This window comes from Panicum hallii, chromosome 7 (genome assembly GCF_002211085.1).
Source record: "Panicum hallii strain FIL2 chromosome 7, PHallii_v3.1, whole genome shotgun sequence".
NCBI lineage: Eukaryota > Viridiplantae > Streptophyta > Magnoliopsida > Poales > Poaceae > Panicum > Panicum hallii.
This window is the reverse complement of record NC_038048.1, coordinates 13,549,620-13,618,666: the sequence shown is the minus strand read 5'-3', so window position 1 is coordinate 13,618,666 and position 69,047 is coordinate 13,549,620. Positions and strand designations below refer to the sequence as shown.

General features: G+C 47.8%; 2 protein-coding genes across 3 annotated transcripts; both read right to left on the bottom strand.

Moving 5' to 3' along the window:
- Positions 1-12,259: 12,259 nt before the first annotated feature.
- On the bottom strand, positions 12,260-34,726 carry LOC112899641 (lactoylglutathione lyase). Of its 2 annotated transcripts, XM_025968197.1 has the most exons (9): positions 34,553-34,726; positions 34,323-34,457; positions 33,591-33,652; positions 14,496-14,556; positions 14,307-14,386; positions 14,136-14,206; positions 13,911-14,000; positions 12,533-12,669; positions 12,260-12,441 (listed from the first exon to the last, which is right to left on the bottom strand). In XM_025968197.1, the coding sequence occupies exons 1-8, from the start codon at positions 34,640-34,642 to the stop codon at positions 12,572-12,574; spliced, it is 687 nt and encodes a 228-aa protein (XP_025823982.1). In that variant the 5' UTR covers positions 34,643-34,726; the 3' UTR covers positions 12,260-12,441; positions 12,533-12,571. The 2 variants fall into 2 exon arrangements, with proteins under 2 accessions (XP_025823982.1, XP_025823981.1); XM_025968196.1 differs by having other exon boundaries at positions 12,274-12,669.
- Positions 29,743-30,858, bottom strand: LOC112899640 (spidroin-2-like). Its single transcript, XM_025968195.1, has 2 exons — positions 29,955-30,858; positions 29,743-29,881 (listed from the first exon to the last, which is right to left on the bottom strand). The coding sequence occupies exons 1-2, from the start codon at positions 30,849-30,851 to the stop codon at positions 29,867-29,869; spliced, it is 912 nt and encodes a 303-aa protein (XP_025823980.1). The 5' UTR covers positions 30,852-30,858; the 3' UTR covers positions 29,743-29,866.
- Positions 34,727-69,047: the final 34,321 nt, after the last annotated feature.

Genomic DNA, 69,047 nt, shown 5'->3' with positions numbered 1-69,047 from the left:
ATCCGTAGGTTATCCAGGCAGTGCAACTCTTTACCCAACATGGTTGATGCAAACATCATCGGCGTGTTCCTCGCCGGGACCACCTGCAAGTCCCTCGTCCATAAGCTCGGCTGTCGAAAGCCGCGCACCACCCGTGAGCTCCTGGACATTGCCATGAACCACACCTCCAGCGAGGAGGCGGTCAGGGCAGTCTTCACTGATGGTCGGACCATGGGAAAGGCCAAGCGTATGGGGCAGGACGAGGGCCCTTCCACGATGTAGGATAAGAGGAAGAGGAGGGACCGGCGTCACCCTAACCCCAACATGGTCACAACGGCCAACCGAGCGGGCAGGCGGCAAGGCAACAACGACCACTTCGAGAAGCTCCTGCAGAAGCCGTGCACCAACCACGACTACCCCGTCAAGCATGAGCTTAAGGACTACGAACTTCTCAAGCGCATGTTGGGTCAACCTAGCAAGCGCAAGGGTGGGGACCGCGACAAGGAGGTGCCCAAGGAGCAAGGAGTGCCGCCCAAGGACAGGAACACCTTCTTTGACCCGGACGGCTGCCTCATGATCCTTGGAGGTCCTGAGGACGATTGCACCAAGTGACAGCACAAGGTCCGCCTAAGGGAGGTATGCACCGCCAAAGAGCTCTATCCCAAATTCCTCCGTTGGTCAAGCGCTCCGATCACATTTGATCGGGATGACCACCCTCCTAACGTTCCCCGACTAGGGAGCTACCCTTTCCTCATCGACCCCATCATCGGAAACAAGCACCTAACCAAGGTGCTGATGGATGGGGGTAGCAGCCTCAACATCTTATATGTCGACATCTCGCGATCCAAGCTCCGCACCTCCATCTTCCCCTTCCTCAGGATCATCCCCGATATGACGGCGTACCCCATGGGGAATAATGAGCTCCCAGTTACATTCAGTGACCACACCAACTTCCGCACTCAGACTCTGATCTTCGAGCTGGTGGATTTTGAGGGATCATATCATGCCATCCTTGGGTGTCCATGCTATGCAAAATTCATGGTGGTCCCAACTACACCTACCTCAAGTTGAAGGTCCCGGGACCGAACAATGTCATCACGATCAGCGGCTCCTGTCGGTGTTTTACCGCCACGCCCACCGAGGGATACCCCCGAGGTGGTGTGTTTGTAGGTAGGGTGTCACCGAGATCAGGAGCTCGAAGGTGCAAGGAACACAAGGTTTAGATAGGTTCGGGCCATCGAGGGCGTAATCCCTACATCCTGTGTGGTTTGCATTGCCTTAGGTGGTAATCGGGTGATCTCCTGAGTGATTCCCCTATTTGGAGGGGGTCCTGTCCGCCCTTATATTGTCTGGGGGGACAGGTTTACATGGAAGTCCTAGTCGGATACATGCCCTAGAGTCCTACTCGAGTGGTTTTCTGATAGTTCCCTACTGTATCCGACTAGTATTACTACTGTATGAGTAGTTCTACTATACTACGGGTAGTTACAACAGATGTAGGGCGTGGGCCATGTCCTATCCCTTATCCTAGGAAAAGTACGCCACATGCACAGTCCCATATGCCCAGGTCTGACAAGCCCCTAACCTCTTCGTAGTCGAGTACTGCAGGCGTCCGAGTACTTCTGAAGGCGTCTTCGAGTTCTTCCGAACTTCACCTTAAAGGTGTCTTCCAAGTAGTTGTCAAGTCTTCTTTTATATGGGGTGCGATTAAACTCGCACTCCATATGGAGTAGCCCCCGAGCCTTAGATTGACTCGTAGAATCAGGCTAAGGGTCAATTTAATCTTGAGTCTTTTGTCCTTATCTTCTAGCAGATTTGAAAAATAAGTCATTGATGACACGTGTCCCTACAGCCCCCGAGCCTTGAATCCAAATCCTCAGGGTTTTGAATAAAGGATCCAAAGAGTCGTGGCATGCTTATGCGCTGAGAGCTGTGTCATATCTAGCCCCCGAGCTTGGGAGCTAGATGAGTCGCATAGTACATGCCTAGTAGTCGGTGGCGCCAGCCCCCAAGCCTAGGTATTGGCCAATTGCCTCTAGATCTTGAACTGTCGATGAAGCCCACTAGTCAAAGTCGATTCTGACTAGTTTTGCAGGCGAGACGAGTAGTCAAAGTAGTCACCAGCATATCACCGAGCGGAGTTGATTCCAGCTCGCATGTAGGCGAAACGAGTAGTCGAAGTAGTCGCCAACGTGTCGCCGTGCATTCTTCATGAAGTCCAGTAGTCACCGATAGTTGTTGATGTACCCAACTAGTCGAAGTCGAATCCAATGAGTAGTCATTGTAGTCTACACCATGAGGTCAAACGTTCTCACGAAGTTGAAAGAGTCGTTGGCGATTATTGATAAAGCCAACTAATCGGAGTTGAATCTGACTCGCCCAACAGTACGGTCCAGATCTGGTCCCCTGCAAGGTAAATATAAAAGTATGTTGTATTTGATTGATATAAAACCGTGTTGGGAGCATTGCCCTTGCAATAAACTCCATGTATAACTAGTCAAAAACTAATAAACGGAGAAATACTGAAAGTATGGGTGCGAGGCCCCTTCAGTAACATAGAGTACTAGTGGAAGACTAGTAGTCTGATCGTTGCTAGATGTATGAGATTAAAACCCCTTCAATAACATAAAATACTAGTCGGTAACTAGTAATTAAAGAGTTACTGGAAGTATGAGAGCGAGGCCCCTTCAGTAAACTTGCCAGGATACTAGTCATGAACCAGTAAATGGAGTTGTACTATTTTCTAGGAGTGATCTCCCTTCAGTACCATAGCATACTAGTCGGAAACAAGTAGTCTGTTATTGGAAATATGGGAGTGAAGCCCCTTTAGTAAACTACACGTAGTACAAGTCGAGAACTAGTAAATAGAGTGTTACTGGAAATATGGGAGCGAAGCCCCTTCAGTAAACTACGCGTAGCACTAGTCGAGAACAAGTAAACGGAGTATTACTGGAACTATGGGAGTGATGCCCCTTCAGTAAACTACGCGTATTACTAGTCGGGAACTAGTAAACAGAGTGTTACTAGAAGTATGGGAGCGATGCCCTTTCAGTACACTATGCATAGTACTAGTCGAGAACTAGTAAATGAGTGTTAACGGAAGTATGTGAAGGTGACTGGAAGTCAATTTGCGAGGGAGAGATGAATCTTGCTCGTAGCTTCAGTCATATCCTTGAGCGGACCATGAGAATTCATGTGTTGACCTATGAAAACATCACGGTTGGCCCTAAGGGATAGATGACGAGATCCTTCATGTGAGGCGATGAGTTCCTTGGGTGGGCCGAGACAAGTCTTAAGTGCCATGCAAAGATGTCTCGGTTGGTCCAAAGGAAGTGACAATGCAATCCTGGCATATGTTGTTACAGAAGTAGTCGTTGAGCAAGGATGACTCAGCTAGCCCTAAGGAACTCCTTGGGCGGTTCAAGACAAGTCGTATGTTGCCGTGCGTAGATGTCTCGGTTAGCTCGAAGGAACTCCTTGGGCGGGCCAAAACAAGTCACAAGTTGCCATACGAAGATGTCTCAGTTAGCCCGAAGGAATACCTTGGGCGGGCCTAAACAAGTTGCATGTTGCCATGCGAAGATATCTCAGTTAGCCCGAAGGAGTACCTTGGACGGGCCAAGACAGTTCGTACGGTGCTGAAGTAAGGATGAACGAACATGCCCTGATTTGGGTAAACACCGTGATCCCCTAATCGAGTGGTTGAACGAATTCTTTAGGAAAAAAACCCCTTGTGTCGAGATAAAACTCGAAACAATGGTTAAACAAATTCCCTAAAGATCTCCATAAAACCTCCTTGAATCAGGTCTCAGTCTTCTCGTGGGTGATTAGCGATCTTGATTCGTTGGTGATTGCCGACGAAGTGGTGCCGCTTGTTGAATGGAGCTACACCGGTTTGTTGAAGAACTCGACTAGTCAGAATCAATTCCAACTAGTCACTGGTGGTGCGAGTCCCACTTTCGACTGGTCGTGTACTCGAAGTAGTCGTCGGTGGGTCACCGAGTGCCCTCGCGATGGCGAAGTAGTCATCGAGGAGTCGAGGGTCCTGCCTTTTTGGAACGGTGCTAGGCCCGACAGGTTGTCGAGGTTGATGGTGCAAAAAGGTGGGCTATGCTGGGTAGCTTGAAGGACTCTGTGCCCTTCCGATACCCGAGCCTGCCCGACCAGGTTGAAAACACAGAAAGGTGGGCTGAGCCGGGTAGCTTGGAGGACTCATGCCTTCCTAAGCCTGGGCCCACCCAACCAAGTTGTAGGCGCAGAAAGGTGGGCTGAGCCAGGTAGCTTGAAGGACTCGTGCCCTTCCAATGCCCTGGCCTGCCCTACCAAGATGGAGACACAAAAAAGGTGGGCTGAGCTGGGTAGCTTAGAGGACTCGTGCCCTTCCAATGCCCTAGCCCGCCCTACCAAGATGGAGGCGCAAAAGGGTGGGCTGAGCTGGGTAGCTTGGAGGACTCGTGCCCTTCCAATGCCCTAGCCCGCTCGACCAAGATGGAGGCGCAAAAAGGTGGGCTGAGCCGGGTAGCTTGGAGGACTCGTGCCCTTCCAATGCCCTGCCCGCCTAACCAAGATGGAGGCGCAAAAAGGTGGGCTGAGCTGGGTAGCTTGGAGGACTCGTGCCCTTCCAATGCCTTGGCCCGCCCAACCAAGATGGAGGCGCCATCATGCCACGGTGGCCGTTTGGTAAAGGTATGGCATCGTTGATGAAGTCCGAGTAGTAGGGGGGAGCCCTTGTGGCAGAACCGCTCGAATTATTCCGGCTCAAGTGCACTATTGATCGCCGTACAACTGCAATCAGCCCAACGCACTTCAAACGGAACAATCCTTTGGTCTGTCGGGTCTCCGCCTGATACAACCACGGTTCCGCAGGATCGAAGCAGGTTTACCTCGCACGAAGGCGAGTTCACATCACAGAATAGCTCATCAACTTTTAAATTTACAGCCATACAAACATTATTACAAACCGAGTTCAAAGATAAGTAAACTTATACAAACCATGTTCAACTGACAAGCATAACAGCTTGTCCAAACTCACAGCGGAAGAAAAAGTTTTACGCGACTACACACGTCGCGAAGGCGAACACCAAGCTTAGCCCAGGGCCTGGTGTCACTCCGGAGGGTCAGTGCCGGCCGGGGACGGGTCCCACTCCACGGACTAGCCAAAAGGAACGGACGTTGGCCACACAAGGTTGTCCGTGGGATGTTCGAGGGTCATACCTGAAATAGATATTGGCAAGGCTGAGTATTCTAATACTCAGCAAGGCTTACCCGGGGTTGGGTATACTTTAGCCCGTAACTAGACTCATGAAGGCATTGTAAAGGCTCTGGGTTTATTTTCAGCTGAAAAGCAATAGAGAGTATAAACTATTTTCAAATTTTAGCTTTCAGATTCTAGCTTGATTAGCCATTCTAGGTTAGCACCTATACTAAACAAGCATGATAGATATTATCATCCACCAAGATTATCTCATCAACAATTACACTTTTTACTCAATGTGGTAAAAGGGATAAGCAGTCTCATGCATCGTGAGAGGCGGACGATTCCTGAATCGAGATTCAACCTTGCAAGGTAAACCTAAGACACACGCTTGGAATACCAATAGGACGTTCCGAAGCAACCGTTTCCCTTATATTCCGGGTTATGGATCAGGCCCACCACAAGCAACTGCAGGACCGTACGTACACCCAATGTGTACAGGACATACGTCTGTAGCGCGACTACAAAACCCGTATTCCTGTCTGCTTTGCAGAACGTACTCCCACACGTCGGTGCGTGTAAACATAAAATAAAAATTGAGTGGTGGAGACATGTCCATTCGCCGGGCCACTCGGGTACTAGGCTTACCGCTTACCATATTTCGCGGCATGTGGCTAGTACTTTCAAACGCTTAGCCACCACTACCACACATATCGACCTTATCAACTTTTAACGAAACAGACAGGGTAAGTTTCCAGGTCATGATACAACACATGACCCTGTCCGTCATCCTTATAGTGGTTGCAGGAATGTAAACATGCAACTCCTATATCGCGCGAGTGACAGGAAATCACTCGACTTCTACCGGTCCTATTAGCGGAGCAACTATCCGATAAGGACTCGGGAGCATTACATTGGATTCCTAGGATTCATGCATCTAGGGTTTTACTTCAATTCCTAGACTTAATGAAAGATATAATATAGATAGACATAGATTGCAGTGTAAATAAAGTAGTGGGATATGTCCGGGGCTTGCCTTCTGGAGTGGGGGTGAGGGTGGGAGTGTCAGAGGCTTCCGAACCTTGGTTCGGGGCTTCAGTTAGTCTCTCGACGACTTGCGTTGGATCTTCTGGAAAGCCTTGGTCTTGTCCTAAGACCAATTCGTAGTCCCCGTCGTCGAGCGTCGTTGATTCTATATGAGATGCAATAAATTAAATAAGGTGAAATTTAAATTTAAGATTTCACATTTCAAATATTGTAACTCATCCAATTAACACACAAGAATTCATAAAATAAAGAGGTTTAGGTTTGAAACACTATTTATAAAGGAATCACAAAGATATGGTGGAGTTTGTTGCAAATAAAACTAAAACATTTAAATTAAATTTGAAATGAACTAAAATTTAAATTCAAAACTTTAAATAAAAGATCATAGGTTTTAGAAATTTGATTATAAATTAAACATTAAATAATATCACATTAGAGAATGACAATAGATTTCAATTAGAAAAGGTTATACAATAGGTTTAGTTAATATTTCAAATTGAAAGTTCAAATTAAAAGAAGTTAATTTTAAATCAAATTTGAGTTTGAAACTTTGCACAAAGTTACCTAGAGCTTATAGAACATTTATGCCAAACTTCATAAGCAACAAAGCATGAAATATCATAGTTAAGCATTAACTACCCCTTAATCTTAGGTTTAAAATAGAGGTAAAAGTATTTGGTTTCAAACTAAACTTCATTAATAGAAGTTATAGAGTTTGAAATCTAGTTTCTAACAAAACTAGTTTTGCCATTTTTGGATTTTTCTGTGAATTGCTACGAATTTAGCAAGGCAGAACATGCACTCACATGAAATAACAAACACTCTTGCACATAGGTCCTTAACACTACTATTCCCCTGAGTCTTATAGTTTGCAAATAGCCCCCTGGGCTTTTGCTCCTTCTAGCCCGAGCTCCCTGCCGGTCCAACACAGGGGTGGCGAGGTTTGACCGGCGTACACTGTCGACGGCGATCACCGGCGGTGGAATTGAAGGGGAGGGGAAGCATCAGCGACCCTTTACGCACCTGAGGACACTTGGAATTGGAGTGGGGGTGGCTAACAGTGGCGGCACGGCGGAGGCAGGCGGCCGGCGATGGAGGTGAGAACTGGAAGCAGCGATCCAGGGGTCAGAGGCGGCGTGGGGTAGGCCGGAAAGCTTCACTAGAACACAGAGAAGCCGGCCTTAGGGTCCTGGTGGTGCGGGAGTGACCGAGGTGGCCGGCCCACGGCGGCCAGGAGGCGGTGGTGGGCGGCGCCGGTCGGGGAAGTTCCTCGGCCGGGATCGAGAGGCGGCCGGGGGCTGGGAAGCACCGGCAGGTACCAGGGAAACTTCTGGAGGGCTCAGTGCGGGCGATGGTGGCCTGGATGTGGCGGCCCACAGTGACCCAAAGCTCACCGGAGAGATGGGTTTAGGCGGCGGAGGCGAAAGGGGTTCGGAGCAGGCTGGGCAAGCAAACTAACGGGGCAAAAGAAACGAGGGTGAGCTACTGGTGCTATTGAGCAGAAGAGAGGGAAGGATAGGCATGCCTGCGTGAGTATTGCGGTGGCGGCAGGAACTCCGGCGGGCGGTGCTGGCAGCCAGCGAAAAAAATGTGGCGCTCGGGCGGGACTCCAGCAGAAGGGGGCTAGAGCGGTGAGAGGATGGGGAAGCAACGCGTGGCAAGGGAGGCACAGGAGGTGGCCGGCGGTGGCCAAGATCGATGTACTGCACCGGCGGCAGGGGCACCAGCAGGCAGAGCAGAGGAGCAGGACGCAGGGAGGAAGAAGGGGGTATGGACTGAACCAGGACTGATTTGCAATATTAGAGAAAAATAGGGACCTGACTGTAAAGAGCTTGCAACTTTTAAACCAGTGCTCAAATGGAGATGGTCCAAAAAGCAAAAGTGCATAGTTTTTCAAACTCTACAACTTCTCTTTAAGGTTCATCTGCAGTTGAGCAACAGTTTTGAAGATAATATAGACTTAGTAATAATTTCACATTTTATGTAAGTCCTATGGATAAAAATACTTTTACATATATACCCAAGGGTAATTTCACATATTTTTGCAATTTAACCACAGATACCATCTTTTGCAAAACAACCCTCATGCTTTTAAACTTTTCCCTCTATATCCACCCATTTTGCATAAAAGGACCTCTAGTTAAATTTAATTACATAACTATTACTTTTCCTTAACATTGCACACATAAAGCACACCTTTGCTATACTTTACACATAAAAACATATCAAAACTTTAAGGTGTGACCAAGCTAATTACCTGAGTGTCACAGCCCTTTGATGGATGTTGGCTAGTCCATCTCCGAGTTGTAGAAGACGATCCAAATCCTCCTCCGACTTGTAGTAGGCGATCCAAATCCTCCTCCAACTTGTTGTAGACGATCCAAATCCTCCTCTGACTTGTCGTAGATGGTCCAACTCCTCCTCCGACTTGTCGTAGATGGTCCAAATCCTCCTACGACTTGTGGTGGAGGACCTCCGACCAAGGGGGATTCAGTTCGAGGGGTTCCGATTTGTCGATCGAGTCGTCGATTGCACGGTTGACGTCTATGTGGGTGGTACGGGTGCTTCAGGCTTTCTTCTAGTCGGAAAAATTTAATTTCCGGTGAGACCATTGGCAAGGTTGTGCGGGAGCAAGGCCCCTTCAGTAAACTACGTGTAATACTAGTCGGAAACTAGTAAACAGAATGTTATTGGAAGTTTGGGGCAAGACCCCTTCAGTAAACTATGCGTAATACTAGTCGAAAACTAGTAAATGGAGTGTTACTGGAAGTTTGGAGTCGAGGCCCCCCTTCAGTAACAGAGAAGACTAGTCGGGAACTAGTAATCTGGGGGTTTCTGGTAGTTTTTGATAGACAATAGCGTAGGTGCTTTGTTTGAGTAATTAACGGGTTCCACTAGTCATTGCCAAACGAGGCAACTACCTTTGGCAGTCGCATGGCTCGGTTATGACAGGGTTCCCTAAGTGTAGCGAGGGAGTCGTGATTAACCCGAATAATGAACATAAGCGACCCTGACTAAGTGGTAAAAAATGGTGCTTTTAGGCATACGGAACCTCTTGTTTCGAGATATAATCCTAAAATAATGGTTTAAACAAACGCAACACCTAAAATACATTTATAAACTAACTTCTCATTTCTTTCTTTTTAAACTAACATTATGCTAAAGAAGGACCTCATCCCCCCAAGAAAAATATAGAAATAACTCTACGCATAAACTTCTTGTACCACAAGCAACCTTCTGGTTCGGTGTACTACGCGTATTACATGTGCGAGCATCTCAGGGTGAAAGAGGATACACAACTTATTCTGAATGTGTAACAGACTACTCCTTATCAGGGATAGATGTATATGTGTATTTCATTTTGCATGTATCTAACACTTGCTTAATTTTTTCGTGGATTCATTAATTGCAGAATTAGTTAAGAAGGCACGACAGGCCACTCCATGAGATACAACTTCTACAAGTACTCGCCGATTTATGTCGTTTCATTATGCATCAAGTGATCCACCCAAAGGGCATATTTTTTTCAAAAATACCACAAATTACCAACGGACCATAAACACATTGGTCTTCTAAGTGGGAGAACCCCGCAGCATGGTGGTAGCGTTGGAAAATAGGAGAAAAATATATATTCAAGCAGCACTTTTAATGATGTACTTTATTGATGTACTCTAATGATGCACTGTAATAATATATATATATGCTTTATTTCTATATGATTTAATTTTATATATGCAATTATTTATATTCATGAAATATATTCCATGTCGATCGCTATGATATTTTGATCGCACACTAGCTTGATAGGTCACAATAAACAAAATTTTAAAAGGTAGAGGGAAATAGATTTGAAAAATTTAAATTCAAATCAGTGAAATTTTAGATGGGAATGATATTTCTAGGGGTGGGTCATGCCCTAACTTGCCACTAGAAATTAATTTTGAGGAGCGGATCGCCTCCTAACCCACCTTAAAAGATCATTTTTAGGGACAAGTCATGGGGTGACCTGACCTTGAAAATTGATTTCCAGAAGCAGGTGCATACCCTGCCCCTAAAAATGAATTTTCAAGGATGGATAAAGTATTCATCCTTGCAGATAGCTTAAAAACCAGAGGTGGGTTCCACATGCGTAATTAACCCGCCCGTCAAATCCTTTCAGCAGTAGTGCGTGCGTCCGCGGTGCCGATAGCGTCAACCTGCCCGCGCTATGTGCTGGACCCAGGCAGAGCAGCGGGAGACGGTTTTCCGGTGTTTCCTGACGGTATTTGGGAGTCAGGAGTTTTATGTTTTTCTGGTAGTGAGAGGGAGGTGACGCGACCCATTAGTTGGCCTCGCTGAGTGCTGGCCAGGCTTATGCAGCCGAAAACGAGAATGAATTTCGTTACCAGTTATGCAGAGTGGACGAGCTATTTTGCATAGCGGAAGCCTTGCTAACTTCCTACCTAGGCTTTGAAACATAACTGGGCTGCACTATCTTTTTTAAAGACCCAAATTTGGTGAGGATTTTCCCCTTGGAGCAGTCCTTAGATTAATGTTACCCAAACTAGGAAATTTGCTCAACATGTCACCAAGGAATTATGCTTCTATCTTTGAAAAGAAATAATTAGCTAGTATATGTTTGCAAAACGCACAAATATATTTTCATGTTCTGTTTGTTTATCTTGTAGTATTAACGTCATTGCTTTCCATTTTTGCAACTGACCTGTTGAGCGCTGCTATTACCACGAACTTCAATAGTTTTGCCTATTTACCTACATGGTTGGTGGTTGCATTATCAAACCTGTTTGATTAATTACCCATGACAGTTTGTATTTTCCTATGGCTAGGGGTGCTGCCAAAAAGTTGAAAGTATTGGTAGGTAAGTACAAAGACAGATATCTATAGCCACTTTGATTTGTAACAAGGCAACTACAATTAAAGATGAACAACATAGTGGATGTGACTGCAATATAATTCAAGGATAGCGACTTGTAGCGACTTCTAGTTTAGGTTTATATCTAAGTTCAATATGAAGTTCTCTACTCCTGGGACCTTTTGTGAGGCCAGCAAGCTCACGCTACTATTGTCTTTGGATACTAAATCTAAATGGATATAATACTGCTTGAGCTAGCGTCTGGTGATCAGACTTAGTAAAAAGTAAGATGTTCAGTTGGATTTTTATCTGAAGTTCAATTCATACCGCTTCCCTCGCTGGCCTTCCTCTCGTGTACGCTACAAACGCTTCTCTTCTCAGCTGTAATCATGGCAAGCGCGATGTCTTAGTCTATGATTTGGCCTGAAAATTATTTGAAGTGATGGAATAATGCATGACTATCAACATATTACATGTACATACTAAAAGAACGCAATGCAAATATACTCCGTAGTGCACCACCAGTTAAACACTGGCCCCCTCCAACATTGGCGCGGCAAGGCCGCGCTGTGGTTTCTATTACCAGCCTAGATTGGGGCTAATGCAACTTACCAATCACTACCATACGCTTCAGTGTCTTGGTCAGTTGTGGGATTCGTCACTTCATGCAACAGGTTTTGGGATTGTTAGGCTGCCAATGTTCACTGAATGCCTAGGCTAGTGCAGTTAACTTTTGTTGCCATGGTGTGGCGTAGGATTATTTTTCATCCAGATGAACGCAGCTATGTCGCGTTTGTGGTGGTATGTGTGTTCCTTCTCATAAATGAAAATTCCGTCATGTTTTCTTCTTATTTAAAACGCACAAGTGGAGAAAACAGTACGAGTTTTCTTTTTACATATCAAGTGTAATACAGGCATAAAAATTATCTGTTCTATTTGATATTTGATAACCAGAAGGAGCTGACTTTCCCGAATAGATGCTGAATGCCAAAGCATAGGAACTGTGGATATCTGCATAGTAGAGAGCTCCCAGACACGTTTAACATGTCTCCCTTCCATCAGCCTAGCGAAACAGCTGATACCAGCAGGAAGGAGCTGACTTTCCCGAATAGCGGATTGCCAAAACTTAGGAACTGTGTGGATATATGCAGGACTAGAGAGTTCCCAAACATGGTGTGACATGATAGTTATTAACAACTTATTTTACTTTCAATGCCACAATTCACTCCTCAACATAATTCACAGATTTTTATTGCAACAAGATTCAAGGAGTCAGGATATGCCAGCCCTTAATCAGAGTCCAAACACTAATCACCAAAAGGAGACAATATAGTCTTATTCCTCAAGGGTAAAGCCCGCTGCTGTGCTACTGAGATTCCCACAATGGTATCATCTTGTGACAATACAATTAATGAACTATAATTCCATAAAAACTGGCATTATATTATAACATTCTAAACCTGAACACAAAGCCTCCAGAATATCTGAACCACAACACCTCATGATGCCGAAGCAGTCACTGTCCCGATGGTGTGGTCAAAAATCTCAATCCAGTAGCCATCAGGATCTTTGATGAATGCAATACCTTTGATTTTCCCTGCAACAAAGATCATCAATTATATATCACGGCGCTATGCATTACAAAGTTAAGAATGTGAAGGTGTTTCAAGATTTGATTGAAGGTAACATTATCAAACATAAGACTGTGAGCATCTTGATCATTATTCTTAATTTTAAGAAAGTGGAGCTCTCAATGTTCCATTAGCAAATTATCTTATGTGATGCCTTGATCATTGTTCTTAATTTTAAGAAACTGGAACTTTAATTGTTTCATTACAAAACTATCTTTATGCAATACCGATGTAAACTGTTGAATTGGCAGCTTTTCTAAAACAAAAAAAAGAGAGGGGGTTACAGGTAACACATAAGTTGGGAATGCTAACTGATCAAACTAGTGCTCAAAATTATCAGTTGGCCCAACTTCATTCCTGGTCCCATGTGGCATGCCACATTTGAGGGCTGTGAGGTGAGTAAATAGACATAAATTTCACCCTGGTTTCTCCTTTGTGCTCAATGTACTAAACATGATCAGGATGGATGACCAAAATCAACAACATGAGCTGGCTTTTACTTATGGACAAAAGATCCCCAATGACTCATTTTTGCTTACACTATTCTATTGCATACTAGGTCAGACTAGCACTAAAATTCAAATGGATGCTCAACTCCGTAGCATCCCAAGAACCTTGCACGCACTCTTGGTTGACCTGGCATGCCACATCATATCAGAGATTGGGGCCGCATAAAAAGTTTGGACTAAAACAGAAAATTTGATAGTTAAAGCCTTAAGGGATGAATTTGAGCATCGGAGCAAAGTTGAAAGATGAAAAAGCCTATTCAGCCTTTTGTAAATATTTTGTAATCATAAGTACTAGTCAAACTTTTACTTTGGGGATCGTGTCCATGTCCAAAATATCACTTATTTGTGACTGAAGAGAGTACTGAAGCAAATACTGAATTGGCCACTTTCCAAAAAAGAGAAGGGGCAAAAACTTTAGAGTTAGATAGAAGTTGGTAATGACTATCAGGACGACTACGCGATGCATAAGGGTGAATACAAGAAAAATACTACATTCATTTACTGGCAGAACAAGGCAACAACTCAAATAAATACCACACCACAATATAGATCACTCCGTCAGTCCTATGTTTAGTTTCCTACCAATCTTACAAAAAGAAGCAATTAACTATTATGTTCTCCTGTTTGAATCAACACTTCAGCATCAAGGTTGTACAATCAACACCACATGAGTAACAATACAAAGCAAATTTACTTACCGTCATCAGGTTTCTTCACAAAGTCAACACCAAGATGTTCAAAGCGCTCGCATGCCTTGTAGACATCATCCACAGTTACTCCTATATGACCTGAATGGACAAAAACCAACAAACAAGTGATTCGGCAGCTACGAGATTCATAACTATTATTGTCTAAACTATGTTCTATGATTTAAAAGATAGCAAGAGTCATTTCAATAGCATATCAATCTTCAAAGCACATACCAAAACCACGAGGGTCTGAATTCCCATTATGGTAACCTTTGAATTCAGGGTCACTTTCTGTGCCCCAGTTGCTGCAGTATCACCAAGAGTTAACAAACTTGCTGGTGAGCGTTCAATCTATTTAGGAAAATGAACAACATATCCACAAAGGTGCAGGGTATCAAGACGCACTGGGTGAGTTCGAGGGTAGCTTTTTGCCTGAAAGTCCATTCAGTCCGCTTGATATGATCAGCAGGGGCTGAAGCCACATCCTAAAAGCACAATGCAGAGTCAATTGACATAAGAACTTACGAAGCAATATCATGTAAATTATATTTTTTAAGGCAATGCATGGTTCCACTGGATCATAAAAGCTTTTACCTCATAACCGAGAAAATACAAGCTGAACTTCAACTCTTCAAAATCTAATCTTTTCAGCAACCTGGCAGAAGAAAAGTACACATCATAAGATAATATATGTACATACAAGATACCTAAAAATCCTTTTGATCCAAAACACATAGCAATGACCAAACTAATTGTTTTGGTAGTAGGAGCAATGGTATCAACAGGAATCTGGAGCCACAAAACATATATTCTCAAATTTGTTCAATATCAAAAGCAGTGGTACTAGTACAGTTTAATTGCCTTACTAACTGCACACAAATGTACTGCTTGCAGCTGTTTACAGTGCTGGATGTAATTATGTATAGTTGTTAGTCACTGTAGGTTTCATTCGCAGATCTTTTTTTTCTCAATGAACTTTTCATAAATGCAAAAACCCATCTGACTCTGAGGCTCCGATCCATGAAAGAGCAGTACTCCAATACTCTGCAGATAAGCCAACATCGTTTGGTTCAGACTTAAGAATTTTCACCAGAATTGTCCATTCCAATCTCAGGGCCTACAGAAAGTAAATGCTCTAGAAATGTTTGTGATTTAGTTCAAATTCAAATAAAATATCTTTTATCTTTTAAATGTATAATGATCCCTATCCAAAGTGACCATATGGCTTTTTTTGGGTTTATTGATGCATAATGGATTTGATCTAGTTTCCTTTGTTGACAAGGAAATTAACTCATTATTCCGTCCAACCCAAGGGGATTGGTCCTAACTCTAACCCCTATCAAACAAACTTTTAATGGTAAAACATGAATATCAATCAAGACAGCTCAAGTTTGCATTTTTCTTGTGTAGGATTGAAATCAAGATACAGAACCAGATAAACAAGCCATTACAGAAAAGAATTGACTCATGCAATGCACTGGTGTCCAATTATCCAATATAAAATACTATACTATTGTCAATTAATGTAGTAGAAAATCTTGGATAACCAGAAAAAGGCAATAATGACTAAACCCTCCAAGAGTAGGTCGTATTTGCAGGGAAAGGGGAAAAAAAACTAGAAATCAAATTCTGATCCTGGGGTCTGCCCTGCAAAGCCAAAGCTTAGAGAAATATTGTGCGATTCTCAGAATACAAAGCCACCATTGTGGATTTTGAGAGATGATGTTCTAAGATTTTGATGCAAGATAATCGTGATAGAGCTCCCACAATGGCAAGTTGGCAACTACAAGAGAATGCCCAAAGGTCCAACTCCAACTACACTGCTCAACATAACCTTAGCTTTAGATTCTTCAACTTAGCTACTAGATTCTTCAAATGGATAAGTTCTTACCGTGCATCCACTCCTTATTCTGTTGCTAATGATATTGTAATGTTCAAAGCACCAGCGCTGAGTTCATTAAGTGGTTCAGTGATGTTCAAGAGTTTGTCTCAATATGGTCAGCAGCAATTTAGCAGCTTGACTAAACCCAAGGGGAGAAAGCTACCAATCAAAAAAAAAACATCACAGTTAATTGCACCTCTCTTTTACATTTGCATCATTCTACTGAGCTGAATGGTATGTGATTATCATATGCGATCAAAAAACATTCAAGGCAACAGCTGAAGAACAAGGACTAGCTGCAGCATGTCACTTAGTTATAAAGCTACCATTTAAATTAAGGATCACATCCTATCTTCTTGTAGTTGGTGTCTGCCAATAAGCTTATCAACTAGATGGAATAGTTAACACTCCCATATATATCAGGAGAGGTTATATGCTGTTTGGGGTCAAGCAAGAACAAAATAAACAACCTTTGGCAAAACCAAGATCCAGATTCATTCCTTCTCCCTTGCATCGCTCCCTCAAGACATTAAATGCAAGACCTCTTTCTGCAGTCTGCACTTTATTTACCCATCACAAACTAGGTTCATGACATCACACCAACATCTGGATTTCAGTTTTTTTTCCCATCTATGATTTCACAGAAAACTCTGCCTGTGTTGACTGGAAGACTTCCTTTAGTCGTCTCAACATAGCCGGTCCCAAGCCCGGGTAAAAAGGAGGAGGGTTTTGTTAGGTTTGTCGAACCAACATAAAAACAGCCACTCTAATAGATGTGAAACCCATAAGAAATTCGTTGGGGCGTAACCCTCTTAGCGACGCGCTACATCGGACACCGGGTGTGGTGTTAAATGGGCAAGGGCCGAGTCGTCATCCCCTTAGTGGCGCGTCGTATCGTGATCCGAGTACAATGAAAAGTGAGCGAGTGCCGGGTCGTCGCAACCTTAGTGGCATGCTACATCTACGCCCGGGTGTAGTGAAAAATGAGCAAGGGTCTTCGCACTAGGATTCGTTTAGGTAGTTGGAACGTAGGGTCCCTAACGGGTAAGCTACAAGAGCTAGTCGATGCAGCAATTAGGAGGCCTATAAATATTTTATGCGTTCAGGAGACTAAATGGAAGGGCCAGAAGGCGAAGGAGGTGGAGGATACTAGCTTCAAGCTTTGGTACACCGGGTCAACATCGGGTAAGAATGGTGTAGGCATCTTGATCGATAGGAGCCTTAAGGATGGAGTCGTAGATGTGAGGAGGCAAGGCGACCGGATTATCCTAGTCCGGCTGGTAGTTGGGGATTCGGCCCTGAATGTGATCAGTGCCTATGCCCCTCAGGTAGGTCTTAGTGAGAGCACCAAGAGGTGGTTTTGGGAAGATCTGGATAGCATGGTTAGTACCGTGCCTATCAGCGGGAAAATCTTCATAGAAGGAGACCTCAACGGCCATGTGGGTGCGACTAATGTAGGGTTCGAGCGGGTGCACGAGGGGTTCGGGTATGGTAGTAGGAACCAAGAGGGGGAGATGTTTTGAACTTCGTGTTGGCCTACGACTTGTTGATAGCAAATACCCTCTTTAGGAAGAGGGAATCCCATCTAGTGACCTTTCATAGTGGACAACACTCGAGCTAGATTGACTTTATCCTTGCAAGGAGGGAGGATAGATGTGCTTGCTTAGATTGTAAGGTGATACCTAGGGAATGTGTTGTCCCTCAACACAAGCTTGTGGTGGCGGACTTTTGCTTTCGGGTATGTGTCCACTGGAACAAACGTGCCAAGATTGTGAGAACGAAGTGGTGGAAGCTTAGAGGGGAAGCGCGGCAAACGTTTAAGGAGAGGATGCTAGGCGAGGGGCCTTGGGAAGGAGAAGATGCAGACGACATGTGGCTAAAGATGGCAACATGTGTTCGGAAGGTGGCTTCAGAAGTGTTTGGCATGAGTAGGGGAGGCAAACAGGAAGCGAAAGACACCTGGTGGTGGAATGACGAAGTGCAAAGGGCTATTAAGGAGGAGTGCTACAAGCGCCTCCACCTTGACAAGAGTGCAGCCAACATCGAGGGCTATAAAATAGCGAAGAGGGTTGCAAAGCGAGCTATGAGTGTAGCAAAGGGTCTGGCATATGATGACCTTTATCAGCGGCTAGGCACAAAGGAAGGGGAGAAGGACATTTATAGGATGGATAGGATCCACGAGAGGAAGACAAGGGACATCAACCATATCAAATGCATCAAGGATGGGACAGATCGACTTCTGGTAAAGGATGAGGAGATCAAGGACAGATGGCGAGAGTACTTCGACAAGTTATTTAATGGGGAGAATGAGGTCCTACTCTTGAGTTGGACGACTCATTTGACGAGACCAACAAACACTTTGTGAGGAGAATTCAGGAGGCAGAGGTCGGGGAGGCTTTGAAGAGGATGAAGGGAGGTGACGCGATGGGCCCTGATGGCATCCCCATTGAGGTGTGGAGATGCCTAGGTGCCAGAGCGATAGTATGGTTAACTAAACTTCTTAACCTCATTTTTCAGTCAAACGAGATGCCTGAAGAATGGAGAAGTATATTAGTACCGATCTTCAAGAACAATGGAGACGTTCAAAGTTGTACTAACTACTGTGGGATTAAGCCGAGCCATATGATGAAGCTCTGGGAGAGGGTTATCGAGCATCACCTAAGAAGAGTGACAAGTGTGACCCAAAACCAGTTTGGGTTCATGCCTGAAAGGTCGACCATGGAGGCAATTTTCTTGATACGACAATTGATGGAGAGATATAGGGAGCAGAAGGACTTGCACATGGTCTCTATTGACCTCGAGAAGGCATATGACAAAGTACCGAGACATGTCATGTGGTAGGCCTTGGAAAAGCACAAAGTCCCAACTAAGTACATTACCCTCATCAAGGATATGTACAAGATGATGTTTGTCCGAACATATGATGGCGACACCAGTGACTTTCCAATTACAATAGGACTACATCAGGGGTCAGCATTGAGCCCTAATTTATTTGCTTTAGTGATGGATGAGGTCACAAGGGACATACAAGGTGATATCCCTTGGTGTATGCTCTTTGCTGATGATGTGGTGCTAATTGACGAGAGTAGGGCAGAGGTTAATAGGAAGTTAGAGCTGTGGAGGCACACGCTAGAGTCGAAAGGGTTCAGACTTAGTAGGACCAAGATCGAGTACATGATGTGCGTTTTCAGCGTGAGTAGGCATGAGGATGGAGACGTTAGCCTCGATGGGCAAGTGGTGGCCAAGAAGGATACTTTTCGGTATTTAGGATCGATGCTACAAAAGGATGGAGACATTGATGAAGATGTTAGGCATAGAATTTCAGCCGGTTGGTTGAAATGGCGTCAAGTTTCTGGCGTCCTCTGTGACAAGAGGGTACCACAAAAGCTAAAAGGTAAGTTCTATAGGACAGCGATTCGCCCGATGATGTTGTATGGTGCTGAATGTTGGCCTACAAAAAGGCAACATATCCAGCAATTGAGTGTAGCAGAGATACGTATGTTGCACTGGTTTGTGGGCACACAAGAAGTGATAGAGTCCTGAACGAAAATATTCGGGATAGGGTTGGGATGGCACCAATTGAGGACAAATTGATTCAACATCGGTTGAGATGGTTTGGACATGTCCAACGGAGGCCTCCTGAGGCGCCGGTGCGTAGAGGGGTTCTAAAGCGGGTCGATAATGTAAAGAGAGGTAAAGGCCGACCTAAACTGACTTTGGGCGAGTCGGTTAAGAGAGACCTTAAGGAGTGGAATATCTCCAAGGAATTAGCTATGGATAGGAGCACTTGGAGACTAGCAATCAACGTGCCTGAACCGTGATCTTTGTTTCTGTTTCTGTTTACCCCTATCTCTACCTTCTATCTTGTGTCTTTTTTGTGTTTCTCTTATCCTTGCTTCTTTTGGGTTTCATCTCTAGCCTACCCCACTCGCTTGGTACAAAAGGCTATGTTGTTGTTGTTGTTGTTGTTGTTATTGTTGTTGTTGTATGATTTCACAGAACACAACATCAAATTGTTTGATACTATCATACAAAAACAGAACTAATGACAATGATGGTAGCAGTATGTCCATGTACATTCATCATCAGCACAACAGACAGCCTTGAAGGTTGTTTTAGTGCATACTAAGAGCAAGTTCTCAAGGCCAGACGTAGAACCGAATTCTGTACCTGGGAATGGGAGTGTGATATTTGTTCACTATTGTTTATGTTCAGGCTTCAAATACTTTATTAAAGACTCAGCCACCATGTGAGATTTTACTTGAACTTCAAACAGTGCAGCTACAAGCAAAGTTTATATAGTCCGTCCAATGCTATCCTGTCACTATGAGAGTGTGGTGAGAATCAGCTACACGTGTTCCCATTAATGTTTACATAACACCATTGATGAAATTACTTTCTTTGTGTTGAGAACTGCAACTGCTAGCATCATCTATCTATGAGGATATGACTTAATGACTTGAATTATTATCTAGGCTAATACTATGAAAAGAAAAAGGTGATTACAAACGTATATACAATTCGTATACTTCAGAATCCATAACTTCACTATATGTTCTGCTCAAATATATTGTTAAGTGGTACTTCAATTGATTTAGAATTGCCTACATTGTCACGTGGTACTTCAATTGATTTAGAATTGCCATTGAAAACATGTGTAGAATATTTTGTCAGCAGAGCTCATTTATCCTTCAGGCCAGAATTAACCCGACTCAAGCACAGATTGACAATGTTTCTAAGAGCAAATATGGCTTGGGAAATAATAGATTGATTATGGAGAGTGTCGGTACATACAAACAGGGGTACCTCCTGCTAGGGTGTCCAGGCTCTTAGCGTATCACCATGCGTGACCTCTCCCGCGTCTCCTGGGTGACGTGGCATACGGCCCAGGCCTGGGACCATGGTCTCCGGACCCTCCCCGAGCTCTCTGAGGTCCAGGACCTCCGCGTGCCACGGGAGGCAAGGGAGCTCTCGGGTAGCCCCCGCGGACCCGGACTCCCTAGGAAGGTCCGGGGCCGCCACGTGTGATGGCCGAATCATCACGGGCCTGACGGCTCCAGCCGGCCTCGGGGGCCCGGACCCCCCTCCCTCCGGGGAGGGGTTCGGTGCCGCCACGTGCCGCCCCTGCGAAGGGAGCGGGGCTGGCCCTGCCACGTGCATGTGGCAGGAGGCCCTTCGCGGGTCTCCAGCCCACCTACCAGCATTTAATGCGGTAGCTGGGCCGGGCGCGCCCAAGTCAAAAAGTGTGGCCTGCCCCTGACACGCGGGGCAGATAGGCTGACACCACGGTAAGCCCGCCTGTTTCCAAGGCGGCAAGTCGTGTCACCGTGTACAGTGCACTAGCGCTGTGCAGTCCCGTCACAGCGCCGCGCGCGGCGTAATGATGAGCTGTTACAGGAAAGCTGAGGCATGCGCTGCTACAGTGCGCGCGGAGGCAACTGCGCGGCGGGTCAGCACTGCCCCTGCGCCTGTCAGAATCGCACCCAACAGTGGCGGCACAGCACCACTGTTGGGTAACGCTGACCGCGGTCACTGTGCCAACAGGACGGCACACGACCGTATCCGGGTTGTGGATACGCACGATATCTTCCCAACCGAGAAGGCTGCGACAAGGGGCTGGAGAAGGAGATCTTCATATCACATAGAGTAGGTCCCTGTTGGCCGGGCCCACCTGTCGGGGTCCCGCTTAGTGTAATCACCTCCCTTGAACTATAAAAGGGAGCGTGTACTCGTTAGAGGACAGGGGCCAGGATGCACACACACAAGTTTATGCTGCTTTCCATTCAGGCTCACGCAGCCAATACAACACCAAAGTGGACGTAGGGTATTACGCTCCAGCGGCTCGAACCACTCTAAATCTTCGTGTCCTTCCTGCGTTCATCTGTCCACCGATCGAGCGCTCCTAAGTCTCCTCCAAACCCATCCTTAACTAGGATTAGGCGGGTGCTTTCCGCCACCCGGCTGGAGAATTCCTCCGACATTTGGCGCGCCAGGTAGGGGGCTTAGGTTTGGTTTGCGCTCGGTCGGCCTTCACGACCTCAATGGCGCAGGAAGATGGACACAACGACCTTCTGTTGGGCGAGGAGGTGGCGTCCACGACGCCACATGTTTCCCGTCGTCCAACATCCAGGGCGGCGCGAGCAGCTCCGCAACACGCTGCGGCGCGGGCCTCAGTGGCCCAATCGGTGCCCGCACCGAATGGGCCGCTCATGGCAGCCAGGGTGTTGCTCCGCAATCCCCCTGGTGAGGCGGCCTCGCCCGACGCCCAGAGGCAATGGCGTGACGACGTCGACCGCCTCCTCAACCTGGCACAGGCTTCCCCATGTTCAGCGGGGGGGTCTGCCTCCAGGCAACGCCATCGTCAGGGCGGCGCATCCGGATCTGTGCACTCGCCGTCAGTGAGGAGTGCACGGACCGAGGACCTCCGGACGGAGCTCAACCGCAGACGTGCGGGAGAGGACGCCCGTGTCTCCATCGAGCGGGCGCGTGGTCGCCGGCTCAGTATCGAGGGTCGCAACCTCGATGCCGAATTCGCTGCGGTGGTTCCGGCCCCGCAGGGACCTCTCCAGGCACCGGTGTCCGGGGTGGGCTGCGCCGCGCTCGCAGACCACCTTCGCGCGGTTGCCTGGCCATCCAAGTTTCGGCCACACCTGCCGGAGAAGTACGACGGGTCTTCCAACCCGTCGGAATTCCTGCAGGTCTACATCACCGCCATCACGGCGGCTGGAGGTAACGACGCCGTCATGGCGAGTTACTTCCACGTAGCCTTGACCGGGCCAGCCCGAACCTCGCTCATGAACTTTACTCCGGGATCTATCCGATCCTAGGGGGAGCTGTGCGCACAATTCACGGCAAACTTTGGCAGTGCGTACCAGCAGCACGGCGTGGAGGCCCACCTCCACGCAGTGAGGCAGCAACCCGGAGAAACCCTCCAGGCCTTCATCTCCCGTTTCACCAAGGTACGTGGAACGATTCCGAGTATCTCCGACGCGTCCATTATCACGGCTTTCCGACAGGGGGTCCGTGATGAGAAGATGCTGGAGAAGCTGGCGACCCACCAGGTGGAAACCGTCACCACCTTGTTCGCCTTGGCGGACAAATGCGCCAGGGCAGTGGAGGGCCGTGCATGGCACTCCGCAACCCAGGCAGGTCCCGCTCAGACGAGTGGGCCCAGTGTCGCTGCCCCTGGCAGCGGCAAGAAAAAGAACAAGAAGACCCGTGGCTTTGACAAGGCACGGATCGGGGGACTGGCCGTTGCTGCGGCAACGACCGGGGGCCAAAACCCCCCTGGCAAGCGCCCGCGGCAACAGCGCACCGACCCCGGGTCGTGCCCTGTTCACCCTGGGGCTCGCCACAGCACCACCGAGTGCCGCGAGATCCAGAAGCTCGCGGAGCGCCTCAGTAAGAGGCGCGACCAAGCCTCAAGGGAAGGCACCTCCACTCCGTGGCGGTCCGGCAAGGAGAAGGTCTCCGACGCCGATGCGGCCGCCGCAGAGAGGGAGTTGGGGTACCAAACCCCCAACAAAGACCTCAAGGGTCTCTTCCACCAGTTTGACTCCGAGTCTGGTGGAGACGAGCGCCGCAAGAAGCTGTACGTGATGTACGGCGGCAGCTCGGAGCTCGTCTCTCGGCGGGACGTCAAGACCCTCCGCCGAGAGGTCCTCTCGGTGAAGCCGGCGACGCCGAAGGCGGCGCCGCACCAGCGATGGAAGAATACCACCATCTCCTTCGGACCGTCGAACTGCCTCGAGAACATGGCGGGCGCTGGTGTGCTGCCGCTTGTCACGGCACCCACCATCTCCAACGTCCGCCTCCACCACATGCTGATTGACGGAGGCGCAGGCCTCAGCGTCATCAGCTATGCAGCGTTCAAGCACCTGCAGATCCCGGAGTCCAAGCTGACTCCCTCGCGCCCATTCTCCGGAGTGGGCCCGGACCCGATGTACCCGGTAGGGACCATCACCCTACCGGTTACATTTGGGACGGAGGACAACTTCCGCACCGAGAACGTACAGTTCGAGGTTGCGGAGGTTAACCTCCCATTCAACGCCATCATTGGCAGACCGGCCCTATACCGATTCATGGCCATTGCCCATTACGGGTATTTGGTCCTAAAGATGCCTTCTCCGGCAGGTGTCCTCACCGTTCAGAGCGACCGGGCCGCTGCCGTCGTAGCGGTCGAGAAGCTCCACGCACTAGCAACAGGGCTCGCCCCTGCAGCTGGCGCCTAGGGGTCCGACCCCTCCACCTCGCGCGCCAAGACCCTGGCCAAGGCACCCAAGGTCCGTCCGTCTGACACGGACGATGTACCCGTGAAGACCGTCCAGGTCGGAGCGGAGACCTCCAGACCACCCGCATCGGTGGGAATCGGGGAGAGAAATAGAAAAGCGCGCTCATCGCCTTCCTCCGGGCAAATGTTGACGTGTTCGCCTGGGAACCGTCACAGATGCCCGGGATCTCTAGGGAGGTGATTGAGCACCATCTGAAGATCCACCCCGACGCCAGGCCAGTCCGGCAGAAGCCACGCAAGCAGTCCATCGAGCGGCAAAACTTCATCCGTGAAGAGGTCCGCAAGCTGCTGCAGGCTGGCTTCATTGAGGAGGTCTACCACCCAGTGTGGTTGGCCAACCCAGTCGTGGTCCCGAAGGCAAACGGGAAGCTTCGGATGTGCATCGACTACACCAATCTTAATAAGGCATGTCCAAAAGACCCTTATCCACTCCCACGTATAGACCAAATTGTAGACTCCACCTCCGGGTGTGATTTGCTGTCCTTCATAGATGCCTATTCTGGTTTTCACCAGATCAAAATGGCAGAGGATGATAGGAAGCATACAATTTTTGTAACAGTGGATGGTCTTTATTGTTATATAGTAATGCCTTATGGATTGCTTAATGCTCTACCCACCTTTGCTCGTGCAATGAACATCACTTTAGGTGATTTGATTAGAGAAATAGTTGAGGTGTACGTTGATGACATCGTTGTCAAGACTAGAGAATCAAATTCTCTCCTAAAAAATTTAGCTCAAGTCTTCGACAAGTTACGAGCGACCTCCACCAAACTTAACCCCGAAAAATGCGTCTTCGGCGTGTCGGCGGGAAAGCTCCTTGGATTCCTGGTCTCCCACCGGGGGATCGAGGCTAACCCGGATAAGGTCCGGGCGATCGAGGCAATGAGACCCCCTGCGCGCCTCAAGGATGTCCACAGGTTGACGGGGTCCCTTGCAGCCCTCAGCCGCTTCATCTCGAGGCTGGCGGAGAGGGCACTTCCCTTTTTCAAGTTGATGAGGCGGTCCGGTCCATTTGCATGGACTGAAGAGGCAGAGCATGCCTTCCAGGAGATGAAGCAGTATCTCACCTTCTTGCCGGTCCTGGTCGCACCGGACCTAGGTGAGACTCAATTTCTTTATCTTGCAGCGACGGCCGAAGTGATCAGCATGGTGCTGGTCGCTGAGAGGACCGCACATCTCCCGCAGGGGGCCCCCGCGGATCCCCCTGCAGGAGAAGGAGGTCCGGCCTCAACCACTCCAACAACCGGCCCTACTTCGGAGGGTCCGGCCGGGTCCCGACCCGGAGAAGCTCTAGGCAGCTTGGGGTCCGCCGAGTCCCCAGCTCAAGCAGAAGCAACCAGTTCTCCTGGCAGAGTCAGGACCGTCCAGAAGCCGGTCTATTACGTTAGTGAGGTCCTTCATGAGGCGAAGGCCAGGTATCCTGAAACGCATAAGCTTCTTTATGCTATACTCGTTGCGTCCAGGAAACTCCGCCACTACTTCCATGCCCACAAGATTATGGTGGTAACCTCCTACCCACTGAGGGCCATCCTCCACAATTCTAACGCCACAGGCAATATCGCCAAGTGGGCAGCAGAGCTCGCTGGATTCCAGCTCGACTTCCAGCCACGCCATGCCGTCAAGAGCCAGATCCTTGCTGACTTCATCGCGGAGTGGACGCCATCGCCTAGCGTCCCTGGGGGTCCGGGTGACGGCTCAGGCACCCCACGTCCAGAAGTTAGGGCCCCGGTGTTCACCGGACCTCACTGGACACTCTTCTTCGATGGGTCCGCCCGCAGCAAGAGGGCAGGGGCTGGCGTGGTCCTCATCGACCCACGTGGCAAGCAGTTGAAGTACATGGTGCACCTCGACTTTGAGGCCACCAACAACATGGCGGAGTACGAGGCCTTGATCTTCGGACTCACGGCGGCTCTATCCCTGGGGGTCCGGGAGCCCCAGGTCAAATGGGCTCCCAACTCGTCATCAGGCAAGTCCGGGGGAAGTGCTGCTGTACCAATTCCCAGCTCGCAGCCTACCTCATTCACGTGAAGAGGCTAGAGAAAGACTTCGATGTGCTGGGACTGCAACACGTTCCACACGAGGGCAACTCAGCAGCTGATGCACTCTCCGCGAGCGCATCGACTCAGGCACCCGTGCCTGAGGGCGTCTTCCAGAGACGCCTGCTGAAGCCTTCCGCCCAGCCTGCCGACCTGGGCGAATGGGGTCGAACTGGCACCTCGAAGCTAGCGGTCCCGGCGGTGCTCCATCCGTGGAGTCCGCCAAGGGTCGTGTACTCCCTCGAGGGTCCTGAAGACCTTAGGGAGCCACGCCCAAATTCTCAGGAAGGTCCCGATGCATGGATCTCTAAGGTCCAGAACTACCTGAAGGATAATTTCCTTCCTGAAGACCAAGCATCTACTGAGCGCATAGCCCGGATGGCTAAGCGATACACGATGGTAGAAGGGGATCTCTACCGCCGTAGCGCCAACGGCATCCTCATGCGGTGCATCACCCAGGAAGAGGGTCGCGACTTGCTAGCGGAGATCCATGGAGGCGAGTGCGGAAGTCATTCTTCATCCCGCACGCTGGTCGGTAAGGCCTTCCGGCATGGTTTTTACTGGCCGACAGCGCTCCAGGATGCAGCTGAGTTGGTAAGGTCCTGCAAAGCATGCCAGTTCCATGCAAAGCAGATACACACTCCGGCTCAGACGCTGCAGATGATCCCTCCCTCTTGGCCCTTTGCCGTCTGGGGGCTGGATATCTTGGGACCTTTCCCTAGGGCCGTCGGCGGGTACCGGTACCTCTATGTCGCCATTGACAAATTCAACAAGTGGCCGGAGGCAACCCCAGTGGTCAACATCACCAAGGCGTCAGCAACCGCTTTCCTCAGGTCAATTCTGTGCCGGTTCGGGGTCCCGAACCGGGTCATCACCGACAATGGGACTCAGTTCACGAGCCAATACTTCCAGGAGTACTGCGAGGACATTGGCATCCAGCTCTGTTTCGCCTCAGTGGCGCACCCCAGGAGCAATGGCCAAGTTGAGCGGGCTAATGCTAAGATCCTCAGAGGACTCAAGATCCGGACCTACTGCGATCTTGAGAAACATGGCGCAAGGTGGATTGACGAGCTTCCAAGTGTGCTGTGGGGAAACCGGACCACACCCAGCCGGGCAACAGGGGAAACCCCTTTCTTCTTGGTCTACGGGGCCGAAGCGTGCCTTCCCCCGGAGATCACCATGGGCTCTCTACGAGTCCAGTCTTTTGATGAAGGTTTGCAGGAACAGCAGCGTCGCCAAGATGTAGACCTCGTCGACGAGCGAAGATGGCGAGCTGCAGTCCGAAACGCACGATATAACCAAGCGCTCCGGCGCTACCACCAGCGGTTCGTGCGCAGTAGGGAGCTCCGGGTCGGGGAACTAGTCTTAAGGCGAATCCTAAACCGAGAGGGCCTGCACAAGCTCTCCCCCAGCTGGGAGGGGCCCTTCAAGGTGACAAAGGTGTGCCGACCCGGATCTGTTCGTTTGGCTACGGAGGAAGGAATGCAACTACCCAATCCATGGAACATTGAGCACCTCCGTAAGTTCTATCCCTAGGATCTAGTTGAGAGGAAGTTTTTCCTTTGTAATTGGTAGCTCCAACGTGCGGTCCAGGGCGGTGGAGGTCCGCCCTCGCAAACCCGGCCCCTGGCGTACATCGCACAACTCTTCTGTACCAATTCGTTATGGAAAAATTTGTTTCTCAAATCTGTCCCTGAAGTCTATGAAGTTCTGTTTTTTTTTCCTTGCTTCTCGATTACGCTAACCCCCCACGTGGTTTTTCACGTCTGTGTCGTATCGAAGGTCCTACCTAAGTTGCTACACTACGTCTCTGTCCGGGACCCCCGTCTCGCGGAAGAAAAGGAACCGGACACCTGGAAACTGGCTTCAGGGAAACGTGCTCGTTCTTTGCCGGGGTCCAGGACCGTGTAGCCGCTTAGCCTGGTTCCGTACCCTAAGCCTACACGCCCTGCCCCCCTAGGACGAGTACCGTTGCACCTCGAACAATGGACCCGGGGGCTGGGACCCCTTAGATTCCCGAACTGTGGCCCCGGTGCTCTGACTCGTTACGCAACTCAGTAGGCGCGAAGGCTGGGCCGGGACCTCGTGGGGACGTCTACTAAGCGTCGTCTAAGTTACGTGCAGGACCTTGGTTTTATGGCAGCTAGTCCCGACCTATCGCGACTACCTCCCAGGGGGCCACGGGACCTCGGTGTACTCAGGAACACTTTACAGATCGGCAACCAGGAAAACAGATAAGTTTTTCGCAAAAAAGTAGACGCACGAAATACTTAATGCATTACTGATACTATGCACAACTTTACGAAGTTATTTTACAATAACAAAAATTATATTACATAAGGAACAACAAAAAGGTTCTAGAGCTATTGATCTGGAGTCCCGGAGGCACCCCCGCTCTGTGCAGGTTCCGGACGACGTCGGGCACGTGCTGCGACCATGTCGGCCGCCTCCTGGACTCCTTCCCGCGCGGCGGCTACCGTTGCCTGGAGGGGTCCGACCAGGACAGGAGTCAGGGGGATGGCCGAGTCGTGGCTCCGGAAGCTGGTGAGGATGTACTCCGCCATCCTCCGGGCAACTACACGCCCCTCCGTCTCCAGGAGGTCCTGGATGCCGGCCTCCACGTCCCGCAGCCGCTCGGCGGTGGAGTCCAGGATCTGGAGGGTGGCGCCAAGTGTTGAAGAGGCCCCCGACACCCGGACAGGGTTGGCTCCGAGCGCTTCTAGCACAGGGTTCACCACGCCGACCCAACTAGTGATCCGGTCGACGCTGGCGCTCCGCTCCGCCAGGAGCTCCTCCACCTTGGCCTCCCTCTCACGGAGGGCCGCTTCCCGCTCCTGGAGCCTCCGTGTCCCGGCTGCCAGCTCCTCCTCCACGGCTTCTTCCCGCTTCTGGAGTTCTTGGAGCCGGGACACCACCTCTGCTCCGCGGGTTGCCGCCAGCTCTGCGAGGGTGGCCTCATGCGCCTCGGCCGCTGCCGCCGCCTTCTTGGCCTGGTTGGCCAGCTCCAGGGCGGCCTGCTCCTTCTCGGTCGCCGCCAGCATCTTCTCCTCTGCGGCGATCTGCCGCTCAAGGGCTGCCGCTTCCCGCCGTGTGGCCGCTTTCTCCTGCTGGAGCGCTGCCGCCTCCCGGTCACGTGCCTCTTGCAGCTGCTCTCGCAGGAGCTCGCGCTCCAGTACGAGCTTGGCGCGCTCTTCAGCGTGGCGAGCGGTGGCGGACTTGATGCGGTCCCCCAAGCGGCGCTCCCAGTCGGAAAGCCGGAAGTGCTCCATTTCCAGCTTCTCCCACTCTCGGCAAATGCCAGCCTCCAGCTCCTCCTGAGCCTGCTGGCATTTGGCTAGGAGCCGGGGGAGGGGGATCTCCGCTGTGCTCGGGAGGAGGGGCCTTCCTAGCACCACCTCCGGTTCCTCCTCCTCCTCTGGCGGGGTGGCGGCGCTGGTAACCTCGGCAGCCTCCGGTGCCGCTGTCTCCGCCGCCTCCGCTGTCCCCGGCGATGCAGCCTCCGCCGCGGCAGCGGCCCCCTCTGCTGCTAGCTTAGCTGGAGAGGGCCCGGCCTCGGCGCCCGGCGCGGCTGCAGGCGCCTCGGTCGCCGCTGCGGGCCTGGCTGTCTCCTCCTCGGGGGCAGCTTCGGGTTGTGGCGGTGTGGTGGCCTCCTGCTCCGGACCCCTAGTTCCGGAGGCTTCCGGAGCGGTCCCAGGCGGGGGCCCTGCTGGAGCTGACCCCGAGGACTGGCTGGGGGCCGGACCCCCCGATTGGTGCCTCAGAAGATTGGGGCCTGCCGTATCACCGATATGGTCAAGGCCCAAAAGTTAAGAGGGACAACGAAAAGCTTTAAGAAGATTACTTACGTGAAGTCGTACCACTCCCATCTGCCCCGGGCGGCTGGGGGGATCTTCCTCCCTACCGAGGACCCCCTGGGCCCCTGGCGGGTGTTCCCGGCCGCCGGTGCTTCTGGCGGCGGTGGTGGGGTTTGCGGCCTGGGGTCGGTTGGTGGTGGTGGTGTCGCCGGACTCCGTGTCGGCAGTGGTGGTGGAGGAGTCTGCTGCCTCGGAGGAGGCTGTCGCGCCTCCTCCGGCCTCCTCTCCGGCTGTTGGCGTTGTGGCGGAGGAGGTGGAGCTCCGCTTCGCTCCTCCGCCCCCACCGTCTTCTGTCACTTGGGCCGGTTCCCCGACCAAGGAGCCGTCGCCGCGCTGGAGCCTCCGGGACTTGCTCCCTTCGCCTCGGCAGCTCTGTGCGGGCGCCGCTCCCTGGGCCTCCTCGCCCCTCTGGGCCGGGGCAAAACCCGGATTGCCCTTGCGCTGGTGCTCCGGCACCGGCGCCTTCTCTTTTCCTTTCCCGGCGGGAGCCGGACCTCCGGGTCCGGGCTCCCCGGGACCTTCGCTGGCACGCTGCTGGCGGTCCGGTGTGGCACCGGGGATCTGGAGCCCGCGGTTGGGGTCGCCTCCCAGTTGCCGGACCGCCAGGCCGCCCTCGTCCAGGGTCGGCATCGCCGCTAGGATTGATGACCGGAGCGCCTGGTCCTCGCACAGGGCCTTGACCCCGCTCGGGAGGACCAGGGACTCTGGGCTGAACACCTCGCCAGTCATCACCCGGACCGCCGACTCCAGCTCCGCTCTGGTGAAGTCGGCGCCGGGCCCCCGTGCGATCCTGCAGCAGTCATTTAGCCCTGTGTACATGTAGGCCATCCGGGACCGCTGCTGCAGGGGGGCTATTCGCCGCTTCAAGAAGTCGCCCAGCACCATCATGGATGTCAGGCCGCTCCGTTGGAGATTCTTGACCCGATCAAGCACCGGGCCAAGCTCCTTCGGAATCGTTGGCTAGGCCTTCCAGGTGCTCCGGTCGCTCTCGAGGGCGTCCGTTGGCAGCTCCAGACGGTCGTGGGGGTCAGCAGTCGCAATGACCCAGCCTTCGCGCCAGTCCTCCCACCTGGAGCTGGAGAAGGCGGCGATGTAGGCGTTCGCCATCCCATGCCGGAGCTGGAAGTAGTAAGCGCCGATCTCGCGCTTGCTCTTCCCGGTCCCAACCAAAGCATAAAAATGCTGGAAGATGGTGGTGCAGGGACGCACCCCCACAAACATCTCCATAAAGTGGGCGAAGACCGCCACGAGTAGGACGGAGTGGGGGGTGAGATGTTGAAGTTGGAGGCCGAACTCCTCCAGGAGCAGAAGGAAGAAGGAGGAGATCGGAGGAACCAACCCGCACATAATGTACGAGTTGAAGAGAACGAACTCCCCCGCGGCAAGATCGTGGAGGGGAATCTTGCCGGCCCTGATCTTCCCGGCTAGCGCCGGTGCGGACCATCCAAGAAGGCGGCGCACAGAGTTCAGTTGTACCTGGCTTTGGAAGCGGCGTGGGAAAGGAAGTGAAGACATGGCGATGGATGCAGAGGTCGCTAAGGATGGATCGCAAGGGAGCAGGGAGGAGGCGGAAGCCGAGCGCAAGGAAGCTGTTCGCAAGGAAGATTGCGAAGGGGAAGGGGCGCTATGGCGTCTGTTGGTAGCAAGAGCGAAAAGGTAGCCGTTCCCTTCGGCGCTTACCTTTTATGCAAAAGGCTGTTGCCCTCTTGCGCTCTGCGGCGACCGAGGAGAAGTCGAACGGTTGCCTGCACCAGGCCCCCTCCTCTCACACCCAATGACCGGTGGGCCCGGGTCCGCCAGTCAGAGGCGTGATCATGGGATAGAAGGGGGAAAGGCGGAATCCGAACCGCCCGAGCCGCGGGACGGGCTCGAATAAGACAAGAATCTGAACCGCCTGACGCGCACGGCGCGGGCGGGGGACGAGCCCCTCGGGGATCCCGCTTTGGGGGAAAGGTCATCCATGTCCTTCCCCGGCGGAACGAGCTGTCCACCTAGCGCAATGCTAAGGAAATGGCCCCACCTGCGGGTTCATTCTTCACCCAAGGTGGGCCCGGGGGCCTCTGTCGGTACATACAGACAGGGGTACCTCCTGCTAGGGTGTCCAGGCTCTTAGCGTATCACCATGCGTGACCTCTCCCGCGTCTCCTGGGTGACGTGGCATACGGCTCAGGCCTGACAGCTGGGACCATGGTCTCCGGACCCTCCCCGAGCTCTCTGAGGTCCAGGACCTCCGCGTGCCACGGAAAGCAAGGGAGCTCTCGGGTAGCCCCCGCGGACCCGGACTCCCTAGGGAGGTCCGGGGCCACCACGTGTGATGGCCGGACCATCACGGGCCTGACCGCTCCAGCCGGCCTCGGGGGCCCGGACCCCCCTCCCTCCGGGGAGGGGTCCGGTGCCGCCCCTGCGAAGGGAGCGGGGCTGGCCCTGCCACGTGCATGTGGCAGGAGGCCCTTCGCGGGTCTCCAGCCCACCTACCAGCATTTAATGTGGTAGCTGGGCCGGGCGCGCCCAAGTCAAAAAGTGTGGCCTGCCCCGGACACGCGGGGCAGGTAGGCTGACACCACGGTAAGCCCGCCTGTTTCCAAGGCGGCAAGTCGTGTCACCGTGTACAGTGCACTAGCGGTGTGCAGTTCCGTCACAGCGCCGCGCGCGGCGTAATGACGGGCTGTTACAGGAGAGCCGAGGCGTGCGCTGTTACCGTGCGCGCGAAGGCAACGGCGCGGCGGGTCAACACTGCCCCCGCCCCTGTCAGAATCGCACCCAACAGTGGCGGCACAGCACCACTATTGGGTAACGCTGACCGCGGTCACTGTGCCAACAGGACGGCACACGACCGTATCCGGGTTGTGGATACGCACGATATCTTCCCAACCGAGAAGGCTGCGACAAGGGGCTGGAGAAGGAGATCTTCATATCACATAGAGTAGGTCCCTGTTGGCCGGGCCCACCTGTCGGGGTCCCGCTTAGTGTAATCACCTCCCTTGAACTATAAAAGGGAGCGTGTACTCGTTAGAGGACAGGGGCCAGGATGCACACACACAAGTTTATGCTGCTTTCCATTCAGGCTCACGCAGCCAATACAACACCAAAGTGGACGTAGAGTATTACGCTCCGGCGGCCCGAACCACTCTAAATCTTCGTGTCCTTTCTGCGTTCATCTGTCCACCGATCGAGCGCTCCTAAATCTACTCCAAACCTATCCTTAACTAGGATTAAGCGGGTGCTTTCCGCCACCCGGCTGGAGAATTCCTCCGACAGAGAGGCAATGCTCATGTGAGGTCCTAGGGTTTGGTTTATAGAATCAATAACAATCTGAGGAGATCCTTGCCTAATCCACCATCCATCTATCTATCCCCTTATGGGGGGGAGGCGCATGGCCAGGGAGGCCGGCGCAGCTACGCAATACAGCCCACGGCCGGAGGCCAGCCAATACACACACGCTAACAGTTTCCAATCCTCATTATCACTCTACCAAAAAAAAAGCTCCAATGCTTGAGTTTTCCTTCCCAAACATCCATACATCTAAAGAACATAGATATTACCAAGAACAGAGATGAGCTATGTGCAGGCTTTCATCTGCCATGCATGGGTATGTTATCTGTAGGAAGAGAAAGACAGAGAACTCACGACATGCCCATCACACGGGAGTAGAAGTCAAGGCTCACTTTTGGGTCCTTCACACGTAACATCTGAAAAAAAAGCAACATAAATTTTCAAAATCCATATAACAACAGAAACATTCGTGATAACAACCTCGTCTACCAATGTCTAATTGCGAAAACACCGATATCAGTTTAGCATGAGAAATCTGAAATAACTCTATATTGAGGTCATTCAGTTGTAAAGCATTCCAAACACCCTAATAGAAATACAAGCACATTAAACATTTTGGATCCAATTCTGTATTTCTGTGATTTAAAAAAAGGAACGTGCTCCGGAGATCTGGTGCACAATTGATAGCTGCAAATCGTTGTCAGATGAATTATCCTGTTAAATCCAACAGATTTTTTTCCCCCGCATTCCACGCAGCACATAAGCAGCAGCAAGTTGTTTGGGTATCGAGGAAATAAGCAAGGCCTACAGTACAGTGCTACTCGAGTAGGCACCAAAAATCATCAAAGCTCTCAATTTCATCGCATGTTCATCCCGGGCCCCTGAATTATTATACCGAGTCCCTGACCCTGCTAGAACAAGTACCATTCGGATCACCCCATCTTCCCCAAGTGCGCGACCATATGTCAAATTCACGCATCGAGAACCAAAAGGGGAAGCCCGAGCGGGGGGATAGCATACACACATACTTGAATATTGATGAACACCTGGGTGAAATAGACAGACAGGAAGTAAAGCTCCGCTTACCGTCTGCTGCAGGAAGTAGCCCTTGGTGGCGGGGTCGATCTCGGTGTGGAGACCGGGGTTATTACCCGGCGCCTCCTTCGGCCCCGACGGCGTCGACATGGCGGCAGTCGAGAACCGGCGAACCCGGTCGAACCTCTGCGAAACCAAGAAAGGAAAGAGGAATGGTGAGTGAAACCCGCGTGAGGACTCGGGAATCATCAATCGAGAGCTTTCGGCACGGGATCCGGGACCTTGAAGCGCGCGGAGCGGGAGAGGTGCGGCGCGGCGGGGAGGCGGCGGAGCAAGGAGCACGCGGGGGACAGGAGCGAGCCGGCGGCCATGGCCGGTAGCGTCAGGGTTTATTTAGGTTGGAGAGTGAGGTCCTCATTTTCCGGATGGAACGGCTCCATTTTTACGTTTGGTTGGAAGCTCCATTTGTTTGGTTAGAGGAACAAGCATACAATCATTCATATTCCGTCAGCCACCGTTAATGGTAGGGCCCACCTGTCAATGTAACGAAACAACACCATTCCTGCCGCGCAACACCGCCGACATGCGTCCCCGCCCGTCCCGGCCACTGAATCAAAACCCAGGCTACCGGATTGAAGCTCCAAGCCAACGAATCGAAGCCCTGAGGCAGCCTGCAGCTCATCGCCATCCTCTGTCCGCGCGCAGCCAGATGCCGCCCCATCCGCGAGACGCGGCCTGTGTCCACAGGCAAGGCGCCGCCGGCCGCCACGCCCACATGGCCACCGCCGCCGCCGCGAGATGCGGCCCTCCGGTGGCCAAGGATTATATTACCGGTGATACAGCATTTATCAGTGAGCTCGGTAACGATAATCAGTTGGAATCGGTGAAAAATCGTCAAAACCGATCGGTAAATAGACCTAAATTCAAAAAAATAAAATTTAACAATTTATCGTCGATAATCGATGCAAACTGAACGATTTATCGCTTCGCCTACTGAAAATATGTTTTGGCAGTGGAAAAAAATAAAGGTTTGATAGCATTTAATTTTTTAGGTTATGTATTATATTATATTATATTAGATAAATTACACATACATGCACAATTTTACATATAGAATTGACTAAGAAATAAACATGTTTACATATTTTGCCCATAAAATTGCATAAAGCATATGAATTTGCACATATATATAAACCACGAAGTGCATAGTTCATATAAATAAACGAGTGCATAGTCCATACAAACTTCATAGTTCACAGAAATAAAAGAGTGCATAGTTCATACAAACCTCATAGTGCATAGAAACAAGAGTACATAGTCTATACAAGCCACATACAAACACAAGGCATATTAAATCTGTGATACAACCAACCATCTAAGGAATATTCTATACCACTATAATATATTTAGCCAAATCAGTGAGTACAGATAAATAAGAAGCTAAACTGAACTGAAAATCGTCGGATACAAATCGATAATCAACGATTTACCTCGATTATCGACGCCACGATCACAACTCCCTCGCTCCCAGCTGCAGCATCATCGATAATCGCCGCACATATATTGATTATCGGCCTTAATCGCATGAAAATCGGTGAACGGAGCTGAAATCGCCCACTCTCTTGCTCTGTGCTTGCGCGCGTGTGAGGAAAGAGAGAGGCAGGTTGGGGAAAGTGAACTGGAAAGGGACAGGAGGTTGGATAGAAGGTTGGAGAGAGAGTGACCGTGGTCCTCGTGAGGCCACAGTGTGGTGGAAGGGTTAACGGGTTAGCGGATGGTAACGGGTAGTTAGATAAAAATATTTTCCCCTAAGCAAACAATTGTTGCTTTTAATATGTGACAACATTCTGGAATCAAGAGAAGGTCTAGTTTTTTATCAAAATAAGTTCTCTACTTTTTATAAAAAATTTTAAATTTTTGAATTTTCCATTGAAATCTAGCGAAATTCCAGTCGGTTTACGTTCTCAGCTAGCATCGGTAACGATAAATTTCACCGATAATCGCGATTATTGAATGGTTTTGTATTCCCTGCCGGTAGCACGCAAGCCGCCGCCGCGCCGCGCCACGGTGGATCACTGTTGATATTTCGTAGTGTGATCGCAAATATTGTTAGTCTCGGGAAATATTACCAGAAATGCTTATGTGTATTTTAACGCAGTGAATAAATTCGTAAGCACACGGATACCATTAGATTTCATCTAAGAGTATTCCAAGGGTTATTAAATTTAAGGGAATGTATGTGCATTAATTTCTACTTAATCGGTTCAAGGACACGCCAAGATAAGTGGTGAGGATACCAAGAGAAGTGATGAGGATAGAAATAATTTCTAAAGTAGTACTATAGATGAATTAAATATCGATCTCTTGGGTAGAATATTCCCTTCGGGCATCAGCTTTCCCCTGAAATAATTAGGATACTCCAGCCAACAGCTCTACACTATATCCGAACATGGAGGATTATGAAGGATCTGTTAACACGGCTGTCACCACGTGCAGCCTACCTCTACAAACCATGGGATATAAGGCAAATAAAGATAACCCTTAGCTTAGATGCTACGTCTACGCTCTTGATTGCTACCGCAGCCTGACTACGTCTGATATCCCATAGCAAACTACGGCACTCTGTATAAATATAGAGCGATGAACCCGCGAGTAAGAGAACTAATCTCACTCAAGTATAAATACTATGCAAGACAGGAATCACAAATGCTAACTTACTTTACTAGGAAGGAAGCCAACATTCGTAGAGGTATATACCTGGAGCAGAGTGCTGAGGAACTCCAAGCTACTCCCTCTCTCTCTCTCCCTATTCTAAGCACTAGCCTAAGCAGCGCTTCGCCTTGGAGTTGAGCACTACATCTTCAAGTGAAGGTGTTGATCCAAATGGTGGTGTGTGCGAATGAGGGGGGATAGGCCTCGTTTTATAGCCTCCAAGGACAGTTCGCGCCATCTCTTGGTATAGAAACCTTAGCCATCGCCTCTAAAGAGATAAGGACGTTCTTCCCGCCAAAGATTGGGCAGCCAGGAAGCTGTTCGGGTTCGACCAAACCTGGAGTCGGCCGAACCTAGATGGCACTTCCCCAGGTCTGCCTTCCTTTGGACAGCTGACAGGTGGACCCTGGTGTTGATCCTCGGTGATTTATGCCTTGGTGTTCCCATTTGGTCTGATTTATGGCCCTTCAATCCTGTGTGATCTTCTGTGCATTTATGCTGCGTCTTTTTCATGTTTCTTCTTATTTCAGACTTGTGTTCCTAAAATAGCTTATTGGACAATACATCTATGGAGCTAGGTTAGTGATAAGAATATACGAGTAAGTAAGCTAGTTCTCTTTTGTTTTTGGGTACAGTGGACGGTGGGATTTTGCATTTAAGGACAGTGAACAATACCTCCACACTTAGCCCTTTGCTAGTTCTCGAGTAAAGGTTGAAGGATTAAGCTGGATGCAACTCATCGGATGTAACCTGCATACAAGTTATTCCAAGCTTTTCCTGGACCTGTGAACTTTTCAAGTGTCTACCAAATTTATCTTTGTGATTGAAATTTGGAACGGTGCAGACTACAGGTCCCTTAGCTTCCCTTGCTTAGAAACTTCGATTCTGTTTACCTTTTTTTTTAAATCAAGCATTGCCTACCTCCTCAAATTGTTCTTTCGGATCCCTCTTTTGTTTGAAGTTCTCACCAAGGCAAAGAAATGCCTTCTTTTTCACCTACCTCTAATTAGGCTTATCTGGAACTCGGGATAGGAGTAAATTGAAGGCATACTTGTTTCTCATGTTTTGCTTTGTCAAAAACCAGATCCAAAGGAGAAGCAAGTTATAAACCTTGATCAAGATGTGCATGTGCATGTGTATGGATATTTTTTTGGATGGTGTACGAAATCCTTTTATGAACCATCTCTCTTCTTTTTCTTTTTTTTGACATGGTCTTTCTTTTTTTTCTTCTTTTTTTCATCATGCTTTCTTGAGCATGTCTTTTATTTCTTTTTGCATAGCTCATGTCTTTCTTTTCATAATGATAACCTTTGAGAGAGTGGCCATATAACATCATGAAGTTTTATTTTCATGGGCAGATGAACGAAGTGCTATCTTCTCATGTAGAAGCTTAGCAGATGGTGGAATGTTTACGTGATCTTGATCATGGGATTATAAAATGCATTTCACAAAGGGTCACAATAATTTGACAAATCTCAAAGAGAGAACAAGTTGTATAAGAAAAAGGTTTTCAAAATGATAATCATATGGCCTTGGTTAGGAATTTTATTAACAATTGAGGAGCCATGCTATTGATATTTTTATAATTTTATAAAAGAAATCTCAAGTGCTTTTGCAAGGAAGTGCTAGGTTCCATTCATCCAACCATATCACAAAAGTCTGGATTTCATCTATCCTGTTCTTCAGTGTGCTGGATCGTCCGATGTTGTGCAATATGTTGAGGGAGGATCTTGAGTTTGTACTTGGTAAGCCTTAGAGATCTCCCCCACACTTATTATTATACCTATTTTTATTCAAAAAAAATAAAGGGTGGAAACAAAAACTCTATCGGTTTGAATACCGAGGAGTTCAAACTTTTATTCACTCAAGGCACATGAAGTGAGTGTGGCACATCAGTTTCTTTTTGTTGTTATTTTAGTTATTTATTTTTATAAATATATTTTTTTTATTATGGCAAACTGGGCATGATGGGTAATTTAGCAGGGTGGAATCATGAGGCGAGGATACACCAAGTGTGTGGGATACTTACCTGGCCAATCTACCGGAGACATGTTCTGGTGCGATTCCTTAGCTGGTGTTGGTTAGTATCTTTGTAACCCTGGGCTCTCGGATATATAAGGGAGGACAGGGACCCCTCTCAAAACACGATCTCCAGATCATTCTACACCAAGGGCAATACAAATCACCATACAGGACGTAGGGTATTACGCATCTTGCGGCCCGAACCTGTCTAAGTTTTGTGTTCCTTGCACCTTCGAGTTCTTGATCTCGGCGTCCCCTCACCCAAAACTTACCACCTTGGGTATATCCCTTGGTGGGCAGCCGGTTAAACACCGACAGCTGGCGCGCCAGGTAGGGGTGCGCGTCGAAGATCCACCGTCGAGCTCAATGGCATCTTTCCAGTTCACCAGTCGGAATCAACTCCGACTAGTCGAGCTTCATCAATTAACCGTCGCAGAGCGCCAAGAGGCACAACTGGTGACTCAGCAACAGCAGATGACAGATGGATCACCGGGCACATACTACACGTATTGAACAGGGAAGATTCCTTTTCTATTTTTCCTATATTGGATACAATCCGTGGCTGTTACTAGCAAGGATTATTATACTGATCTATCTTTGCTAACATGATCTTTGCATGGTATTCTCATCCGTGCAGAGCTTGCTGGCGGAGCTCTCACAGACAAGGATGGCACGAGGCTGTTGGTGGCAGCGAGGAAGTTGCATAGCAAACTGACCCAGCGCCGCGTCGTGACTCTGCGACAGAATTCCACCGCAACTGGAGCTGGTTAGGAGCGAGTGCCAACTGGTTTGCCTCATCAAAAGCACTGTCGCCGACCTCGACTACTTGGCTCGACTTCACCCCGCATTGCAACGCCGATGCATCGCGACCGCCTACCTCGACGACCTGGTTCAACTTCGGCTTGTGCCGCAATATCCGCGTGCAGCGGCAACAAGTTCAACTACTTCGACTTCGCGAGGACGATCGGCGGCTCGCCGACGACTACACCAACTACTCGTCTCGACTTGAAAACTAGTCGGAATCGACTCTGGCTAGTCGAGCTTCATCAACAAACCGTCGCAGCTCCATCAACGAGCTCCACGGCTTCATTGACATCCATCCAGGAATCAAGCTAAGTGATTTATACTTTTTCCGACTTGTTCTTCACAGGATCGGCTACCTTTTTGGGTACGCCTCTCGACGGGCATGAAACCCTCGGGGGCTACGCCGTGATCGACTACTCCTGGGATGCTAGACCGGTAGTCACAGCTTTGGTGCACCGAGTATTGGAGGCTCTACCACAGACTTAATGCACTGAGTGCTGGGGGCTTTGCCACGGTCTTAGGACACTGACTACGGAGGCTACGCCACAAGGTTGTGTTCTGAGTGCTGGAGGCTTCATGGGACTACACCCTATGGAAGTATAGATCTTTGCGTGTTGCCACACACGCTCTCGCCGACTACTTATGTGTGTATGTCTCTTGATGGGTGCGAAACCCTCTAGAGCTACACATCGCCGACTACTTTATGCGCACCGCGCATCCTTTTTGTCGCATGACAACTTCTTTATCTTCTCTTAACGGTTTCTAAAGTACTAGGGTAGCACACGCCTTAATCCGTGAAACCTCGACTCTTCTGTAAGCCTATGCTCCTACGCGTGCATGCGGCTAAGCTCCCTACGCTATGGTCTACGGCCATCAGGGATCGGATGCTTAAATGTAACAGGCCAACTGCCTGGGGAAATTACATGGCCTAACAAGAGCAAGACGCGAAATTTTTACACCGAATAAATTTTGGTTTCTTCACATTATTACTGAGTACTACTCGGTATCTTCGCATTATGCTACATAATGTATGCATTGTCTTTTTCAGATCAAGCTTCGGCAATAACCCTCCAGGCAGCACGGCGTGCCATCACAGTTCCGCTAGTTCCCAGGCTCGGGGGCTGGGCGATGCACACTACTCGACATGGCTCCTTCATCTCTCCTGGCTCGTAAGCTCGGGGGCTGGACGCTGCAAAACTACTCGAGGACGACTCATATGAAGACTGAGAGTGCAGAAGAAACCCTAAGTCACCGCGCGGTTAAATAAACCAGCGGGAGGCTTAATTTCAGAGTAACACCAATGCCACGATTCTTGGATCCTTTTTCCCAAATCTGGGAGATTTGGGTTCAAGGGTCGGGGGCTGCGGGATACGTGGCATCGACTACTTATTTTTTCAAATTTGTTTGAAAAAGTGAGTAAGGAAGATTCAAGACTAAAGTGACCCTCAGCCTGATTCTTCGATTCAACCTAAGGCTCGGGGGCTACTCCATATGGAGTGCAATTTTTCAATCGCACGCCATATCAGAAATAAAATTCGGGACATGAGCACCTCATAACTTCAATGCAGCCAAATAAAGTACTCGAAGAAGGACATCAAGACGAAACTTCGGAAGAAGTCGAAGACTGCTTTGAAAGTACTCGATAAGCCTGCAGTACTCAGCTACGAAGAGCTCGGAGGCTTGTCAGACCCGGGGCCACGGGGCTGTGTACATAACGTAGTTTAAAGAGATTTAAGAGATTAAGTTTGTCTTATCTCTTATTTATCTCATTTATCTCTTATTTATCCCGTTTAAGTAGGAGATAGAGCTAATCGATACAGAGGGAATCTACCTGAGACATGTTCTAGTGCGATTCCTTAGCTGGTGTTGGTTAGTATCTTTATAACTCTAGCCTCTCGGATATATAAGGGAGGACAGGGACCCTTCTAAAAACACGATCTCCAGATCATTCTACACCAAGGGCAATACAAACCACCATACAGGATGTAGGGTATTACGCATCTTGCGGCCCGAACCTGTCTAAGTTTTGTGTTCCTTGCACCTTCGAGTTCTTGATCTCGGTGTCCCCTCACCCAAAACTTACCACCTTGGGTATATCCCTCGGTAGGCAGCCGGTTAAACACCGATAGAACGCTCACCGATTTCCCCCACACTTGTACAATTGTGTGTCAGGGCACCAAGAATAAAGTGTGTGGTGTCAGTGTCTCCTTCATAGTGTGTTCCATCACCAAAGAGGATCAAGTGTACAATTGATGCAGCCCCCATATTTCTTGGGCGTCGTATGTCCCCTGCTCTTCTTAATCATAACCTGAAATGGTTAGCGACCAAGAATACTCGAAGGTGCATACTAATCCTAAAGAAAACATGATCTTGCTTTTATTGTTTAGGAGAAATATTTTTTTATATTTATTTATAAGATAATCCGGGCTATCTCCCGGCAGTGCTTTGTTTATGGTCACAAGCTCGACCATGGGGGATTCAACCTGCAGCTATCATTGGTGATGTAGTTCCTAGCTTCACCACCATTTGTTGATTTATTATCGTGCAAGCTTCAAGGTTAGTGCACAAAGACAACTACGAGCCCTGCATAGACATTATGAAAAGTAGAACCAAATAAAACCATCCAAAAGGGCGTCTACGATGGAAAACTCTGAGATGATTGCACGACTTGTAGTGCCTTGGCACAACTCTGAGATGATAGATCTCGGAGATATCTAGGATGATCATGACTTTTGTGATGAAACTGAATGAAACTTCATGCTCATGGAGTGAGTAGCTTGATCTCCGGATAGAGCAATTCAACAACGTTCATGGCCTCTTAGTGACAGAGGATGTGTAACTATGTGGGCCACAGGAACGATTCCGAGTTCGGGTCACGAGGGAAATGAGTTTCTTTCAACTCATCCCCTCCTTAGGTGGAAAGCCTCATATTTCATGAAAGTGATGGCAAAGCAATCTATCCTAAGCTTCCAATAGAAGTCCAATTGATATGAAGTGTGATTATGGCTTCTATTGGGCATCAATCAAAATCAAGGAGTAAGATGTGAGTCTTGAATCACTTGATTTGATTGGCATCAATCGATGATGAGGATATGAGTTTTGTTCACTCAATTCGATCGGGATGGCCCCTTGACCAAAAAGATGAGCCCGACAGACTATGATACGGTTGTCAATATCGAGGCATATTCCTTGGTGCATATGAAACACCTCAGATGTTACCTCAACACGGGAACATGGTGGGCTTTCTTACAGCACCTCTTTTGAGAAATTGTGGTTGAAATAGATGAGTCATAAAGAATGATCCTTTTCTTTCAACCACTCCTTCCTCAACCTCCCTCGAGACATGGTCTCGAGGAAAATTAAGGAGAAAGCACCATAAGTGAATCTGGAGGTAGGATTCGCACGAAGTGCTCTTTTCCCAAGATTTATGCTGTTCAGGAGAGGTACCTTCAGCAGAATTTTGGATAAATTTGAGATGAAAGCTCGAATTCTGCTGACGGTAATCCTCGATTGCTCAATGCGCTCTCCTCCTGACGGGCATCGTTATGCAAATGGATCAAGAGAGTAGTTTCTCAGATATGATCCAAGATTCCTTTCCTCCAGTCGGATCCTTAAGCAAAAATGAGCCTTCGGAGAGGGCGTCAAGCTGTAGGCCAGCGTCCTCGGAAGTCCAAACCGAAAGTGTTGAAGCAACATGTGCTCGGGTATGGATAGGACTGGGCAAATTTTGCGTAAGAGCAGAGTAACGAGCCCATGTTGTGCCTAGCGATTCCTCCTCTCGTAGATGATGGTAGGGGTTCTCACAGCTTATCCCTGAGAAGAAATTTTTCCTAAACTAGCTCTATGATTGAGGGATGAATCTCATAGCCAGATGAGGGATTGGGTTCTAGAAAGGACGGCTCTAAAAACTCACCCCAAAGGGTCAAAAGGTGTGTACTAGGATAACCTTCCAAGGGTAGCGGCGGTGAAGGTAGAGATAAAAAAAGCAAAAGAGACGAGGGTGAACTGGGTAGGGGGGTGAAAAAGATATGATTTTTTTGAAAAGAAAAGATAAAATACAAGGACGAACCAGGTTCGAAGAAAGATACAACAACCGTTCCCCGGCAACGGCGCCAGAAAGCTTGTTGACATTTTTAGTGTCATCACCAGTAATAAATCCGCAACGTCACCAGAAATGCTTGTTGGTATTTTAACGACTGCGAATAAATCTGCAAGCGCACGGATACTATCGTAGCTTTCTCCCGAGAGTATTCCAAGGGTTATCGAAGAACTGTGTGCACTAACTTCTTCTTAATCAGTCCAAGGACACACCAAGATAAGTGGCGAGGATAGAGAGGATTCGTGAGGTAGTCCTAGAGATGAGTTAAAGGTCGATGTCTCGGGCAGAATACTTGCTTCGGGCACCAACTTACCCCTAAAAAGGTCAGGAGACTCCGGCCAATGGCTCTACGCTATATCTAAACGTGGAGGATTACGAAGGACCAACATGGCTGTCACCACTTGCGGCCTACCTCTAAAATCGTGGGATATAAGGCAAACGAAGGTAACCCTTAGCTTAGACACCACGTCTACGCTGCTGATTACTACCGCAGCCTGACTACGTCTGATATCTCATAGCAAATTATGGCACTCTGTATAAATATAGAGCGATGAACCCACGAGTAAGAGAACTAATCTCACTCAAGTATAAATACTATGCAAGACAGGAATCACAAATGCTAACTTACTTTACTAGAAGGAAGCCAGCATCCGTAGATGTATATATCCGGAGCAGAGTGCTGAGTGCTGAGGAACTCAGCACTCCTCCGAGCTACTCCTTCTCTCTCCCTATTCTAAGCACTAGCCTAAGCAGCACTTGGCCTTGGAGTTGAGCACTACATCTTCAAGTGAAGGTGTTGATCCAAATGGTGGTGTGTGTGAATGAGGGGGGAAGGCCTCCTTTTATAGCCTCTAAGGAGGGTTTCCGCCATCTCTTTATATGGAAACCTTAGCCACCGCCTCTAAAGAGATAAGAATGATCTTCCCACCAAAGATTTTGCAGGCGGGAAGCCATCCAGGTTCGGCCGAACCTGGGGGTCGGCCGAACCCATATGGCACTCTCCTGGGTCAGCCTTCCTCTAGACAGCTGATAGGTGGGTCCTGGTGTTGATCCTCGAGCTTTTGTGCCTTGGTGCGCCCGTTTGGTCTGATTTGTAGGCCCTTCAATCCTGTGTAGCGCAGCGGATGATCTTCTGTGCATTTATGCTGCTTCTTCTTCGTGTTTTCTTCTTATTTCAGACTTGTGTTCCTGAAATGGCTTATTGAACAATACAAATGTGGAGCTTGGTTAGTGATAAAAATATATGAGTAAGTAAGGTTGCTCTCCTTTGTTTTTGGGTATAGTTGATGGTCGGATTTTGCATTTAAGGACCGTCAACACCCGCCGCCGCACAGAGTGCTGCGGCTCGTCGCATCTTCTCCCGCCGCCGCCGCGAGATGCGGCCTGGCGGCCACCTGCAAGGCGCTTGCGCGCCGCCGCCTTGCCACATATCGGACCGCGAAAAACGGAGAGAGAAGATGGTAGGAGATGGACTCGTTCAGCCGTTTTTTTGGAACCGGATGGTTCAGGATCTCGGAAGAATATTTTTTTTGGGAATGGCTCCATCCATTGAGTTCTCCAACCAAATACTATCAATTTTGGAATGGGATGGCTCTATACCAAGCTATTCCTCCAATAAAACACTACCTTATATAGGATAAGGATAAAATGTTACGAGCCTGGGTGGACACTGTACTGCTGGGTGGACACTGTACGAGTCAGGTAGCTTCTGGGCTCTTCGGTCGGACTTGTTGGGTTTCCGGGCTTCCGGGGCGCGCCGCGTGCGAGCGGCGACCACTGCTACCTGACTACCTGGTCCATGCTGGTCTATGTGTCAGCAATCAGCACGTCCTCGATCGAGCACATGTCTATACAAGAATTACAGATTATATTTTGAAATAAAGGCCTATACAGATTATATAGGTAAAAACACGCACGCACCAAACGTCACTTGTTGTGGGTATCTGAGCTGAACCTACTCACCATATATTAAAAAAAAACTAGTCACCGCAGGTTTTAGAAAGGGCAAACTTCTAGCGTCGCAATGAGATGAAGGGGTAGCATATGGTCAGCTCAAAAAAAAAAAAAACTCTAGGTTTCTCCAAACACTGTGGAGGTATGGATTTCACTGAAAGTTTCAAGCAAGGGTTACGGATGCATCTCTTTTTTTTTATCAAATATTCAAATGGATGGAAAACTAGATAGAGATGATGGGATCCGTGTACTTCTTTGCCGAGAAATAAAGAGGTGTTTACCTTTAAGAGAAAAGGGTTTCTGTGAAATTCAAGATTCTTTTAGGAGTATTTGTTTGCCAAGAAATAAAAAGGTCTTGAAGAGAAAAAAGCTTATGGAAAAATCATCCAAATATATGCTCTATTCATCAATTTATCATGCAATTTTTTGGGCTGAATAAAAATTTATGTAAGGAAAAAGGAGGAATCAACACTTAAGTTGCGTGTGCATAATATTAATGGCTGATCCACAACAATTTAGTTGTTGATCTCTTCTTTTTGTTTCTTCTAACAGAAGTTTTTTTGAACTTCATTTTTTTTGTAAAAATTGTAGATTGTTTATATGCTCTATTCACCTATATTTTTGAATGATCTTTTTTATAGACCGCTTTAGCTGCTATCATATTCGGTAGCACTCTCGTTGTTTATTTTCATGCTATTGTCACGTGTCTGCTCGTGAAGACGCAAGAGGCTTGGAGCAAACCTCACGTTTGCATACGGAATTGAATGAACTTTCTTGTGAATGCAGACTCATGACGAGCCCAATTAAAAATATAGTTGCTTCATGGAGATTAACGATTTGAGTATGGAGATTACCATAGCGACAAGCTGCTTCCCTTGAGGAGTAAGGCTCTTGCATGGATGCTCATTTAAAAGTCCTTGATTATACATGCTCTAGTCTCTATGTATTATATGGATAGTTTAGCAATTCAACATAACTTACGTTCTGTTTAGATGAGAAATTTGGATTTTTAACACTCTTTTTGTTAGGCTTCGCAAGTTTGACACTATTAAGATTGGCTTCGCAAAATTGACGCTCTCTTAATAAGCGTCTTGACTTCCTTACCATTTTGCATCCTTTAGAAGTTTTATTTTCGTTTTCCATTTTAGAGGCACCTAAAATGACTAATCTGCCCATAAATCCCGGCAACCAAATCAATTTGGTTCAATCGAGCCGCTCTCCTATCGTTGCTGCTTGCTCCGCCCGCCCGCATGCTCGCTGTCGCCGTCCGCTCCACCTGCCCCAGCCCCTTGCCGTGTCTGCCTGCTGTTAGATGTGAACTCCGAGTCGGTCAAGGACCGACTCCTCCGCTTTTCACACGCCTTGATCAGGGGCGTGCCAGCCGTGGATTGGCTATAGTCCCCCTTCACGCAGCGCTATAAAACCAAAGGGGGGGCACTCTGGGCAGGATGTCGAAAGAGAGCCACGCAACAATGCCCCCACTAACCCTAGCTCGATCCGATCCGAGAGGCGCTGAAGTGAAGGGAAGACCTCCAATGCCGTCGTCCACACCGGGTGCCACTGATACCTCGACACCGACACGCGCCGTCAAGCCCCTTGCCGTTGACCCGTCACCACCGCCATGAGCTACCCGAGATGTAAATCATTGTTATTTATTCAAGTGAATGCAATGTACCCGTTGATCTACTCATAGCGAGCTCTGTTAAGTCTATCAATGGTATCAGTTAGCCGATCTAGCGAAGTAGATCGAGTTGGGGAAGAAAAGAAAGAAAGAAAGAAAGAAGAAGAACATTTCGATCTCGAATCGGAAGTACGAACCCTAACCCTAATAGTCAAGAAACTCACCTCAACCGCTAGCGTGCCACGCCCTGAGTACACCCTAGCGGAGCTCCTCAACGGAGACGCGTGCTAAGCCATCACGAGAAGAGGTGGGGAGAAATAGAATGGGGTGCTCGGCTCGCCGTCCATAGAGCCAGTGGCCAGACTGACGGCGCGCCGACGAGCATCTAGCCGGCAGCACAAGCACTAGAAGGACTGTGGGCGACAGCCGCATGGCGGTGTGCCAATGGCCCTTGAGCTGGGTGAAAAGAGAAAGGATAAGAAAGAGCAGCACTTGGTTTTGTTGGCCATGGTGGCTCCGAGGCTGGTGCGAACGGCCATCAGTGGTGGCGCCACTGGCTCGGGCCGGGAGTGGAAGAGGACAGGGAAGCTAGGGTTAGGGTTTGGGGGCTTCGTCAGTCAGGATGAAGGCTGGGCAGGGGGAGGTGCGCCGCGCCGGGTTGATTCGCTGGCCCGATCATCGCTTTGTGGGCCGAAGGCCCAAGCGGGCACCGGCGAGCAAGCTAAGGTGCGATCGGGCCATGAGAGCCAGTCGAACGAGCTCTAGTAGGTTGAGCAAGCCGAACGAGCCGCCAGAGCCGAGCTGCTGAAGTTTTTGGGCTGGTCCGCACGCGACGCGAGCCGAGCCAGCTGGCAGCCGCCCTACTGAGCGGGCTGAGCCAAAGCTGTGGGCTGCGGGATGTTTTTTCGTCGCTGAGCACAGGATGTTTTTTTTCGCTGAGCACAGTAGACTTAAGTTTTAGCTTTATTCTTTTTAGAAGCTATTTTTCGATGAATTATGACTAGTTTATGATCTTTACTCAATTTTGGACCAATGGGATAAATTGTTTAGAGAGTAGATGAATACATAGAATTGCTTCTGAATAGAATTATGTTTCTGCTGCTATTAAGTTTATCTCCCAATTAAATTCGATCCAATAGGAAAATTTAATTGGAAGAGTAGTTGAGTGTCAGACACGGAGCTACAAGACTTCGCACATAGCATAGAATATTCTAGAATAAAGGATGGGACATGTCCCATACCTTATATCTATTGTAACTACTCATATGCAAGTAGGACTAGTCGGAACAGAAGGAAGCTATCCGAGTAGTACTTGGATAGGACTTCTAAGCTAGTATCGGGCTAGAATTCCCTATCCCCGCTAGACTATATAAGGTTAGGCAGGGACCCCCTCCAAACAATCATTATCTAAGGCAATACAAACCACCATACAAGATGTGATAGGAGGTTGAGTCCCGATCTTCCGAGAGGTACGGTAAACTTGATCGGTGGAGAATTCGACGTTGATGATTCAAGACTCCGAACGAACAGAACCTCACAAATCACTACACCACTACTCTGTTGGTTATCACCCGTGTCACACGAATGACCTCGCCATGAAGGCTTATCCCTGCAAGCGCAATCAAGAACACAAGCAAGAATAGGAGATGCAATCAAACAGACTTGATTATGAGATGGGGTCTCACAAACCGAAGAACGGCGACACTATTCTGTTATAGATTGAATCTAAGCAAAAGGGAGTTAGGGGCATGCAAGTCCCTGGACGCAACCCTAACGGGCTCCAACACGGTACATGGGCCAACGGCCCAACAAACGGTGACACAGCACCCTGACAGATTCTGGACGCCCACTTGTGTTGACGATTCCTATCGACTCAAAAGGAATTTTGAGGTGGATCTGATGCTAGTGGAAGCTCTATGAAATTCTGATTCCAAACATATATAGAATGTCCAAATCTGACTCCATATGTGGCCAGGGCTTCAGTTTTGGTGAAGTCAGGTTCTGGAATCCGAGGTGGAGTCGAAGTCGAATTGAACATGGACTCCTCCTTGGTGTGGACGTCCTAGCTCCTCCTCCTTGACCCCTTGGCCTTCTCCAAGTTCTTGATGGTCCTCTCCATTATTCCTAATCAATAACATATGCGTGGAACCAAGCGTAAGTTCTGAAAAACAATTGACAAGGTTAGCACGTACCTGGAGATCCAACTGTCGCGCACGTGCTCTAGTGATCGGTCCTTGCCTTGTATGCAAAGGAGAGATGTCCTTATCATCCTCCCCCTCTTGAATTGGAGTCGTCCTCAACTCAAGCTCATTTTCCTCACCCAAGTATGGCTTCAAACCTGAAATGTTAAATGTGGGACTAACCCTAAAATTGGGAGGCAACTCAAGTTTATAGGTATTATCTTTTATCTTCTCAAGAACCTTAAAAGGTCCAGCGGCACGTGGCATGAGTTTGGACTTTCACAAATCCGGAAACTATCTTTTCTCAAATGAACCCACACCAAATCGCCGGGTTCCAATTTTACCTCCTTCCTACCTTTACTAGCAGCAATTCGATACTTTTCATTCATTTTTTCAATTTGCAACTTAGTAGTTTCATGCAACTTAAGCATAAATTCAGAATGTTGAGTTCACAATTTTATAAGGTGGTAAAGGTAGCAAATCAATTGGAGCACGAGGATTAAAATGATATACTACCATAAACGGACTTAACTTAGTTGTGGAGTGAATAGATCTATTATAAGCAAACTCAATATGTGGCAAACACTCCTCCCACAACCTCAAATTATCTTTCAAAACAGCCCGCAACATAGTAGACAAGGTACGATTAATTACTTCCATTTGTCCATCAGTTTGTGGATGACAAGTAGTAGAAAACAGCAACTTTGTTCCCAATTTATACCATAAAGTTCTCCAAAAATGGCTCAAAAACTTAGCATCCATATCAGAAACAATAGTATTTGGGATACCATGCAAACGCACAACCTCATTAAAGAACAAATCAGCAACATGTGAAGCATTGTCGGTCTTGTGATAGGGTATAAAAGTATAAAATGTGCCATTTTAGAGAAACGATCAACAACCACAAAGACACTATCCCTCCCCCTCTTTGTTCTAGGTAATCCTAAAATAAAATCTATAGAAATATCCTCCCAAGGTGCACGAGGAACAGGAAGAGGCATATAAAGACCATGTGGATTAAGTCGAGACTTAGCTTTGTTGCATGTGATGCAACGCGAGACGTAGCGCTCCACATCAGGCCGCATTCGTGGCCAAAAGAAGTGAGCAGCCAGCATGTCCTCCATCTTTTTAACACCAAAATATCCCATCAAACCACCGCCATGCACCTCTTGCAACAGCAAAAGATGAACGGAGCTAGCTGGAACACACAGCTTGTTAGCACGGTAGAGAAGGCCTTCACGCAGCAGAAATTTTTGCCACGTTCTTCCCTCTCTACAATTTTCAAAAGTATCTTTGAAGTCCAAATTAGTAGCATATAATCCTTTATGGTCTCTAAACCAAAGATTTTATGAGAAAGTTGGGACAGCATGGTATAACGTCTAGATAAAGCATCGGCAATCACATTGTCTTTCCCTTTCTTATGTTTAATGATGTAAGGAAATGATTCTATGAACTCAATCCATTTAGCATGATGTTTGTTCAGATTAGCTTGCCCTTTAAGGTACTTCAAATATTCATGATCCGAATGTATGACAAATTCTTTAGACTATAGATAATGTTGCCAAGTTTGTAAAACTCGCACTAAAGCATAAAGTTCTTTATCATATGTAGAATAATTCAGCGAAGGACCATGCAATTTTTCACTAAAGAAAGCAACAGGCTTACCTCCTTGTATGAGCACTCCTCCAATACTAATCCCGCTTGCATCGCACTCAAGCTCGAAGGTCTTCTCAAAATTAGAAAGTTGCAGCAATGGTGCTTGTGTGAGCTTCGATTTGAGAGCATCAAAAGCTTGTTGTTGTGCTGATCCCCATTCAAACGGCACTCCGTTCTTTGCCAACCCGTGGAGAGGTGTTGTAATGGTGCTGTAATGGTGCTGAAATCCCGCATGAAACGCCGGTAAAATCCTGCAGGACCAAGAAAACTTTGAACTTGCGTGATTGTAGTCAGAAGTGGCCAGCTTGTGATGACAACAATCTTTGCCTCGTCCACCTCAATGCCCTGCGATGTAACAACATAACCAAGAAAAGACACACGATCGGTGCAAAAGGTGCACTTCTCAAGGTTACCAAATAAACATGCATCACGCAAGATATTAAAAAAAGCACGCAAATGTTCAAGATGTGAATCATATGACTTGCTGTAAATAAAGGTATCATCAAAATAAACCACCACAAATTTACCAATGAAAGCACGTAAAACCTCGTTCATCAATCTCATGAAAGTGCTGGGTGCATTAGTTAAACCAAAAGGCATGACTAATCATTTATAAAGACCGAACTTATGTGACATTCAGGTATTTAGGATTATAAACACACTAGCTTCTAGTATGAAGTGTGCATGTTTGATCTTGTGTATGTGTGTTCAAATTTGAATGCAAAAGGGAAAAGGATATTTATATAATTCTGAAAAATTTAGGTCCTTTAGTGTTAAATGGGTGAGAACGGGAGGTAAAATCAAAACATATGAAGGTTGATTTGCAAAAGTCAAAAACTTGCTTTTAAATCGCAAAAATAGGTGAAACTACCCAAAGGATGCAAGTGTGGTGTAGATTTTAAATAGGATTTAATTAAAGTTTAAAACTTTGCTAAGTTTTATGTTAGTTTCAAATCCTTAACTCTTTTGAAACTGAACCTTAAATAAAAGTTGTAGATCTTGTTGAACTCTACACTTTTTCTTTTGGGCACATTTTTATTTGAGCTATGGTTTGAAAGTTATCTAGGCTTTACAAAGGAGTCCCTGCACTTTTGGGAAATTGCAAATAGATCCCCCTTCGTCTACCTCGAGTCCCCTCCTCCTCCGTTTCTCTGCCCAACGCCCCGCCGCCCTTGCCGGCCATGTGCCGCGCACCAGCCGCCCCCGCGCCGCCTTTCCTCGCGCCACGTGTGACATCCAGGTAATAAGAATCATAAAAATTAAACCTTGGATGTAATAGACATACATGTTAAGGGTGTATTTGAAAATTTTCATGCATTACAAGTGTATTATGTGCAAGATGTGTGTTTTGGATATGATCATAAGGAGAAATAAGCCCTTAAGTAAGGACAAGGGCCTATGTGTAAAAATACAGGTTATAGGGTCTTTTGTGCAAAAGTTGAGGGGTAAAAATAACTTTCATGCTTACTTAGGGACTTATTTGTAAAATTATTTGTCATCATGACATTCTATGAATATTTGCAAATATGTCAAAAATTTGATTAAAACCTTGCTTGGTAAGGACAGGGGTAATTCAATTTTACCTTGATTCAAAATTCATTTTGTAATATGGTAAACTTTGAGTTTTTGAATTTAAGTCCTGAAGCAAATTTGTAGAGTTTGAAGAACTCTACAACTTTCATTTTGGGAATTTTCTCATTTGATCCTTAGATCAGTGGGAATTTTTAGTTTACAAACAGACCCCTGAGCTTTCAAGGTTTTGCAAATCAGTCCCTGGCTTCTTTTCCCCTTCTTCTTCCTCTGCACCCCCTCTGCTCTCCCCCGCTTCACCTCTGGCGCCGGGGATAGAGCGCCCCCCCTGGTCCCTGCTCTGCCTCGCCGCCGTTCAGTCACTGCTGCCCTTCCCCACGTGTCGCCCTACCCCTGGCCGCCGCTATAGCTTCTCCCCGCTGTCCCCTTCTCTGCGCGCCACGGTGCCCTCGGGTGCTTGCCGGCCGCCACCTCGCCGCTGCAATCCTGAGCCCAGCCGTGGCCCTCCCTTTCTCTACTCTTCTCCCTCTCTTCTGTGAGCTAGTGACGCTACAAACCGGCCACATTCCCCTCTTCTTCCAACAGCAGTGCCCCCTTCTTCCTCCACGCGACACCGAACCACCGCCGCCGCTCCCCGCCGGAATTTCTCCTAACCGCGCCACCCCATCCAAATTCCTTTGGCCAGTTGCTTCGCCACCTCCTCCACTAGCCCCTGACCAAAGCTGATCCAACTCTGGCCCTTCCCTTCGCCGGAATTGCTTCCACCCCGAGCCGCCGCTCGCCGGAGCTGTCCGAGCTCACCCCGTCGTCGACAGCCTCCTCCGCTTGACCTCCAGCCCAACCAGGTACACAAATCGCTTCCCTGTGGCCTGCTGGTGCTCGTGCGCGTCTCCCCTACTCGTGTTCGCCGGTCCATCATCGGGAACGTCGGTGACCCGAACACGGCCGCCGCCCCTCTTCGTCGCCGGCCGTGCTCCACCGCCGTTCATTCCGCGCCATCTTCGCCAAACCATTCCCTAGATCCCGTGGATCGTGCTAGGCCTACCCCTTTCCTCCCTAGAGCTCGCCGCCGGCGAGAACGCAGGTGACCCGACCGGCCGGCCATTGTCAACATCGGGCAAGGGTACATTTGCAATTAGAAAACCTTTTCCAGGGGCCTGGACGCAAAAGAACCGAGACCCCCCCTAAGTGCCTATTATTTCATGTGGTGTGCTTGTGCTGTCTTGTAAAATGCATAACAAATCATAGGAAATTCCAAATTTAGCAAAACTTGTTTTGTTGGAAACTAGATTATGAACTCTATAACTTTTGTTAAAAGAGTTTAATATAAAACCAAATATTTTTGAATCTATTTCAAATTTGAAACAAGGGAGTATAATGTTTTTGATTCCTACATGTTGACTTTGTTGTTTGTATTTTTGATGTGCAATTTTTTTTATGAATGATATATGAAGTGATGTGAAATTTCCAAATCTAAATTCATGTTATAATTTAAATTCTTTTAGGTTAATCATTCCAAATTGTTTTGAACTAGAATTAGCTAAACATACCTTTTAAAACTTAACTAATTAGATCTCTTGGTCATGAACTATAAAGTATGTAAGTGATCTATTTTTAAGTATTCAAAATTTTATAACACTCCTTACCCAAAGTTTAAATTCAAATTTAAATTTGAATTTAACCCTAAAATATATTTTAATGCTTATCTTGAATTAATTCAATGATTGCTTATAAGTTAACCATCAATTATAAATTTAGGCTAAAATTTTCTTTGTTTTGGCATTTCTTGAAGTGTTAGTCTTTTAAAACATAATTTTTGATGTGAATCAAATAAAAGAGTGCACATTTCCTAATGATATTTTCCTTGCATATCATGTAGAACCGTTTACCCTTGCCGACGGTGATTACGAGCTGATCGCAGACCAAGTCGAAGAAACTTCTGTGGATCCCGGAGACACCATCGAGAATCTAACTGAAGCTCCGAACCAAGGTATTGTGCATGAATCTTAGTTACCTTTGTATTGTGCCTGAGTCCTGATCGAATAAATGCTCTGCTAATAGGACCGGCAGAAGTCGAGTGATTTCCTATCACTCGCGCGATATAGGAGTTGAATGCTTACTATTCTGCAATCACTATAAGGATGATGGACGGGGTCATATGCAGTGTCACGACTCGGAAGGTTACCCGTCTGTATTGATGAAAGTTGATAAGGTCACAGTGTGTGGTAGTGGTGGCTAAGCGTTTGAAAATACTAGCCACATGCCGTGAAATATGGTAAAGCAGTAAGCCTAGTAACCAATCGGCCCGAGGAGTGGACATACCTCCCACCACTTGTAATTTGGTTTTTCTCAGGCACCGACGTGCGGGAGTATGTTCTGCGCAGCGGACAGGAGTACGGTCATGTAGTCGCGCTACAAACGTATGTCCTGCACAATTGGTGTGCGTACGGTCCTACAGTCGCTTGTGGTGGCCCTGTTCCACGAGTCGGAATGAAAGGCAAACGGTTGCTTCGGAACTATCGTTGGATGTTCCAAGCGTTTGAGTTAGGTTTGCCTTGCAAGGTTTGGAAATTCGATTCAGAATCGTTTGTTTCTCGCGGAGATTGAGACTGCTTATTCCTTCTGCCACATAGAGTAAGAATAGTAACCATTATGGAATAATCTGGATGGATGTTAATCTCTACCCTGTTTGTCTAGTATAGGTGCTTACCTTGAATGGTTAATGAAACTAGAATTTGAAAGCTAAAACATGAAAGTTAGATCATACTCGTTGTTGCTTTTCAGCAAAAGAAAACCAGAGCCTCTCAAATTCTCCATGGTCTAGTTATGGGCTATGTATACCCGATTCCGGTTAAATCTTGTTGAGTATTAGTATACTCAGTCTTGCTAGTCAATTTTTCAGGTATAACCTTTAAGAATACCACGGATGGTCCAGCATGGCCAATCTCTGTTCCGTTTGGCTGGTCCATAGAATGGGATCCGTCCCCGGCTAGCAGTGACCCTCCAAAATGACACCAGGTTTCGGGCTGAACATGGTGTCAACTCTCGCGACGTGTGTAGTCGTGCGTAAATTTTCTTCTGCTATGACTTTACACAAGTTTGCATAACTTGTGGTTTTCAAACAATGTTTGTATAAGTATACTTAAGTTTGAAATGGTTTGTAATAATGTTTAATATTCTGTGAGTTAAAAGTTAGGGAGCTGTATGCGATTTTAAACTCGCTTTCGTGCGAGGTAAACCTACTTCAATCCTGTTGAACCGTGGTTGTATCGGGCGGAGACCCGACAGACCAATGGGTTGTTCCGTCTGAAGTGCGTTGAGTTAGTATCGCCTGGATAGCGATGACTAGCGCACTTGAGCCGGAATAATTCAAGCGGTTCTGCCATAGCTGGTATCAGAGCTGTAGGTTTACTCTTACACCGCAGCAGCTCCTAAAAATGTTTTCAGGATAAAATTGGCTTAACAGAAGAGTTTACAAATCGCGTTGGATTCGTTAAGGATGGTGCTTAGATCGTAAAGCCCTAGGGGTTTATATGGGAGTAATCAGGTGGCTACTAGTATATATATATGTATAGTCAGTTCTAACTTGCAGCACTACTTTCTATTAAAACTTACTTTCAAGCACAACCAACCCTAGATATCTATTGGTATTATCCGTTCCTCAACATCGAGACGAGAAGGTAAGAAGGTAAGGATCCTCAGCCAACCGAGGGAGATTGGCCTTCCCGTCGGTGATGCAAACCGAAGGCTGTTTCTCAAGTAGTGGCCTACTTGAGATGCTGCCAATATATCAACTTAGGTTGAATATATTGGGAGTATATGGTTCAGCGCAGGGTATGGCGATCGCTGTTCATACCCCCGTTTTAAATGGTACCCCCGTGAATACGTTGCACTTGTAGCATATGCTAACGTCGTCCGTAGGGTGGAGATTGTATGGATACTATTTCTATAGTGAACAGTACTATTTGGGAACGCTTTCATATCATGCTGGCATGAAAGGTTCATGTTATATATGGTCTTCTGCAAGTATACTAACCATGATTAAGAGGTTAAGACGGATAGGACTTATCGATTAGTTATTAGTGAGAGACGTATGTGTTATGCCACCGAAATTAACCACGTAAGTCCGAAGATATTCGGCAATTGTTTTGGTTGTGAGGTCGAATAGTACGTGCATGCATAATCCATCCATAATTAAAATGAGTGCATTGAATGTGTTGTTCTTTTAAGGACAAGTAGAGTGTTGTTTATCTCTAGTGTGGTTTTAATAGAGTTCTTGTGGTAGCCTTAGTTGAGTATCTTAAACATCCATCTGATTTCCAGCCTTTGCTGTTACCAGAATCGATTGTCTTGTTCTATTTACCTTGTGAGTTCTCAGTAGGGTAAATGAATCTCACCATCTGAATTCTTATTTCAGATGGCGGCTCCTTCAAACATCTTTTGGGATCATGCAGGGCATCTCCATACCAATGCCTTGCATTGGGAGGGTTTTCCCCATCTTTTATGGGAATCCCTGTCAGGGATAGATCCCCTGGGTACCACAAGGAAGCTACCCGTGAGGAAAAAGAAGTCTGATTCCTACTAGGATTCCACTGTAATCCTATTAGGACTCATACCTTGTAATCCTACTAGGACTCCTACCTAGTAATCCTACTAGGAACCTCATCCCCTAAGATATATAAAGGAGGGTAGGGTACCTAGATAGGCAGAGAACCAACATAAAGCAGCCAACAGGCAACTCAACACCCAAGCGCAGGGCGCAATATACAACACCCCAAAACAGGACGTAGGGTATTACGCTACTCTAGCGGCCCGAACCTGTCTAAATTTGTGTCTTGTGTCCTTGCGTTCACCTTCAAGTTCCGGATCTGGTGATCCCTCACCAAATAATCACCTACCTTAGGGTATCCCTAGGTAGGCTGACGGTGAAAACACCGACAGCTGGCGCCCACCGTGGGGCCGATCATCGCGATCATTGGGCGAAATTGAAGGACCTCTTCATCAACATCAATCCACTCAAGGTGGTGGATTGTTACTTCGTACATATGCATCGGCGGATCGATTCATCGAGTTCGAGATCGGATCCTTCAGCGAACAGCTACATCGAACTCGACTACTCAGCTCGACTTCACCTCGCGCTGCAGCGTCGATGCGCTGCGGCGGCCGACATCGATGACCCGGTTCAACTTTGGCTTGTGCCGCAATGTCCGCGCGCAGCAGCGACGAGTTCGACTACTTCAACTTCGCGAGGACGATCAGCGGCCCGCCGACGACAACTTCAACTACTCATCTCGACTAGAAACTAGTTGAGGGCAAGCCTCACAGCAACGACTACATCAACCACTCATCTTGACTTGAAAACTAGTCGGAATCGACTCCGACTAGTCGAGCTTCATCAACAAACCGTCGTAGCTCTATCAACGAGCTCCACGGCTTCGTCGACATTTGTCCATGAATCAAGCTAAGTGACTTATACCTTTTCCGACTTGTTCTTCACAGGATCGACTACTTATCTGTGTACGTCTCTCAACGGGCATTGAAACCCTCCGGAGCTACACATCGCCGACTACTTTATGCGCACCGCGCATCCTATTTGTCGTATGACGACTTCTTTGTCTTCTCTTAACGGTTGCTAAAGTACTCAGGTAGCACACGCCTTAATCCGTGAAACCTCGACTCTTCTGTAAGCCTATGCTCCTACGCGTGCATGCGGCTAAGCTCCCTACGCTATGGTCTACGGCCATCAGGGATCAGGTGCTTAAACGTAACAGGCTAACTGCCCGGGGAAATTACATGGCCTAGCAAGAGCAAGACGTGAAATTTTTACACCGAATAAATTTTGGTTCCTTCACGTTATTACTGAGTACTACTCGGTATCTTTGCATTATGCTACATAATGTATGCATTGTCTTTTTTCAGATCAAGCTTCGGCAACAACTCTCCAGGCAGCACGGCGTGCCACCATGGTTCTACTAGTTCCCAGGCTCGGGGGCTGGGCGATATACACTACTTGACATAGCTTCTTCGGCTCTCTTGGCTCGTAAGCTCGGGGGCTGGACACCGTAAAACTACTCGAAGACGACTCATATGAAGACTAAGAGTGCAGAAGAAATCCTAAGTCACCGCGCGGTTAAATAAACCAGCGGGAGGCTCAATTTCACTGTGCAGAAGGCAAAGAGTTTTTCTCAGAATTTTAGAGTAACACCAATGCCACGAATCTTGGACCCTTTCTCCAAACCTAAGGGTTTTGGATTCAAGGCTTGGGGGCTGCGGGGTACATGGCATCAATTACTTATTTTTCGAACATATTCGAAGAGTAAGCAAGGAAGATTCAAGACTAATGTGACCCTCAGCCTGATTCAACCTAAGGCTTGGGGGCTACTCCATATGGAGTGCGATTTTCCATCGCACCCCATACAAAAGAAGACTTGAAGCTATTCGGGGCATGAGCACCTCATAGCCTCGATGCAACCAAAGAAGTACTCGAAGAAGACTTTCAAGAAGGAGTTTCAGAAGAGGCTGTAGAACTACTTCAGAAGTACTCGAAATGCCTACAGTACTCGACTATGAAGAGCTCGGGGGCTTGTCAGGGATAGATCCCCTAGGTACCACAAGGAAGCTACCCGTGAGGAAAAAGAAGTCTGATTCCTACTAGGATTCCACTGTAATCCTATTAGGACTTATACCTTGTAATCCTACTAGGACTCCTACCTAGTAATCCTACCAGGAACCCTGTCCCCTAGGATATATAAAGGAGGGTAGGGTACCTAGATAGGCAGAGAACCAACATAGAGCAGCCAACAAGCAACTCAACACCCAAGCGCAGGGCGCAATATACAACACCCCAAAACAGGACGTAGGATATTATGCTTCTCTAGCGGCTCAAACCTGTCTAAATTTGTGTCTTGTATCCTTGCGTTCACCTTCAAGTTCCAGATCCGGCGATCCCTCACCAAATAATCACCTACCTTAGGGTATCCCTAGGTAGGCTGATGGTGAAAACACCGACAATCCCTTAGTCTATTCTTCTACATCGAGCCTCCCCAGTACGATGGAGTGGAGTATAGAGAGGAGGGTGTTCCTTGGTGCAGAGTCAAGATGACTATTCCTCAGCACCCTTTTCGTTCTCAGTGGCAGCCCATTGAGGTCGATGTGGTTGGTTATCGTCTCGTCGACACCATCAAGACTGCAGCTCTGGAGGCCATCCACATTTTTTGCAACCAGCATCCCATGGAAGTTGCCGGGCATCCCATCGGCCTATTCCCTGCAATTGATTCCAGTGATCCCGAATAGAACTTCAGGATAGCCCATTATGGCCACATGTTGGGAGATTCAGCTGAAGAAACACTCCGTGGCACCATTAGGTTCATGAATGTCCAGCACCACTATCAAATCCTGCTACATCGCGGTATGGGTCAGTTGACTGGTATAGCTCAAGGTCACTATCGCAATGCTGATAGACAGGTCACTCAGATAGTAGAGCTTCAAGCCTTGGTTACCGAGAAGGAGGAAATTATCGCAGCGCGTGAGGAGACCATTCTTCACCAGGAGGATCAGATGAATGAGAGTGATGCAATAATCACTCAACGTAACACGATTATCGAGTTCCTCCAGGAGCAAATCGATGACCTTATTCTTGAGGTTGACGACGCCCATGCTCACATCGACGAACTCCAGCAACAGCCAATACCTCCCTGCTGTACTTGTAGCCCCTGAAGGTGAAGAAGAAGACCCAGAGGAAATCGAGGGAGTTTCTAATCTCGACTCCGAGCATGGAGATCCAGAACCCAATCCTCAGCCAGATCACTCCTCTTTCGGCAGCCAGTCCTCCGTAGGCGACCTCGATGATTTTTAGGCGACCCAATACCTAGTGTAGACTGTTGTGACATAGGTAGTGGGTAGCCTACCTAGACCTAGAGCCACTTGTTGTTGTATATGTGGCATGTGTACATATGGCTTGATCCGTAGTTATCGGACCCCCCTGATGTAAGATGTTAAGGACAACCAGTATCTGTGTTGTAATCTAAGCCTTGTGTTCTGCCATCTTGTTCAATATCTTTGCATCTGAAATGAGTTGGTTGAACGGAACATGTGAATTACATATCTGTTAGTAGTGGTATATCTGCTGAAAATGGGAGTAAGGACATGTGGTTAATAATGGACATCTCCTTTGTTTCAGATGGTTGGAGCTACACGTGGAACCCCAGAAGGTTTGGCCAGACCAAGCTAGCGGTTCCTAACAACCGCCACCAGCCCCGCCAAATCTAGTAGAGGTCATGGCCCGATAGACAGAACTCCTCAACCAGCTAGTGCAGGCTCAGATGGGATAATTTCATCACCAGTCCCGAGGTCGTGATGAACACCCATCGGCTAATTACCAAGATTTTCTCAGCACCCAGCCTCCATTGTTTCATAAGGCAGATGAGCCCCTCGATGCTAACGCCTGGCTCCACACTATAGAGTCTAAGTTTGCATTGTTGTCTGCACCATGCTCAGACGAGAACAAGGCCCTCTTCGCAGCCCAACAACTTCGCGGCATTGCCCGCATATGGTGGGACCATTACCATGCCATGCAGTCGGCTGGTCATGTCGTCACCTGGGATGAATTCTGGACTGCTTTTAGAGCACATCACATTCCAGAGGGACTCATTGAGCGAAAGCTCAATGAATTCCTGACTTTGACTCAGGGAACCCGCACTATTATGCAATATGTACAGGTCTTCAATCACTTGTGCCAGTACGCGGGTTATCATGCGGATACTGACGCCCGCAAACGGGATCGCTTTCATCGAGGCCTAAACACAAAGCTTAAGGAGTGGCTGAACCTGGTAAGAGCTGACAATTTCAACGAATTGGTCAATATGGCCATTACCCAAGATGACTGCATATCAGCCCATAGGGTAGAAAAGAAAAGGAAGACACCCATGGGACCCTCAATTGCGCAACCGCCAAGGTATCGGTTGGTCCAGAACCCTGCTACCCGAGCACTGCCCTGGAACAATCTGCCAGGTAGATGGGTAGCTAGGCCACCCCAGCAGGCTCGATTCAATTGACCACCGACACCACAACCCCAGCAGCAACAGCAGCAAGGCCCACGGCCGAGCTTTCCACCATCCAATCAAGGAAACAACAACTATCGTTGTTTCAACTGCGGCAGTCCATCCCATTTCATTAAGGATTGCCCCCAACCCAGAAGATCTTTCCAAGGGCAGACATCTAACCCAAACAGCATGGGCAAGGGTAAGAAGTAGATGGTACAAGTCCGCCAGGGGAGGGTGAAGTTCACGACTCTCTCCGAACTCTCCGAGGGTGCGCCAATAATGACGGGTACTTTCTCTATCAACCATCAACCCATGATTATACTTTTTGATTCTGGTGCCACCCATAGTTTTATCAGTTCAAAATGTGGAACAAAAATAGGCTCGAATCTTTATCCTACTAGTGGAGCCTATATGATAGCGACTCCTGGCGGTAAAATTTCATCAAATCAAATCTATAGAAAGGTGCCAATTCAGCTGGGTAGTAATTTGATCAAAATAGATTTACTGTTATTGGACCTAGAAGGAATGGATGTCCTCCTAGGCATGGATTGGATGACTAGGCACCGAGTATCATTAGATATCTTTTTCCGAACTGTGGAGATAGATTCACCGGATTATGAAGCTACCATTCTCTATCTTCCACAATGTGAGTGCAATACCTCTTGTACCTATGCTGTAGAAGGGATCAAATTAAAGGACATCTGTGGCAGAACCAACTCGAATTATACCGGCTCAAGTACGCGAGTCTGCTCCTGCAGGCTTCAACGTGCTTCAAACGGTATAATCCTTTGGCCTGTCGGGTAACGTCCCGATAAACCACCGATTGCAGGATCAAACAAGGTACCTCATATGAAGACGAGTCCAGAGATACGAGAGCCATCACATTTTACATCACAGGCAAAGTTATTACATGAGATTTTCAAAGTAACATCAGTTTCCAACTGATGGCATTTATTACAAACAGACTTAAGTTTCATGTCAAAGCCAGCGGAGTTTATAAAACGGGCACTGTACACGTCGTCAGCTCAGACATCATGCTAGCCCTGGCATGACATCACTCGGAGGGGTCTGCGTTGGCCGGGGACAGGTCCCACTCCACGGACCAACCATCAGGTAGAGGGTAGGGCCATGGTACTGGCAGAGCTGAGTCGTCAGGAGGATTACCTGAACAAAAGTTACAAGGCAAGACTGAGTATTCTAATACTCAGCAAGGCTTACCCGGTCATGGTATACTTAGCCATGTATCTAGACTTATGAAGGTTTACACTGGTTCTGGGTTTAGATTTTAGCTGAAAAGCAATAAAGAGTAAATCCTTATTTCAACTTTTAGCTTTCAGATTCTAGTTGATTACCATTCTAGGTAAGCACCTATTACTAAGCAAGCATGGTATAATCTTTGGTCAAACATCATCTTTGAAACCATATAATTGCTCTTGTTACTCTATGTGACAAAGGGATCAAGCAGTCTCAATCTCCGCGAGAAACAGACGATTCTGAATCAAATTTCCAACCTTGCAAGGATAACCTAACTCACACGCTTGGAACACCAAAGGGTCGTTCCGAAGCAACCGTTTGCCTTTCATTCCGACTCGTGGACAGGTCCACCACAAGCGACTGCAGGACCATACGCACTTCCAAAGTGCAGGACGTACGCCTGTAGCACGACTACATGTCCGTACTCCTGGTTGCCCTTGCAACACGTATTCCTACACGTCGAATCAAGTAACCAGAAGAAGAAAATATGAGTGGTGGGAGGTATGTCCACTCCTCGGGCCGATTGGTTACTAGGGTTGCCGCTTACCCAAAATTCACGGCATGTGGTTAGTACTTTCAAACGTTTAACCCCGATCACCACACACTGCGACCTTATCAAATTCAACAACACAGACGGGGTATCATCTCAATCATGATACCTCACATACTTCCCGTCCGTCATCCTTATAGTGATTGCAGTAATGTAAACATTACAACTCCTATATCGCGCGAGTGACAGGAAATCACCCGACTTCTACCGGTCCTATTAGCATAGCGGTTATTTGAACTCAAGTGCTAATATTCAATACATCGATTCCTTGGAAAAATGCAACTAGGGTTTCTCATACAATTCCTATGAACGTAATGCGTAGATAGATATAAATAGATATAGATTGCAGTGTAAGTAAAATAGTGGGTTATGTCCGGGGCTTGCCTTCTTGCGTAGGGTTGGGGGCAGTAGTGTCAAGGCTTTCCGAACCTTGGTTCAGAGCTTCAGTTAGGTCTTCGACGGCACTCTTGGGGTCTTCAGAAACTTCTACGGTTTGATCCGAGATTAGCTCGTAATCACCGTCAGTGAAGGTAATCGGATCTACATGATATGTAAAGATGTGAATTGAGGAATGTATTTTCTTCTATTTATTTCATGATAGAGTTATAATCCAAAAAGCTAACATACAAGAACTTTGAAACAAAAGGGGTTTTAGCCTTGAAATATCATTTATATTTAACTTATAACTATAGTATTAAATTTACTAAGAACAGGAATTAAAATATTTAAGTTTAGATTCAAATCTCAATTTAGATTCAAATTTTAGATAAATAAAATTATAAAGTCTTAAAAATTTAATCATAAATTAGTTGTCTATATATTAGACTATGACAAAAGATCTAATTAATTAAGCTTTAGAAGACATGCTTAACTAATTCCATTACAATTCAAATTGAATTGCCCAAATTTAAAAGAACTCAAGCTACAAAACAAGACTAGGTTTGAAATTTCTACACCAGTTCATGCATAATCTATATAAATTGGACACCAAAAATCATGACTAACAAAGTCAATATGTAGGAGCTATGCATATTAAACTCCCTTATCTTAAATTTAAAATAGATTCAAAAATACTTAGTTTCAAACTAAACTTACTTAATAAAAGTGGTAGGGTTTGAAATCTAGTTTCTAACAAAATTGGTTTGACAATTTTTGGAATTTCCTACAATTTTCTGTCAATTTTACAAGTTAACTGCATGGATCACATAAAATAATAAAAGTGTTTACACAGGGGTCCCCAGTGGCACTGTTTCTTTGAGTCACAGGCCTTGCAGAAAACCCCCTAGGTTTTCAATTCTTCTAACCCGAGGTCCTCAGTCAGGGGGCAGATGGGGAGCAAGGGTTGGGCGGCCATGTTCCAGCGAGGAGGTCACCGGTGGCGAGGTCCGAGGGGAGGGGAAAAACTCAGGAGCTCACGGCGGTCGGAACGCACCACGTGTCGAGGACTGTAGTGGTCAGGAGAGAGGATCCCGACGAGAACCCGAGGTAGCGGCAGAGGGGTCACTGTCGACGGCGAGGCTCCGGCGGCTAACGTCGGTAGGGGACCTACGCACGAGCTTCAGTGAGTCGTGAGGAAGGTGTTGATGCAAACAATCGGGAGCATATGCGTCGGATTGGGGTAACCGGCAATAACAGTGGCGGCGGCGGCGGGAATGGATGCCAGCGAGCATCGGGAGAACAATGCAGGGCACTAGAGACTCCACGAAGTGGTCGTAGAGCTTCACGGTGATGATGTAGTGCTGACTAAGAGGTCGTGGTGGCACGGGAACGCTCGGAGTGAGCTGCCCACGGTGAGCCGAGAACGGCGGCGGACGATGATCGTTGACAGCAGTGTTCCGGCCAAAATTGGAGGGCTACAGAGGGCGGGGGAGCTCAAGAAAAGGTCGGAGAAGCTGATTAGGGGATCGGTAGGAGCAGTGGGCGGTCGACCGTGGCTACCCACGATGAGCCGAGGTCGCCGGAGTGAAAGGGGAAAAGGCGGCAGTGGAAAACGCAGCTAGAGTTCGGGAATTGGCAAGAGGAACAGGAGAACGGAATGTGGAGGCTTTGGTGATGCTGGTGCACGCGAGAGATAGAGGTCTGGGGCTCCGCAGTGGGCTCTCCATGGTGACGATGAGGTGGCGGCCGGCAAATGCTCGGGGAAGCCGTGGCGCGCTCGGAGCGGGACAGCGAGGAGAAGCTACAGCGGCGGCCAAGGTTAAGGTGACGCGTGGGGAGGAGGGGAGCAGGAGATGAACGGCGGCGTCGATGGCAGAGCGGCGGCCAGGGGAGGAGTTCTGTGCCAGCGGTAGAAACAGGAAGCAGAGGAGCAGAGCAGAAGAACAGAGGGCAGAAGGGGTTCAGAGGAAGAAGAAGAGAGGGAAAGATCCGAAGGACTGGTTTGGAAATTTCAGAAAGTTCAAGGGTCTCTCAGTAAACTAAAAATTCTTACTGAAATAAAGATCAAATGAAGGAATGCCCAAAATGAAAGTTGTAGAGTTTTTCAAGCTCTACAATCTTACTTTAGGGCTCAAGTTCAAAAATCCAAAGTTTGCAAAATTACATGTTGAATTTTGAACAAGGTAGAATTTGAATTACCCTTGTCCTTACCAAAAGGGGTTTTGATCAAATTTTTGATATATCTGCAAATATTCATAAAATGTCATGATGACTACCACTCTTACATATTAGCCCTCAAGTAAACATGAAAGTCACTTCACACATCAACTATTTTGTATAAAAGACCCTAGGACTTATGTTATATTTACACTTAGGTCCCTATTTTTACTCAAAGGCTATTTTTCCTGAGAATTTAATCTACCTTTTACATTTCCTTCCTCACGGTAACTTAATTTTAACCCCTAGCATAAAAATTCCTCTAGGTCTTAATGCTATCTTCCACTCCACCCTATTTACAAACAAGGACCTATATTTTATAGAAATTACAGATATACCCTTAGCCTTTTGTACTATCCACATAAAACATAACAAGCATGCCAATTTCACGCTAGAGTCTAGTGTCTATATCTCTTATTACCTGAATGTCACAACATCCCTATTGTTTGCGAATACCCAGATGTTTTTCCAGACGATTTGTCAGGAATACCCTCGGACAGAGATATTGAGTTTATTATAGAACTACAACCCGACACAGCCCCCATCTCTAAGAGGCCCTATCTTATGCCACCCAATGAACTGGCCGAGTTAAAAATCCAACTTCAAGACCTCCTTGACAAGGGTTTCATCCGTCCGAGTGCTTCACCATGGGGTTGTCCAGCCCTATTCGTGAAGAAAAAGGACAATAGCTTAAGGCTATGTGTAGATTATCGTCCCCTCAATGCGGTAACCATCAAAAACAAGTATCCTCTGCCCCGCATTGATATTCTATTCGATCAGTTAGCCGGAGCTAAAGTATTCTCCAAGATTGACCTCCGCTCCGGGTATCATCAGATCAAGATTAGATCTAGTGACATTCCAAAAATAGCCTTTTCCACCAGATATGGACTCTACGAATATTTGGTCATGTCATTTGGTCTTACCAATGCCCCAGCGTATTTCATGTATCTCATGAACTCTGTCTTCATGCAAGAACTCAACAAATTTGTTGTGGTCTTCATTGATGATATTATGATTTATTCCAAAAATCCGGAAGATCATAGGAACCATCTCCGAATTGTTCTTCAGAGACTAAGAGACCACCACTTGTACGCCAAATTCTCTAAATGTGAGTTTTGGCTGGATACCGTTAAATTTCTGGGTCACACTATTTCCAGTAATGGTATATCTGTTGACCCCAGTAAAGTACAAGAAGTGATGGATTGGAAACCTCCAACATCAGTCCATTAGATCCGTAGTTTTCTTGGTCTAGCTGGCTATTATCGTCGTTTCATTCCTAACTTCTCAAGAATAGCCAAGCCTATAACTGAACTACTAAAGAAAAGCGTTAAATTCTCCTGGGATCAGAAATGCAAAGATGCATTACACACCCTCAGAGCACATCTCAATACTGCCCCATTTCTGGCTCAACCGGATGTTTCAAAACCTTTTCACATCTATTGTGATGCTTCAGGAATCGGACTTGGTTGTGTGCTTATGCAGGACAACCGAGTGATTGCTTATGCATCGAGAGCACTCAGGACTCATGAACAGAACTATTCTACTCATGATCTTGAAATCGCAGCTGTCGTCCATGCACTCAAAATTTGGAGACATCATCTGATGGGTACAAAGTGTCATATCTATACTGACCATAAGAGCCTCAAGTACATCTTCACGCAAGCAGATCTAAATATGAGGCAAAGACACTGGCTGGAACTTATCAAAGATTATGACCTAGAAGTACACTATCATCCAGGCAAGGCCAATGTCGTTGCAGATGCACTTAGTCGCAAGGCACATTGCTCTTGCTTGTTAGTAGAGGCTTTTAATGAAACGCTTTGTTGGGAGATGAGAAAGCTCAATCTTGAAATCATTCCTCAAGGTAGCCTGAACCATCTCTCAGTTGAAGCTACACTTAAGGATAACATCATTCTGGCACAACAGCGTAACAAATGGGTCAGAATCATCAAGCAAAAGCTAGCACAAGGAGAAGGAAAGCATAAGTGCTTTCGAGTAGATCGTGAAGGAGTTCTTGTGACATTTAGGTAAATAACATGGTCACACCCTAGACTTTTAGTGTGTTGTTATGTACAAAATGTGGCAAAAGTGTAATTAGAAATTTAAATGCTAAGGGAAAAGGGTTACTTATATAATTATATTTAAACTAAGGTCCTTTTGTGCTAAATGGGTGAACATGGAGGGTAGATTTCAAAAGTATGAGGGTTGTTTTGCAAAAGTTAAAAACTTGTGTTTAAATCGCAAAAGTAGGTGAAACTACCCTTTGGATATAAATGTGGTGTAATTTTAAAATAGGATTTATGCAAAGTTTAGAAATCTTGTTAAATTTCAAATTACTTGCAAATCCTTAGCTCTTCTATGGATGAACCTTAAAGCAAAGTTGTACATTTTGAAAAACCTTGCTTTTGGGCCCATCTCCATTTGAGCACTGGTTGGAAAGTTATCTATACATTACAGTAAGGCCCCTATATTTTCTGCTTTTTGCAACCGGGTCCTCCATCATCTTCCCTGAGTCCCCGATCTCCTGTGTTCCTCTGCGCGTGCGCGTGACCACCGCCGCTGGCCGCCCCCCGAGCACCTGCAGCTCTGCACCACCCTGATCCCGTTCCACGCGTCGCCCTATCCCTCCTCCCACCACCACGCCGCCTCCGCTGTCCTCCCCTCGCCATTCCACGTCGGGTAGACGATCCCGAGCGCCTGCCACGCCACCCCGTCGAGCACGCCGGCGCCGCCCACCGATCTGTGCCTGGCCGCGCGAC

Excerpts from the sequence above, each read along its gene's own strand:
- LOC112899640 (XM_025968195.1), bottom strand. The coding sequence starts at position 30,851 with ATGATGGTGCTGGGCGACTTCTTGAAGCGGCGAATAGCCCCCCTGCAG.
- LOC112899641 (XM_025968197.1), bottom strand. The coding sequence starts at position 34,642 with ATGGCCGCCGGCTCGCTCCTGTCCCCCGCGTGCTCCTTGCTCCGCCGC. Across the intron at positions 33,653-34,322 it reads GCTACTTCCTGCAGCAGACG|ATGTTACGTGTGAAGGACCC; the intron begins GTAAGCGGAGCT and ends CTTTTTTTTCAG. Across the intron at positions 14,001-14,135 it reads TTCAGACCCTCGTGGTTTTG|GTCATATAGGAGTAACTGTG; the intron begins GTATGTGCTTTG and ends TTGTCCATTCAG.